The sequence below is a fragment of the Hyla sarda genome, chromosome 4 (genome assembly GCF_029499605.1).
Source record: "Hyla sarda isolate aHylSar1 chromosome 4, aHylSar1.hap1, whole genome shotgun sequence".
Taxonomy (NCBI): Eukaryota; Metazoa; Chordata; class Amphibia; order Anura; family Hylidae; genus Hyla; species Hyla sarda.
In genome coordinates, this window is record NC_079192.1 from 57886279 (window position 1) to 57958367 (window position 72089).

Here is a 72089-nt window from a genome sequence, read left to right on the forward strand (position 1 = left end):
ATTATTAGAAAATGGAAGACCACTGATAATCTCCCTCGATCTGGGGCTCCACACAAGATCTCTCCTCTTGGTGTCAAAATGATCACAAGAACGGTGAGCAAAAATCCCAGAACCACATGGGGGGACCTAGTGAATGACCTGCAGAGAGCTGGGACCAAAGTAACAAAGGCTACCATCAGTAACACAGTACGCTGCCAGGGACTCAAATCATGCAGTGCCAGACATGTCCCCCTGCTTAAGCCAGTACATGTCCGGGCCCATCTGAAGTTTGCTATAGAGCATTTGGATGATCCAGAAGAGGATTGGGAGAATGTAATATGGTTAGATGAAACCAAAGTAGAATTTTTGGTAAAAACTCAACTCGTCATGTTTGGAGAAGAGAGAATGCTGAGTTGCATTCAAAGAACACCATACCTACTGTGAAGCATAGGGGTGGAAACATCATGCTTTGGGGCTGTTTTTCTGCTAAGGGACCAGGACAACTGATCCGTGTAAAGGAAATAATTAATGGGGACATGTATCGTGAGAATGTGAGTGAAAACATCCTTCCATCAACAAGAGCATTGAAGATGAAACGTGGCTGGGTCTTTCAGCATGACAATGATCCCAAACACACAGCTTGGGCAACGAAGGAGTGGCTTCATAAGAAGCAATTTAAAGTCCCGGAGTGACCTAGCCAATCTCCAGATCTCAACCCCATAGAAAACCTTTGGCGGGAGTTGAAAGTCTGTGTTGCCCAGCGATAGCCCCAAAACATAACTGCTCTAGAGGAGATCTGCATGGAGGAATGGGCCAAAACACCAGCAACAGTGTGTGAGAACCTTGTGAAGACTTACAGAAACGTTTGACCTCTGTCATTGCCAACAAAGGGTATATAACAAAGTATTGAGATGAACTTTTGTTATTTACCAAATACTTATTTTCCACCATAATTTGCAAATAAATTCTTTAAAAATAAGACAATGTGATTTTATGGATTTTTTTTCTCATTCTGTCTCTCATAGTTGAGGTATATCTATGATGAAAATTACAGGCCTCTCATCTTTTTAATTGGGAGAACTTGCACAATTGGTGGCTGACTAAATACTTTTTTTGCTCCACTGTGTGTGTGTATATATATATATATATATATATATATATATATACGTGGAATAGTATGTCTGGAAAACCGCCTTTCTATAGTTGTATAAAAAATTACCTCTAAGTGAACAAAGGGGGGAGTTGCTATATTGGTTAACATTAATAATGCCTATTTTATTGTTTTAACCCAGTATGCCCACCGGACAACCCCATTTAACAATAAAGTATGAAGATAGAGCCCAACCGCTCTCAAAAGGTGACTGAATACAGAATTGTATTTAATATTAGCTGAGTACCTGCTGTTGCCCAGTCCTCCTACCTACACCTTGTGGGAGAGGAAAAGCAACAATGACGCCCCGTCCTCATATCTCATCCTCTCCGCTCCTGCCTGTTGGAAACATGACAGAATGTTTAAAAGTCCCGGGCAATCTCTGCCGCCTGAGAGTAACGGGATCAGGAGATGTACTAGAAGTCCCATTGACTTGCATGGGACTTTAGACAAAATCCCCCACCTCCTATAAGGGGTTAGAGTTTATTTATATTTAGTGGCCATAAAAGTAACATGTGTACCAAGCTTCATAAAAAGCTGGGCACCCCAGGTAAAAATTTGTATTAATGTGCATAAAGAAGCCAAGGAAAGATGGAAAAATCTCCAAAAGGCATCAAATTACAGATTAGACATTCTTATAATATGTCAACAAAAGTTAGATTTTATTTCCATCATTTACACTTTCAAGATAACAGAAAACAAAAAAATGGCGTCTGCAAAAGTTTGGGCACCCTGCAGAGTTAATATCTTGTACTGCCCCCTTTGGCAACTATCACAGCTTGTAAACGCTTTTTGTAGCCAGCCAAGAGTCTTTCAATTCTTGTTTGAGGTATTTTTGCCCATTCTTCCTTACAAAAGTCTTCCAGTTCTTTGAGATTTCTGGGCTGTCTGTCACACCCTGCTCTTTTAAGGTCTATCCATAGATTTTCAATTATGTTGAGGTCAGGAGATTGTGAAGGCCATGGCAAAACTTTCAGTTTACACCTCTTGATATAATCCCCCGTGGATTTCGAGGTGTGTTTAGGATCATTATCCATTTGTAGAAGCCATCCTCTCATTAACTTCAGCTTTTCCACAGATGGCATCAGTAAGCATCCAAAATTTGCTGAATTTTATTGAATCAATTTTTCCTTCTACTCGTGAGATGTTCCCTGTGCCACTGGCTGCAATACAACCCCAAAGCATGATTGATCCACCCCCATGCTTAACAGTTGGACAGAGGTTGTTTTCATAAATTCTGTTCCCCTTCTTCTCCAAACGTACCTTTGCTCATTTCAGCCAAAAAGTTCAATTTTAACCTCCTCGGTCCACAGAACTTGTTTCCAAAATGCATCATGTCTATATGTTCATTTGCAAAGTTCAAACACTGATTTTTGTGGTGAGGCCGTAGAAGAGGTTTTCTTCTGAAGACTCTTCCATGAAGACCATATTTGTATAAGTATCTCTTTATAGTGGAATAGTGTACCATAACTCCACTGCCTGCCAGATCTTTTTGGAGGGTTTGTGCAGTCAAATGTGGGTTTTAAATCGTTTTTCTCACAATCCTGCGAGCTGTTCTGTCTGATATTTTTCTTGGTCTTCCACATCTTTCTTTAAAGGAAAACTGTCATATGTTTTCTTCCGCACTATCCACAGGTACGGATGGATAGTGCGGGAGAAGCTGAACATTTTGAGTCCTACCTTGCCCGGATGCGCTGCGCCGTTCGCCCGTTATAGCAGTTTTTCTGTATATTTAAATTAGCTGCTAACTGGCACGGGTGGGGTTACTGCCTTCATCTGGCACTGTGACGTAACCGCCGCCCGGCCAGCAGCACCGCCCGGCTAATAAATATTCATATAATGTCTTACACTCTCCTTCTCATCCCGTCCGATACTGCGCATGTGCGGGATTTCCTACTATGCCCGGAAGCGGTCTTCAGCGCTGCTTCATTATATTGCTAATAGATGGCAGGCATGAACATGCCTACAACCTTACTCCAGCGCTGCTCCGGACTAATGAAGCAGCGCTGAAGACCGCTTCTGGGCATAGTAGGAAATCCCGCACATGTGCAGTATCGGCCGGGATGAGAAGGAGAATGTAAGACATTATATGAATATTCATTAGCCGGGCGGTGCTGCTGGCCGGGCAGTGGTTGCGTCACAGTGCCAGATGACGGCAGTAACCCCGCCTGTGCCAGTTAGCAGCTAATTTAAACATTCAGAAGAAATGCTATAACAGGCGAATGGGGCAGTGCATCCGGGAAAGGTAGGACTCAAAATGTTCAGCGTCTCCCGGACTATCCATCGATACCTGTGGATAGTGCGGGAGAAAACATATGACAGTTTTCCTTTAACTTCCACTGTTCCTGATGACTGCCATTTCTTAATTACATTCCGAACAGAGGATATTGACATCTGAAAACATTTTGCTATCTTCTTATAGCCTTCTCCAGCTTTGTGAGCGTCAACTATTTTCAGTTTTAGATTTCTAGACAACTGCTTAGAAGAACCCAGGGTGCTGATTGTTGGGGCAAGGTGAGATGAGTCTGGGCATTTAAAACCTTTGAGATTGACATCACCTGATCTTCCCAGATGATGATTGAGAACAATCCATGACACTGGCAGGTCTCAGCTTTGCATAGGGGGCAGTGCATGCTATAAATTCTGCAGGGTGCCCAAACTTTTGCAGACGCCATTTTTTCATTTTCTGTTATTTTGAAAGTATAAAGGATGGTTATAAAATCTAACTTTTGTTGACATATTATAAGAATGTCTAATCTGTAATTTGATGCCTTTTGGAGATTTTTTCATCTTTCCTTGGCTTCTTTATGCACATTAATACAAATTTTTACCTGAGGTGCCCAAACTTTTGATCCCCACTGTATACAGCTGTATGTCTCCATAGTCATAAGGTTATAGAAAGTTATAAAGTTATGTTAGAAAGGAAGGCAGCATTTTGAAAATCGAGAATTTTAAAACTAAAATCTTCATGGCATTAAAAAGTGAAGATTTCTTTTATGTTAAAGACAACATATTATTAAATAACCCTCACAGATTATGTGCCTGATAATCTAACTATAGTCTTAGTCGATCTTGTTTATTTTATACTGAGCCCATACATGCCGCTGCCAAGAATAACTTTATAACTACGCTACTCAAAAAAATAAAGGGAACACTTAAACAACACAATGTAACTCCAAGTCAATGACACTTCTGTGAAATCACACTGTCCACTCAGGAAGCAACACTGATTAACAATCAATTTCACATGTTGTTGTGCAAATGGAACAGACAACAGGTGAAAATTATAGGCAATTAGCAAGACACCCACAATAAAGGAGTGGTTCTGCAGGTGGTGACCACAGGCCACTTCTCAGTTCCTTTGCTTCCTGGCTGATGTTTTGGTCACTTTTGAATGCTGGCGGTGCTTTCACTCTAGTGGTAGCATGAGACGGAGTCTACAACCCACACAAGTGGCTCAGCTAGTGCAGCTCATCCAGGATGGCACATTAATGCGAATTGCGACAAGAAGGTTTGCTGTGTCTGTCAGCGTAGTGTCCAGAGCATGGAGGCGCTACCAGGAGACAGGCCAGTACATCCGAAGATGTGGAGGAGGCCGTAGGAGGGACACAACCCAGCAGCGGGACCGCTACCTCCGCCTATGTGCAAGGAGGAGCAGGAGGAGCACTGCCAGAGCCCTGCAAAATGACCTCCAGCAGGCCACAAATGTGCATGTTTCCACTCAAACAGTCAGAAACAGACTCCATGAGGGTTGTATGAGGGCCCGAGGTCCACAGGTGGGGGTTGTGCTAACAGCCACACCGTGCAGGACGTTTGGCATTTGCCAGAGAACACTAAGATTGGCAAATTCGCCACTGTGCTCTTCACAGATGAAAGCAGGTTCACACTGAGCACATGTGGCTGACGTGACAGAGTCTGGAGACGCCATGGAGAACGTTCTGCTGTCTGTAACATCCTCCAGCATGACCGGTGGGTCAGAAATGGTGTGGGGTGGCATTTCTTTGGGGGGCAGCACAGTCCTCCATGTGCTTGCCAGAGGTAGCCTGACTGCCATTAGGTACGGAGATGAGATCCTCAGACCCCTTGTGAGACCATATGCTGGTGCGGTTGGCCCTTTGTTCCTCCTAATGCCAGACAATGCTAGACCTCATATGGCTGCAGTGTGTCAGCAGTTCCTGCAAGAGGAAGGCATTGATGTTATGGACTGGCCCGCCCGTTCTCCAGACCTGAATCCGATTGAGCACATCTGTGGGTACGTGGAGGCCACACACACTACTGAACCCCATTTTGACTTGTTTTAAGGACATTACATCAAAGTTGGATCAGCCATAACTCCATATCCAGACCTCCATGGGTTGATAAATTTGATTTCCATTGATCATTCAACATTCAACAGAACATTCAAATATGTAAAGACGAAAGTATTTCATACGATTAGTTACTTCATTCAGATCTAGGATGTGTTAACTTAGTGTTCCCTTTATTTTTTGAGCAGTATGTGTGGTTTTGTATTTCTTTTTCACCACATTTCCTACCGTCTTTTACCTACTGTACATCACTGACACTTTCCTTGCATATTAATCAGAGAACACATAAAATAGATAGATAGATAGTTAAAGTCTTGTAAGAGAACCACACTCCTGTGATGGCAACTGGGTGTAGACTGGTCCGACCCAGGCAGGGCCCCCAAATGTATGAAAAAAATCCAGCAGTACTCCGATGCAGATGAAAAAGTGGTGTTAGGCTTTATCCATCAAGTGGAATAACACTTGACGAATAAAGCCTAACACCACTTTTTCTTCTACTTCGGAGTGCTGCTGCATTTTTTTTTAATAGATAGATATGAGATAGATAGATAGATATGAGATAATAGATAGATATGATATAGATAGATAGAGCAATCGGAAGAACACTGCCGCACTTACAGATGATAGTGTAGAAAACTGGCTTTATTTCATGACAAACAAGCAACGTTTTGGCTGCACAATTACAGCCTTGCTTGAGAAAGGCTGTAATTGCGCATCAGAAATGTTGCCTGTTTGTTATGAAATAAAGCCAGTTTTCTACACTATCATCTGTTAGTGCGGCGGTGTTCTTCCGATTGCTGTATTCTTTGAGGACACAGGACCAGGACCTCTAGCCTGCATGCATCCAAATTTCTGCTTTTTCACTCCAGCCGGAGTGCTGCTTCTTCTTTGCTGTATTATAGATAGATAGATATGAGATGTATATATATATATATATATATATATATATATATATATATGTATATATATATATATATATATATATATATATATGTATATATATATATATATATATATATATATATATATATGAGATAGATATATGAGAGATGGATAGATAGATAGATATAAGATAGATAGATAGATATAAGATAGATAGATAGATAGATAGATAGATAGATAGATAGCAAAAGGATCTTACTGCAGCACACAGTCCATAATAAACAAGTGTTACAAAAAAGCGAAGTTTCAGCTGGCTCACCCAGCCATTCTCAAGCAGTATTGGATGAAACGTCGCTTTTTTGTAACACTTGTTTTATCATGGAATAAATTCACTTATTTTCACTTTATTATGGACTGTGTGCTGCAGTAAGATCCTTTTGCTGTATGAATTTGGGTTATATCTGGCCTATACTCCAGAAGCTGCTTTGCACCAGGCACTTTTTTTATTTTTTTTGGATGTGCTGCTTTTCTACATTTTTTTTTAAATAGATAGATATGAGATAAATAGATAGATATGAGATAGATAGATAGATATGAGATAGACAGATATAAAATAGATAGATAGATATAAGATAGATAGATAGATATGAGATAGATAGATAGATAGATATGAGATAGATATGAGATAGATACGAGATAGATAGATAGATAGATAGATATTAGATAGATATGAGATAGATAGATATGAGATGGATAGATATGAGATAGATAGATAGATAGATAGATATGAGATGCAACCAAAGGATAAGTTGGCCAGCAATATTGATTCCAAACTATTATATAGACCTGGCTTACAGGTGAAGGCTGCTGGGCTAAATATACAGCAACACGAGAATACTGCAGCACACTGCTAGCACACAGATATAGATAAAACATGAGTATACATGAGTATATAGATAGAACATGAAAAGCTATACAGCTGTAATGCAATAAATGAAAATATGAAATTATGAGGTACTTAGCTTGCAAATTTGGCGGCCAAATAGCTTGGACCGTCCCACCACGGTAAGGTGAACTCATTCTTGGAATGAGTTCACCTTACCGTGGTGGGACGGTCCAAGCTATTTGGCCGCCAAATTTGCAAGCTAAGTACCTCATAATTTCATATTTTCATTTATTGCATTACAGCTGTATAGCTTTTCATGTTCTATCTATATACTCATGTATACTCATGTTTTATCTATATCTTTGTGCTAGCAGTGTGCTGCTGTATTCTCCTGTTGCTGTATATTTAGCCCAGCAGCCTGCACCTGTAAGCCAGGTCTATATAATTGTTTGGAATCAATAGTGCTGGCCAACTTATTCTTTGGTTGTATTACACATACGGGGGAGTGGCTACCTCCATGTTGGCTCTTGCACCCCACCCACCTCTATTAGGTGTATATAAGGTGCCTTGGATGTTTCAGATCTTGCAATGCCTGCTGAGCTGTTCACACAGAGGCATATTCATAGTGTAGGGTCCGTCCCAGAATGAGGTCACCTTACCGTGGTGGGACGGTCCAAGCTATTTGGCTGCCAAATTTGCAAGCTAAGTACCTCATAATTTCATATTTTCATTTATTGCATTACAGCTGTATAGCTTTTCATGTTCTATCTATATACTCATGTATACTCATGTTTTATCTATATCTTTGTGCTGGCAGTGTGCTGCTGTATTCTCCTGTTGCTGTATATTTAGCCCAGCAGCCTGCACCTGTAAGCCAGGTCTATATAATTGTTTGGAATCAATAGTGCTGGCCAACTTATTCTTTGGTTGTATTACACATACGGGGGAGTGGCTACCTCCATGTTGGCTCTTGCACCCCACCCACCTCTATTAGGTGTATATAAGGTGCCTTGGATGTTTCAGATCTTGCAATGCCTGCTGAGCTGTTCACACAGAGGCATATTCATAGTGTAGGGTCCGTCCCAGAATGAGGTCACCTTACCATGGTGGGACGGTCCAAGCTATTTGGCTGCCAAATTTGCAAGCTAAGTACCTCATAATTACATAATTTCATATTTTCATTTATTGCATTACAGCTGTATAGCTTTTCATGTTCTATCTATATACTCATGTATACTCATGTTTTATCTATATCTTTGTGCCATCCAACTAGCCAAACACTGGCCTGCCCGCCTGTCTAACTTGCCAACTACCTGCTTGTCTAACTAGCCACTCGCCTGCCCACATGTCTAACTAGCCACCCGCCTGTCTGTCTTATTACCTTCCCGCCTGTCTAACTACCCGCTCACCCTTCTGTCTAACTATGCCCCTGCCTGCCTGTCTAACTACAACACAAGACCACCCGCCTGCCTGTCCAACTACCTGCTCGCCTGTCTAACTACCTGCTTGCCTGTCTAACTACCTGCCAGCCTGTCTAACCAATACCTGTCTAACTACCCATGGCGGTCTACCTAGCTTGCTAGCTATCTTCCTAGGTGGATAACAACCTACCTACATAGCTACCTACCTAGCTGTCTACCTACCTACCTACCTACCTGACTAGCTGTTTACCTAGCTTCCTAGCTACTCACCCATCTACCCACCTGGCTGTCTACCTACCTAATTAGCTAGCTACCTACCCACCCAACTTCCCACTGCTACCTACCTTGAAGTCTACCTACTTACCCACTCTCCTACCCACCTGGCTTTCTACCTGCCAATCTACTTTACCTTGCTTCCACCTACCTAGCTAGCTAGCTACCTACGTGTCTATTTTTCTAGCTACATGGTTGTCTGCCAAGCTAGCTATCTGCCTAGGTAGCTACCTACCTGTCTACCAACCTAGCTTGCAATCTACCTAGCAAAGTACCTTGCTAGCTACCTATCTAACTACATAGTAACCTATCCACCTGGCTGGCTACTTAAAGGGGTACTACCGCATTGACAACTTATCCCCTATCTAAAGGATAGGGGATAAGTTGCCTGATCACGGGGTCCCGCTGCTGGGGACCCCCGTGATCTCGCACGCAGCACCCCGCTCTCATCAGGCCCCGGAGCGAACATCCACTCGTCCGGTGATGACGGGGCCAGTGATCGTGACGTCACAGCTCTGCCCCCGTATGACATCACGCTCCGCCCCCTCAATGCAAGTCTATGGCATAGAATTACATTGAGGGGGCGGAGCCTGAGTTCACACGGGGGCGGAGCCGTGACATCACTATACTCCGGCCCCGTGATCGGCAGTCATCAGACATGGAGCAATGTTCGCTCCGGGACCTGATGAAAGCGGGGTGCTGCGTGCGAGATTGCAGGGGTCCCCAGCGGCGGGACCCCGCACGATCAGGCAACTTATCCTTTAGATAGGGGATAAGTTGTCAGCACGGTAGTACCCCTTTAACCCATATACTTTGTTTCCTACCCAACTTGCTAACTACCTGGCTATCTACCTAGCTACCTACCTAATGGTGGAACTACTTGCCTATTGTGGGAGATGTACCTATTTATTGGGAACCTACTATCCTTCCCACTTTTATTGTGGCGGACACCAAGGGGGCATTATAACAGTTCTCACATTACATACACACAGCCAAAATCCATCCAAGTCAAACAGTAGACCTCACTTTGTTAGGTCAATAAGTAGCTGGTGATAAAGGTGAAGGCTCCCTGTAAAAGTAGATGTTGACTTGTTCTAATCGAATAGGTAAAACCATAAATCTTTTCCCTGAACATTAAAAACAACGTAAACATTCAAGCTGCTAAGATATGTAAGAGGAAACAATGCTGTGTACGGAAATAGAAGTTAAAGAGAAAGTAGGTCTATTCCATATTTCCTCTTAGTCTGTGTTTATAGAAAAGGAAAATGCTAGGAACTATGATGTTCACCGATAATCTATACACTCCTATATTTTGTATTATAATTGTCCTGCACATGAAGATGGGAAGTCTAGGGGTGTCTAAAGAGAAGAATGATGAAGCCTATTTCTGAAGTTCAAGAAGACCTACGTATACAGATCAATCTAACTATACATAATCTAAACATTTCAGAGGATGTCCACTTTATACAGTCTCTTCCTGGAAGTCCGGAATGGGAGTAAAATGGAGCACAGGGGAACCCGTAGCGGAATGGCGGCGTGACGGGGGCGTTAGTAACCCTCTCTATGCACCATCATTTTAGTATATTTTTTTTTGGTAAGGGTTAATAATAAAGGGTAGCGGCCCCTTTAAGAGCACGATCAGGGTAAGGGAGGTCAGGGTAAGGGCAGGGGGAGGGGCTAAGGGGTGGGTACGTGCAGCGAGGACAGGACGCTGCATTCTCACAGTGTTAGTGAAGAGGGAAAGGTGTACCTGTGATCAGGGAGAGTTAGTTAGGACTTACCATGAACGAGCCTTCGTTGTTGCAGCAGCTCCGGGCGGTGGTGGAGGACCGTGGTGGGGACTGGCTGCAGGATCAGGTGCGGGCGATGATTGGAGCGGGGCAGCTGGGGGAGGCCCCTGAGGTAGGCGGGATTCGCGGCGCTCGCGGGCCCCGTAAAGGCTTAGCTCTGATTCGGCTCCCCGGTCCCGGCGGCGCATTAAAAGCCCCAGCAGGGACCCTCGGGAGGCCGCGGCAGGGTTCCAGTCTCCCCCTGCTCAACGCGCCTCCCGGAGGAATTCTACGCGGTGGTCGGGGTCCGGCGGGGGGAGGGCCTGGCTTCTGGCCTCCCTTCCCCTGCACAGCGGAGTGGCAGCAGAGGTTTGGCGGCTGGGGCTCCCGCTGATGTTCCGGGCAGGAGTGCGGCCCGGCGTGTGAGCAGTGTTTTCGGTCGGGCTGCCCCCCAGCGAACTGATGGTGAGGACGGCTCATCGTTGGAGTCTGCTGGACGGCGGCACTCGTGGTCTGCGTTGAGGGTGTCGGATGCGAGGAGAACTGCGCCCCCTGCAGGGCCGGCGCACCTGGAGAGGGTGGTGGTGAGAGCTGGAGATCGCAGGCTGGATTCCCCCCGGGCTGGGTCTGATTCTGAGGATTATCGGGATGCTGAGGATTTCGTGGAGGAGGAGCGGCCTTCTTCTGGGGCCCTTTCTGCGTCTGGTGGTGAGCAGTCCAGGTCGGATGATGCTGTGCGGCCGGTGGCGGGCCCTTCTTCTTCCACTTCTGCAGGGCGATCTGAGGCTGGCGGTTCCAGGGAGCAGACGTCAGGACCTGCGGCTGCCGGGGCATCGGTTCCGGGTCAGCCTGGTGAGTGCACTACTGTATTGCCTTGTGTGTGTGTGTGGGGGGGGGGAAGATGTTCGTGCTTTGCTAATTTGGTTGCTGGGGGTTTTGTTCAGGGGTGCTGGCGGGAGGGGGGGGGGGTAACTGGGATTTCTCCTTTGCGGGTGTGGGAGGTTGCTAAGCAGAGTGGGAGTGGGGCGGGGCCTAGTACTGCGGTGGTCTCTGTGGGTGGTAGTGGGTCGGCAGTGTCGGTGGCGGGGTCTGCTGTGGTGACTGCGGGGTCTGGGGGCGAGTGTGGGTCTGCGGCGGCTGCTAAGGATAAGGTGGGGGATGAGGTGCGCTTGGCGGATGCGAAGAGTGAAGTGTACGTATGTTTTGAAGGGCCGCTGGGGGCTCAATTGAAAACGGAAGTCAGGGAAAAGATCTGGAGGGATGAGTACGTGGAGATTTTTTCCCTGCTTCCGTTGGAGAAATTTAATTTGGACCGCAGGAAGCCTGAGGAAAGTAAGAAGGAGGAGGAGGAAAAGCGGCGGTATCGTTTGATACCGTGCACTTTTTGGAACTGGCTCCAGGCTTTTTCAATTTTGGCGAGTGTTATCGGCGAGAAGGCTCCGTCGAACTGTTCGGCATTGTTTTGTTATTTAGATGCGATTGGGGAGGCTTATAGAGTGTATGGGGGGGTTGCATGGCTGCAGTACAATGAGCAGTTCAGGCAGAGGAAGGCCGTGCGGCCCTCCATTAGATGGGATCATAAGGATATTGGGCTTTGAATGTGGCTGATGGCTGCGCCGCGGGGGGGGGTCCTCAGTCCTTTCCAGGGTCGGTCGGCGGCTCTACAACAACCGGGCAGTTGACTGGGATGCAGTTGACTAGGTTGTTGCTGTCAGTTCAATGAGGGCCAGTGTAGATTTGCGGCAGACTGCCATTTTAAGCATGAGTGTTCCGGCTGTGGAGGAGCGCACAGTTATACCAAATGCTTTAAGCGCCCTAGGGGATGGGGAGCAGAGGCTTCGCAGTCCAGGGGCGACGCCTGTGAGGGTGTCAGAGATGCGGTGGTTTCTCGACCGCTACCCAAATAAGGAAGGGGCGGAGTTGTTGTTGGCTGGTTTTACCTATGGTTCTCGTATCCCTAGTTCAGCGGTGGCGTCGAGGTCCAGTTGCGGAATTTGTTGTTAGCTTATCGGTTCCCCCGGGTGGTGTCGGAGAAGTTGGGCAAGGAGGTCGAGTTGGGGCATATGGCGGGTCCTTTTAGGGACCCTCTGTTGGCTGGGTTGGTTGTTTCTCCTTTGGGGGTTGTCCCTAAGAAGGAGCCTGGGAAGTTTAGACTTATCCATCATCTGTCGCATCCGGCAGGGTCCTCCGTGAATGATGGGATTGATGAGAGGGATAGTTCGGTATCATATACGTCCTTTGATGCTGCGGTTAAATGGGTGCAGAAGTTTGGCCAGGGCGCTCTCTTGGCCAAAACGAATATGGAGTCGGCTTTTTGTTTATTGCCGGTGCATCCTGAGAGTTTTAGGTTATTGGGTATTCAGTGGGGGGGAGGGGGTATTATGTGGATTGTTGTTTACCAATGGGTTGTTTTATCTCTTGCGCGTATTTTGAGGCATTCAGTTGTTTTCTGGAATGGGTGGTGAAGCAGGAGGCTGGTTGATCGTCGGTGTTGCATTATCTCAATGACTTTTTGTTTGTTGGGCCCCCTGGGTCATCTGTGTGTTCGGTCTTGTTGCTCACCATGGAGGCGGTAGCGCGCCGTTATGGGGTTCCGCTGGCGCAGGATAAGATGGAGGGGCCGGTGACTGTTGTTAAATTCTTGGGGATAGTTATTGATTCGGATAGGATGGAGTGTAGGCTGCCGGAAGATAAATTGGTTGATTTGCAGGAGTGTGTGGCGAGGTGTCGCAGGTGCCGGAATGCGCAGTTGCGTGAGGTTCAGTCGCTATTGGGCAAGCTGAACGTTGCTTGTCGGATCCTGCCCATGGGGCCGGTTTTCTGTCGGCGGTTGGCCTTGGCCACGGTGGGGGTTTTGGCGCCTCATCATTTTGTGCGTTTGTCAGCGGAGATGCGGGAGGATTTAGAGGTTTGGAATTTGTTTTTGGACCTGTACAACGGTAGGTCCCTGTGGTTGGACGCGTGGGTTGACGATGTGGACCTGGTTAGGTGGGTTTTGGGGCGTATTTTCAGGGGCAGTGGAGTACGGATGAGTGGCCGGCGGAGTGGCGTTTTGCGGGTTTGTTATCCAATTTGGTGCTTTTGGAATTGTTCCCTATAGTTCTGGCGACGGAGATCTGGGGGGATGGGCTGAGAAATCGTAGAGTGCGCTTTGGGTGTGATAATATGGGTGTAGTGCAGGCCATTAACCGGCAATCTTGCAGTTCGTTGCCTGTTTTGCGTTTGCTGCGCAGACTAGTGCTTAGGGGGCTTGTGGTAAATTCCCATTTTGTAGCATTTCATGTGCCAGGGGTGTTGAACTCTGTTGCTGATTCTCTTTCTCGCTTCCAGTGGGACAGGTTTCCCACATTGGCACCGGAGGCGGAGCGATGCGGGATCCCTTGTCCATCAGAGCTGTGGAGCGTGGTTTGGGAGCAGCAGCAGCGTTGATTCGTCAGTCGATGCAGGCGGCAACTTGGGAATCGTACACGAAGGTTTGGCGTGAATGGGAGGAGTCTGTGTCAGTGGTGGAGCTGGATGGGGAAGTTGATGAGTGGGTGTCGGTGGTATTGTATTTTGTTGGCAGATTGTATGAGAGAGGTGTGTCTGTGGCTGGAGTCAATAGGAGGATGGCTGCTTTGGCGTTGTGGTTCGAGTTGAGGGGCTTGGAGGTTGCCACTAGGCATGCCCTGGTTGGGCAGGCGTTGAGGGGTTATAGACGGGGTTTGGGGATGAGGGTGGATTGTTGTCGCCCAGTCTCTTTTGATTTGTTGGTTTTCTTGGCTGAGAGGGTGGCTGTGGAATGTAGGGATTCCTTTGAAGTGTGTTTGTTTAGTTTGGCGTTTGTTTTGGCTTTCTTTGGGGCTTTTCGGATATCTGAACTGGTGTCTCGGTCACGGGTGTCTGGGGGCGGCTTGTCGTTCTCGGAGGTGGTGTTAGGTGCTGGTCAGGTTAGGTGTTGGCTTAGACGGTCGAAAATGGATCAGGTGGGCAGGGGTTGTTGGGTGGTTTTGGGTGAGTTGTCGGGGTCTCGGGTTTGCCCTGTTAGTTGTTTGCCTTTGTTGGTGCATCAGGACGGTTTGGCGCTTTCAAAGTTTCAGTTTGTTTCTGTTTTTAGACGGTGTTTGGTAGCACGGGGGGTTGGATCCCAGTCTGTATAGCTCTCATTCCTTTCGGATTGGAGCGGCCACCGAGGCAGCCTGGTGGGGGGTGGGGGATGATCATATTAAACGGATTGGTCGTTGGTAGTCTAATAGATTTCGGATTTATGTTCACCCTCATTTGTTGTAGTAGTTTAATTGGGATGTTTCTTTGGAGTTGTTGGATATGTTGCTCATTGGGTGTTGTCTTTTATGTCTTGCAGGTCGGGTCCCCGGTTTGGTGTGGATAATGGGTCATTCCTATGTGAGGCGTGGTGCGGTTCGGGCGGATGTCCGCCGAGATGACAGGCAGCTGGGTATTAGTCAATCCGTTGCAGTAGTACGCTGGATAGGCATTGGAGGTATGGTTTGGGGGCGACTGCTTCCAGAGGTTCAGCGCTATGCCACTTTGGACTGGCCTCCCGATGTACTTGTTGTGCATTTGGGCGGTAATGATCTGGGGTATCGTCCTTCTAGGGAATTGATTAGGGAGGTTAAATTGGATTTTCTGCGGTTGTGGGCCTCTTTTCCAGGTTTGGTGTTGGCGTGGTCTGATATGGTGGTCAGGAAGGTGTGGCAGCAGGCTAGATCGGTGCCCCGTCTTAACCGGGCGCGGGCAAAGGCAAATAAGGAGATTGGTCGCTTTGTGAGATGGAATGGGGGGATTGTGATTAGGCATCAGGAGTTGGAGGGTGAACCGGGGGAGTTTCTCTTGGAGGATGGGATTCATTTGACTGACATTGGCATTGACTTGTGGGTGTTGGATTAGTGTTGCTCGCGAATATTCGCAATACGAATTTTATTCGCAAATATCACATATTCGCGAATTCGCAAATATTCACGAATATAGCGCTATATATTCGTAATTACGAATATTCGTTTTTTTTTTTTTTTTTCACAGTACACATCACAGTGATCACCCCTCTCTGCTTCCAGCTTGTGTGGTGTAAAGAAGACTCTAATACTACTGTGTGAGACTGGTGTGCGAATTTTTGCTTATGCTAATTTTGTATATGCTAATTTTCGCATATGCTATTTTCGCATACGTGAATTTTCGCATATGCGAAAATAAAACGAGAATATTACGAATATGCGAATATTCGCGAATATATGACGAATATTCGTCCATATATTCGTGAATATTCGCGAATTCGAATATGGCCTATGCCGCTCAACACTATGTTGGATTTGCAAGAGGGGGTGGAAAAAGCTGTTCGGGTGTGGCAGGATGGAAGTGGGTGAGGTGTCACGCACTTCCATGCTGTGGCAGGAAGAAGGAGTCATTTTGGTGAAATCAATTGAGCAAAGTTGTTGAAGTTTGGTTTAAGTGTTGGACAGCTGTTGGGGACACAGCTGTATGGGCCTTCTGGTGGTGTATCGGGGCCCCAGGAGTGGTTGGAGTAGGCACTAACGTTTATGGGTGCCCCCGGGCCCGTTGTATGTGGCCAGGGGTAAAAGGTTGTTAGTGCCAGTTGGAAGAAGAAAATGTTATAAAATATTTGGTACGTAAAATGTTACGGCCATTTTCACCACAAAAGTGTGTTGGGTATTATGTGGGGCATGGGGGGTGGTGAAAATGGGTGGTGGATGGGTTAAGTTAGGAAGGGGTATATCTAACGTCCCTTCAGTCATGATTCAGATGTTCATTTGCAAACTTCAGATGGGATTTCTTAAAGGGGTATTCCAGGCAAAAACTTTTTTTTATATATCAACTGGCTCCGGAAAGTTAAACAGATTTGTAAATCACTTCTATTAAAAAATCTTAATCCTTCCAATAGTTATTAGCTTCTGAAGTTGAGTTGCTGTTTTCTGTCTAACTGCTTTCTGATGACTCACGTCCCAGGAGCTGTCCAACTCCTACGGGGATATTCTCCCATCATACAAGGGATATTCTCCCATCATGCACAGCTCCCGTGATGTGACATCATCATTGAGCAGTTAGACAGAAAACTTCAGAAGCTAATAACTATTGGAAGGATTAAGATTTTTTAATAGAAGTCATTTACAAATCTGTTTAACTTTCCGGAGCCAGTTGATATATAAAAAAAAGTTTTTGCCTGGAATACTCCTTTAAGCAGGGGGACCTTGCAGGCGCTGCAGGATTTCAGTCTTTTATGGTGTAGTGTATTACCAATTGTTTTCTTTGTGTCTATGGTCCCAGCTGCCTTGAGACCATTGACAAGATCCTCCCGTGTATTTCTAGGTTTATTCCTTACTATTCTTGTGATTATTGAAACTCCACAAGGTGAGATCTTGCATACTTTTGTTCTCCACTGTAGATTAGTTTCATGGTATTTCACCTAATACCAGATAAAGCAAGTACAAAAGGGATTTTTTTTTAAATAACTGAGTCCTCATGGTACAAAATTAAAAAATAAACCATACTGGCCTGCCCCGATTCCCTGTTGAGGTCATCACCTCTTGCTTTTTATTGATTTCTATGACATTCCATTCAGGCAGGAACTGCCAGGTCAGCCAATCACTGGCTAAGGAGGGTCACCACTGAGTGGGAAGTTCCTGCATGAATGGGACGTCATAAGAAGTATCACCTGCACTTATTTATAAAAATGTAAAAAAATTGTCTCCTTACACCCTACAGTATATAGCACCACTCAAAGAGAGAGCCCAGGCTCCGTACAGGAGATAGCGGGGGGCCCCAGCACTCGGACCCCCGCAATCTAAAACTTGCGGAATGGGGATAATTTTTTTCCATGAAACTATTTCCTTAAAGAAGAAGTCTCATGCCTGGCAGTACAGAAAAATGTATTCCATATCCGCAGGATAGGGGATACGATTCAGATCGTGGGAGGTCCAAGCGCTGTGGCCCCCCGCGATCGTCTGTACAGAGCCCCAGCTCTCCCACAGAGTGGCGCATTATGACCACGGTCTGGGGGGGGGGCTAAAATTGCTTAACGGCTCTCCCATCGAGATATATGAAGGGGGCGAGGATGCCCCCGTTTCGAACTAGGGTTGTGACACGCCACTCTGTGGGAGAACTGAGGCTCCGTACAGAAGATTGGCCACAGTGCTCTGTTACATTTTTCTGCACTGTCGGGCATGAGACTTGTCCTTTAACTTTACAGGAAGGCTCAAAACAAGGATGCCTATGTGCCTATATGCATTTTTGGCTTTTATTGTTTCTCTAACTATACATCATTAACAATGGTATTCTCTATGACCTACGGGCTGTAGTATTTTTCTTCTGTTTTAGGTGGATTCCAGGGTCAGAGTAATGCATCATACCTGTAAAAAGCTTAAAATAGCAATACAGCTAGAAGACGTCCTTAGATAACAGCAGCGGCTTCTGCTTATTTCTCCTGAGGCCAAGTTGCTACAGAAGAGCTGAAGAGTGTCACAATAGTCGCTGACAGCTATTGACTGATGGCAACAAAGCTCCTACTGTTTATATGGACAAGCGAGAACCACTCAGCCATATCTGTAGAAGAGAGAAGCTTTTTTTTCAGCTTTAAGATTTATCGATTTCAGGAGACACCTGCACTTCATCTGCTTTTTACTGTTGGAAGGCTCTTCACTAGTACTTAGCTGTAGGTGTGGTGGCCCAGTACGGGAGTTGTTACTCTGTACCCTTGCTGCCCTGTCAGGCAGCCTCCCTGTGGTGTCCCCTGCCCCCCCCCCCCCCCCCCTGCATCTGTTCTACTGTAATTGAAAGGTTAACATGTGATCACCAGTTGTCATGTGAGTTGTCATGTGATTGTTACCCAGGAGGTATCAGTTACCCGATGACTTAAGGGTGACCAATGGGACCCCACCAAAGTCTCCCCCATAAAAGCCCTGGGAGGAGTCTCTTCTCTCTCTTAGTTCCTGAGTCTTTGCTGAGGTGCAGTCGAGCCTAAGAGTCTGGAGTCATAGGAGCCACAAGTCAAGTATGCAGCCACAAGTTACAAGTCTACAAGTAAGATAAAGTCACAGCTTAGTCTGTCTCCAGTCAAGTCAGGTCAGTCATTGTCATCTATTGTCAAGTCAACGTGGCCTGCACTAACTTGTCCAAAACCACTGCAATTCCCAGAAAGTCCTTAAGGTCTCTGAAGTCACTGGTCACCTCTGTGAGTCCGGCTACACTGTATAGACTGTACCATCTGTCCCTCAGTAAAGCTACCATTGTCTGTAAGTTGGCGTCGGAGTAATTATTGCCCCTGTGCCTAACCACAGGGTCCAGCGGTTTACCTTCGGGGGGCATTGAGGATAAACTACGCCCTGGCGTCACGAATACAAGGGGTTAATGCCATCTGCCCTGCATCACAACCCATATCACAGTAGGTCATCTAAGGACAACCTGTATTATATAGTGAGGATGCTGAGCAGTAAAGCCACATACAATACTCTTCTTCTAAAACTATGTTCTCATTGTATTTTACCTTTTAAATTCTGTGAATCTGCCAGTGAAATCCCCTGACATATCAACCAAATGTAAAGTAATGGCAAATGCCCACCATATTTTTTGTGGCTACATAGTCAAACAAAAGGTACGCCCACACATACCTGACTGAAGGATGCCAGAAACACATTCTGGCAGGTTATTAGAGTTTTATAGCTATATACAGTGTATGTGTCTGTGTTACGCCGAGCGCTCCGGGTCCCCGTTCCTCCCCGGAGCGCCCGCCTCATCTTCGTTGTTGCAGCGCCCCGGTCAGATCCACTGACCGGGTGCGCTGCGGTCCCGCCTTCAGCCGGGATGCGATTCGCGATGCGGATAGCGCCCGCTCGCGATGCGCACCCCGGCCCCCGTACCTGACTCGCTCTCCCTCGGTCCTGTCCCGGCGCGCGCGGCCCCGCTCCCTAGGGCGCGCGCGCGCCGGGTCTCTGCGATTTAAAGGGCCAGTGCACCAATGATGGTGCCTGGCCCAATCTTCCCAATTAGCTTAATTGGTCCCCACCTGTTCCCTGCTTATATCTAGTCTCCTCCCTTGCACTCCCTTGCCGGATCTTGTTGCCTTAGTGCCTAGTGAAAGCGTTCCCTTGTCTGTTCCTAGCCCGTGTTCCTGACCTCCTGCCGTTGCCCCTGACTACGATCCTTGCTGCCTGCCTCGACCTTCTGCTACGTCCGACCTTGCTTCTGCCTACTCCCTTGTACCTCGCCTATCTTCAGTATCTTCAGCAGCCAGAGAGGTGAGCCGTTGCTAGTGGATACGACCTGGTCACTACCGCCGCAGCAAGACCATCCCGCTTTGCGGCGGGCTCTGGTGAAAACCTGTAGTATCTTAGAACCGGTCCACTAGCACGGTCCTCGCTATCCCTCTCTGGCACAGAGGATCCACCTCCTGCCAGCCGGCATCGTGACAGTAGATCCGGCCATGGATCCCGCTGAAGTTCCTCTGCCAGTTGTCGCTGACCTCCCTACGCTGGTCGCCCAGCAAGCTCGTCAGATCGCCCAGCAGTCGCAACAGATAGCGCAACGAGATCAACAGCTGGCATACTTGACCTCCGAGGCACTGCGTATTCAGTCACAGATACAGCAGCTGCAGCCGCAGATACAGCAACAGCTCCAGCTGCAACTACCATCTCCTCCGCCGGCTCCTGCAACTCCTCCGCAGCAACCGGTCCTTCCTAACCCCTGCTTGTCCCTGCCGGACAAATTTGGCGTAAAGATCGCCCAACGAGATCAACAGCTGGCATACTTGATCTCCGAGACACAGCGTCTTCAGTCACAGTTACAGCAGCTGCTGCCGCAGATACAGCAACTTCAGTCACAGCAGCTGCTGCCGCAGATACAGCAACTTCAGTCACAGCTACAGCTGCAACAACCATCTCCTCCGCCGGCTCCTGCAACTCCTCCGCAGCAACCAGCCGTTCTTAACCCCTGCTTGTCCCTGCCGGACAAGTTTGATGGGGACCGCAATGATTCTGCCACAGCCACAGTCCAGTCCTTCTTCGCTGAGGTCCGTGGTGTCTTCGAGGAGCCTGCCCGAGCTTCTTCTGCCGAGATTGCCCTGCTGAACCTGGAACAGGGTGTTTCTTCCGTTGGCGAGTACGCCATTCAGTTCCGTGCTCTTGCTTACGAGTTGTCCTGGAATAGTGAGGTTCTCTGCGCGACCTTTAAAAAAGGCCTATCCAGCAACATTAAAGATGTTCTGGCCGCACGAGAGACTCCTGCTGACCTACATGAACTCATTCATCTTGCCACTCGCATTGACATGCGTTCTTCCGGATGGCGTCTGGAGCTCCGCCTGGATATGGACTTTGTTCGCACGAGGCGTTTTTTCTCCCCGGCTCCTCTCTCCTCTGGTCCTCTGCAAACCGTTCCTGTGCCTCCCGCCGTGGAGGCTATGCAAGTTGACCGGTCTCGCTTGACACCTCTAGAGAGGACACGACGCCGCATGGAGAATCTTTGCCTGTACTATGCCGGTACCGAACACTTCCTGAAGGATTGTCCTATCCGTCCTCCCCGCCTGGAAAGACGTACGCTGACTCCGCACAAAGGTGACACAGTTCTTGATGTCAACTCTGCTTCTCCACGCCTTACTGTGCCTGTGCGGATATCTGCCTCTACCTTCTCCTTCTCTACTATGCTCTTCTTGGACTCCGGATCTGCAGGAAAATTTTTTTTGGCCTCTCTCATCAACAGGTTCTACGTCCCCGTGACCAGTCTCGCCAGACCCCTCTACATCTATTGTTTTTACAATAAAAGATTGGACTGTCTCGTACGTTTCCACACAGAACCCCTCCTAATTTGCATCGGACCTCATCACGGAAAAATTGAGTTTGTTTTCCTCAGGTTCTTTGGCCCCAAGAAGAGGGGGAGACCCAAGGGGGGGGGTACTGTTACGCCGAGCGCTCCGGGTCCCCGTTCCTCCCCGGAGCGCCCGCCTCATCTTCGTTGTTGCAGCGCCCCGGTCAGATCCACTGACCGGGTGCGCTGCGGTCCCGCCTTCAGCCGGGATGCGATTCGCGATGCGGATAGCGCCCGCTCGCGATGCGCACCCCGTCCCCCGTACCTGACTCGCTCTCCCTCGGTCCTGTCCCGGCGCGCGCGGCCCCGCTCCCTAGGGCGCGCGCGCGCCGGGTCTCTGCGATTTAAAGGGCCAGTGCACCAATGATGGTGCCTGGCCCAATCTTCCCAATTAGCTTAATTGGTCCCCACCTGTTCCCTGCTTATATCTAGTCTCCTCCCTTGCACTCCCTTGCCGGATCTTGTTGCCTTAGTGCCTAGTGAAAGCGTTCCCTTGTCTGTTCCTAGCCCGTGTTCCTGACCTCCTGCCGTTGCCCCTGACTACGATCCTTGCTGCCTGCCTCGACCTTCTGCTACGTCCGACCTTGCTTCTGCCTACTCCCTTGTACCTCGCCTATCTTCAGTATCTTCAGCAGCCAGAGAGGTGAGCCGTTGCTAGTGGATACGACCTGGTCACTACCGCCGCAGCAAGACCATCCCGCTTTGCGGCGGGCTCTGGTGAAAACCTGTAGTATCTTAGAACCGGTCCACTAGCACGGTCCTCGCTATCCCTCTCTGGCACAGAGGATCCACCTCCTGCCAGCCGGCATCGTGACAGTCTGTAGGGGGGACATGTGCCTGGTGCCAATGTCCAATGTAGGGGGTCAGGCCTGCAGGTTTTATAGATGAGGGAGGAGCTATCTCTAGAGCTTCCCCCTAGGCCCAGTGGCATCTTTCAGATAGTTTCTTTATATTGCAATTCTTTGTGTGCAAACATGTCAATGTTTCCACACTGTAACACTCTGGGCCTTTGTTACACCGAGTACAACGTGTATAGCCCACATACATATCATATATTTCAGTGTGCAGGTTAGAGGCTTGTCCTCCTTACAGGTGAAAAGCTACCTTTAGGGGGGCTAACTTCAGGTGGAGGGGGACTACCCACAGAGTGGTCCCACATATTGGCGGATAAACTATCTTAAGAGGGTCCTACCTACAGAGGCAAACTAACTTCAGGGTGGACCTATCTACAGGTAAGAAACTACCTACACGTGTCCCACCTACAAAAAGGGAAAACTGCCTTCAGGGTGTCCTACATACAAGGGGAAAACTACCTACTGAATGAGGATACTTATAAACTAACTACAGGGGACATTGGCATACTAAGGGGAAACTACCTACTGGGGGCACCTATATACAGAGGTGCACATTCCTAATTGGAAAACTACCGACTGTAGAGACCTACCTAATAAGGGGAACTTTCCTATTCCCCCACCACTAACCTTCCTCTCCCCAACAACCCACTTACCTAGGCACTTTACTATGTGTGACTCCAAACAGCAGAATTGTTGAGACTCTACTGTTTGGGACCCTGTAAGTGTGGAAATAGGAAGTGGGCTGCTGAAAAATGCAATGCCTAAGATGTTTATCTGGAAAATTCTGCAGAGGTGAGTTTTGGCTGGAAGAAATAATCATGGAGGTCTGGGCCAGATGGATAAGAAAAAAGAAGTAAACGACTCTGATTAGAGGAGACGTCACCTGTGAGTCACTGTATATAACTGCACTGTAATCTACATAGCTAATATATATATACATTGATACAGGGATTTAACCATTTTTTATATTTTGCAGAAAATTATTCAGTAGTTGTGCCCTGAGATTACATTTTAAGAAATACTTGCACATGGGAAACATTTTTAATTTTACATAATGAAACACCTTTACCAGCCTAAGGTTTTGAAGTGCTATTATGCCAGGGTACTTCGCAGGAATAAAAGGGAGTGTACATGTCTTCTAAAAAATTTCAAGTTGGAATTCGGAATCCTTTGAAGGGCCTGAGGAAGTCCAGCTATTTATTATTCCCATTACTTTCTATAGAGAGTGATGGCCAACAAGGAACATGGTCTTGAGGCCCAAATGTTTGTTTAAGTTTGGACATGAAGAACTTAGGAAGATGGGACAAGAATAGTATTTTTTACTTATTATCTGTGCACTGTTATTATATGCTGCAGCTTAGTAAAGAGAATCAAGGAGTCTGCCCTGTATCCTTTAATGACCATAATGTAAATCCCCTATGGCAAGTACTTACATAGTTCAGAACCAATGTCATGGGAAACCAGTTACCTAAGCATACTCAGGAGGCGGCAAGAAGTAAACTGGAAAATACATGGAGGAAACCTAAAGGAACAACATTCCTGCTTGCGGATGTCGATGTGTTGGATATAGACCTATGGCCCTGGAGCTGCAGAGCTGTAATGCTAACTGCGAAGCCATAAAGGGGTACTCTGCCCCTTTCCAAAGGATGGGGAATAAGATGTCTGATCGCGGGGGTCCCGCTGCTAGGGACCCCTGCGATCTCCCTGCTGTACTCGGCGTTCGTTTAGAGCGTCGGGTGCAGCACCAGAGGCTCATGACATCTGGCCCCGCCCCACTCATTGTGTCACTGCCACGCCCCATCAATATAAGTCTATGGGAGGGGGTGTGACGACCATCAAGCCCCCTCTCGTAGACTTGCATTGAGCGGGTGTGGCCGTGACATCATGAGCGGGGTTGTGACATCATGCCATCATGCCTTTACCCCGCATCGCCAGTTATCCGGCACGGAGCGAAGTTCACTCCGTGCTCCGGATGTCCTGGGTGCTGCAGCCGAGATCATGAGGATCCCCAGCGGACCCCCGCAATCAGACATCTTATCCCCTATCCTTTGGATAGGGGATAAGATGTCTAGGGGCCGAGTACCCCTTTAATAGTTCTTTCCCCATAACTGGTGCTCATAAACCCACATGCTGTGGGATCATTTGTTTGTTCCAGATCGTCATAACTTTCTTTTTTGGAAAAGTTCAGCATTCCGGAATGCTAATTTGTCAGGTCAGCCAGCTGAATGCCTATGTCAACCCTTCTTGTGAAGGGAATATACAAAAAGTTGAGAAATGTTCCTTCTAAACAATAAATTATAACTTTCCAACCAGACAAGAGGCATTTAGGTTTGGAATAGTTTAGCAACAAATATGATGTTATGAGGGTCCCTGGACCCCCGCCCCCTTTAATTAACACCAGAGCCTTCTTCCCTATATTTCATCTGAACTTTGACCCGTCTCCTTAGGCTTCTGCAGCTCTCAGCGTACAGACCAACACAGTGAATCATGTTGCATGCTGAAAAGTGTTAGTGATCTAATGCTAAATTATGGTTACCTAGGGGCAGACACTCGACAGCTAAATCAATAATAAAGCACGGATCTAGATTGCTCTATTTCCTGATCCTGTCAGTTGAGTCGATGACTAATATACAAATGTCAGACTAGGACTTATTCACTGTTTACTGCATGTATATTTAGTTTTATGTAGCAACCAAGCATCTGCTTTAATTGTGTAACTGATGAATGTATATAAAATCTGTCTGGTTATATAGAGCCGGGCCATATCTAGAAGGGATGCAAAGATAGCAGTCACACTCGGGCCCTATGGGGGCCCAGAGGTCCTTCTGCCACATAAAAAAAAAACACCAGGATTAGGGATGATATGTGGGTGGAGGGAGGGCCCTAAGGCATATTTTGCATTCAGGCCACAGACACGTATAGGATAACTGTAGGATATGTCATAAATGAATGGAGACAGGGGGACCCACCTCTGGGATCACTACCTGTTTGTACTAGTTGGCAGTAGGTGATACAAATAAACACTAGGGGCAACAATGAGTATGCTTTGTACTCTATGTTAGTTATGGAAATATTAGAAAAGTTATTTAAACATCAGAAATAAAGGCTTAAAACCTCTATAAAAATCATAACGATGATCCATTGCTCTACACCACCTTGTGGTCCAGAATTCCTGTCTGTCCACCTGTAAACTACAGCAGTCCTCTTAGACTTAAAGTAACTTGTCTGATGATCACAACACTTTTGTGTCTACCTTTAGATGTATTAAAGGGGTACTCCAGTGGGAAAGTTTTCAAATCAACTGGTGTTTAACTTTCTGGCCCCAGTTGAATTTGTTTTTCCACTGGAGTACCCCTTTAAAGGGGGTACTCCCACCCTATACATCTTATCCCCTATCCAAAGGATAGGGGATAAGATGTCTGATCTCGGGGGTCCCGCCGCTGGGGACCCCCGCAGTATTGCATGCGGCACCCACCTGTTTTTTGTGCTGAAGCGCTGGAGGGTCTGAGTCGCGACTACAGAAACGGAAGTCCGTGACGTCACGCCCGTCCCCTCAATGCAAGTCTATGGGAGGGGGCGTGACGGCCGTCACGCCCCCTCCCATAGACTTGCATTGAGGGGACGGGCGTGACCTCACATGGGGGCGGAATCCTGACGTCACGGACTTCCGTTCCCGTAGTCGCGACTCAGACCCTCCAGCGATTCCGCACAATAAACAGGTGGGTGCCGCATGCAATACTGCGGGAGTCCCCAGCGGCGGGACCCCCGAGATCAGACATCTTATCCCCTATCCTTTGGATAGGGGATAAGATGTCTAGGATGGGAGTACCCCTTTAAGCAAGAGAGACATACTTAAGCATTTACTAGAGACAGAAACCTGATACTTATACAAGTGCAGGACAAGCTTAGCCCAAGGCTAGAGTTACAAAATGTGTTCCCCACCTATGGGCCTTACAGTTCAATATAGCTGGTGAATAGACAATAATTCATCATGCTACTTCCTTTGCCCTTTCTACCACTAATCCTAGCGGTCTTATATATCATGCAATCCCCTCCTCAATACAGGACTATATGGCCATCCTTCAATGTATTCACATTAAGGTCCAGTGACTCCTTCATCTCTTCTCACTGCTCCTATTTTGGTTCCATAAGTGGCCACCTAACCTACTCCACCTACACCTTGTCCCGGCTCTATTTATATAAAACTAATTAAATTGCTAAAGTATATTAAAGCTGAAGACCAAACTGTTCTTATAATGTTAATGTAGAGACCAGGGAATGTTGGTCCCATAGTGTACAGTGTTTATAGGATATTTGTACCAGTATACAGAGGACAAATATTTTCAAGGAAGTTTGGGCCATGATCGGATACTTATTGGCATTACCAGGTGGTGAATTATTGGCAATAAGTGTTACTGAATGATTATTTTCAGTAGCTAATCAGATCATCAGAGGAGTGATATATTTATACTATATATATATTTATATATGTGTGTGTGTATGTGTATGTGTGTGTGTGGTGCAACGGTAGTGTAGAGAAATACCTGATCACTTTGTGACGCCAGGGCACAGTTATCCTATACATGGTCCGAGATTGGGGACAGCTTCTCCTGGGCCAGACGTGGGGAGTAAATGAACACACCGACGTCAGGTTACGGATAACTGTCTTTACTGAGCAGGGTGCAGATGGTAGTACACATACAGCTGGTTATACAAAAACAGCAGGCAACACACCGGTGAATAATGTACTCTAGTATATACTTTAGTGTTATATGGGTATATCCCCTGTTGTATGTATGGGCATCATTTTGTGAACTCCATATGTGTATGCAACAACAAATAGAGAGAACCAATCAGAGTCACTTATGAATAAATAATGTGTCTAAATGACAACACGTTTATTGAACATATATGAGAAACAATTACACACAATATAAAAAGTGAATTGCGAGAGGAATACAGCATCAATAAGGTGTTATCACCGGCCCTGAATACAATCTATCAATAAAAATATATATTAATAGGTCGCAATCTAAAGTAGCAAAATTAAACAGAAATAAAGTGTAATGGCACACTCATGCACTGGACGGTATGGCATATCATATCCACCCTAAATACTCAGGTGAGCGTAAGGTGCCAAATGGGTAAAAAAGTGTCAAGTGCATATAAGCAGACCTTTTAGAACACAGACATAATGAAAAGTAAACAGAGGACAAAGTAGTAGCAGGAACCGGGATAGCACTACTCCAATGCACGTCTTGGTATATCTTTCCTGACGACGGTGACGTACCGAAACGTGCGTTGGAGTGGTGATATCCCGGCTTGTCCTCTGTTTACTTTTCATTAGGTCTATATTCTATATGGTCTGCTTTTATGCACTTGACACTTTTTTACCCATTTGGCACCTTACGCTCACCTGAGTATTTAGGGTGGATATGATATACCCTACCCTCCAGTGCAATAGTGTGCCATTACACTTTATTTCTGTTTAATTTTGCTTCTATAGATTGTGACCTATTCATATGTACTTTTATTGATAGATTGTATGCACAGGACAGCTATTGGTGCTGGGACACCATATATATATATATATATATATATATATATATATATATATATATATATATATATATATCTGAATGCCGACATAGAGCCAATCAGGACAACATACATAAAATTACCACAAATGACTTTGATCTAATGAAGGTTAAAAGAGGCCATGTCCAGCACAGCCTAACTTTCTTTGAGAAGGGGAAAATTCTTCCCTGACCCCACACTGACAATTGGACGGCTCCCTGGATCAACATTCCTTATTGTGTTTTAAAGGCCACTAACCCTGGATATGCTTCCAAATCTTCTGGCTTATGTCTCATTTTCTTTTTAAGGGCCAAGAAACCAAAAGTACAAAGCATATTTAAAGGGGTATTCCAGGAAAAAACTTTTTTTATATATCAACTGGCTCCAGAAAGTTAAACAGATTTGTAAATTACTTCTATTAAAAAATCTTAATCCTTTCAGTACTTATGAGCTTCTGAAGTTAAGGTTGTTCTTTTCTGTCTAAGTGCTCTCTGATGACACGTGTCTCGGGAACCACCCAGTTTAGCAGAGGTTTGCTATGCGGATTTGATTCTAAACTGGGCGGTTCCCAAGACACGTGTCATCAGAGAGCACATAGACAGAAAAGAACAACCTTAACTTCAGAAGCTCATAAGTACTGAAAGGATTAAGATTTTTTTATACAAGTAATTTACAAATCTGTTTAACTTTCTGGAGCCAGTTGATATATAGAAAAAAAAGTTTTTTCCTGGATAACCCCTTTAAGTTTAAACTTTAACCTCTTCAGGACATAGGGCGTATGGACATAGGGCGTATGCATTCCGAGTCCTTAAGGACGCAGGGCGTATCCATACGCCCGTGGGAATTCTGGTCCACCGCTAGCAGGTTGGGGACCGGAGCCGGATGCCTGCTGAAATCGTTCAGCAGGCATCCCGGCATATCGCCCAGGGGGGTCATTATGCCCCCCCATGTCGGCGATGGCCGCAGATCGCTGGACAATTCAGTCCAGCGATCTGCGGCGATTCCGGGTCAATCGGGTCTCCAGTGACCCGATGACCCGGAATTACTGGCTGTCAGAGACGGCCCCGAACAGCCATAGCCTGCAGGGGTGAGGTGGCACTGGTGCCACCTCACGATCGCCATGATTCGTCGGCCGGATTACCGGCCGACCAATCAGGGCGCCTGCTACGGGTGTCACTCCCGCAACCTGCTCCGCCCCTTTTCCAGAGGACGTGAGCGGGTGCGGGACGTGCACCCCGGGAGCTGGGGACCCCGATCCCCGGCGTCAATGTTGGGATCGGGCCCCAGGAGCGACGGCGGCGGGACTGACCTGTGTGCCGGCAGCAGTAGGAGGTGAGTGACAGCCTCCTGCTGTTGCTTAGCAACAGCTCCCAGCATGCAAAAAGGGCATGCTGGGAGCTGTAGTTATGCAACAGCAGGAGGCAGACCACCACAACTCCCAGCATTCCCTTATGGGCATGCTGGGACTTATGGTTTTGCAACAGCTGGAGGCACATTTTTTCTATGGAAAAGTGCACCTTCAGCTGTTGTATAACTACAACTCCTAGCTTGCACAAACAGCTAAAGTGCATGTTGGGAGTTGTAGTGGTGCATCTGCTGGTTGCATAACTACAACTCCCAGCATGCCCGTTGGCTGTCGGTGACTGCTGAGAGTTGTAGTCTTGCAACAGCTGAAGGCACACTGGTTGTGAAACTCAGAGTTTTTTTTTTACCTAACTCAGTGTTTCACGACCGGTGTGCCTCCAGCTGTTGCAAACTCCAACTCTCAGCAGTCAATGTACAATATGCACCGTACATGCTGGGAGTTGTAGTTTTGCAACAGCTGGAGGCACACTGTTTGTGAAACACTGAGTTAGGTCACAAACTCAGTGATACATAACCAGTGTGCCTACAGCTGTTGCAAAACTAAAACTCTCAGCATGTACAGTCTGTCAGCACATGCTGGGAGTTGTAGTTTTGCAACAGCTGGATGTCCCCCCTCCCCCAATGGTTTACAGTAAGTATCTGGCTGCAAGTTTGAGCTGCGGCAAATTTTTTGCCGCAGCTCAAACTGCCAGCGAGAAACTACTGTGAACCCCCGCCCGTGTGACTGTACCCTAGAAACACTACACTACACTAACAAAAAATAAAATAAAAAGTAAAAAACACTACATATACACATACCCCTGCACAGCCCCTCTCCCCTCCCCAATAAAAACGAAAGCGTCTGGTACGCCACTGTTTCCAAAACGGAGCCTCCAGCTGTTGCAAAACAACAACTCCCAGTATTGTCGGACAGCTGTTGACTGTCCAGGCATGCTGGGAGTCTTGCAACAGCTGGAGGTACCCTGTTTGGGAATCACTGGCGTAGAATTCCCCTATGTCCACCCCTATGCAAGTCCCTAATTTAGGCCTCAAATGCGCATGGCGCTCTCACTTTAGAGCCCTGGCGTATTTCAAGGCAACAGTTTAGGGTCACATATGGGGTATCCCCGTACTCGGGAGAAATTGTGTTACAAATTTTGGGGGGTATTTTCTGCTTTTACCCTTTTTTAAAAATGTAAAATTTTTGGGAAAACAAGCATTTTAGGTAAAAATTATTATTATTTTTTTACATTTGCAAAAGTCGTGAAACACCTGTGGTGTATAAAGACTCACTTTATCCCATTTTACATTCCCTGAGGGGTCTAGTTTCCAAAATGGTATGCCATGTGTTTTTTTTTTTTCTGTTCTGGCACCATAAGGGCTTCCTAAATGCAACATGCCCCCCAAAAACCATTTCAGAAAAACGTACTCTCCAAAATCCCCTTGCCGCTCCTTCCCTTCTGAGCCCTCTACTGCGCCCGCCGAACACTTTACATAGACATATGAGGTATGTGCTTACTTGAGAGAAATTGGGCTACAAATACAAGTAAAAATTTTCTCCTTTTACCCCTTGTAAAAATTCAAAATTGGGTCTACAAGAACATGTGAGTGTAAAAAATGAAGATTTTGAATTTTCTCCTTCACTTTGCTGCTATTCCTGTGAAACACCTAAAGGGTTAAAACACTGACTGAATGTCATTTTGAATACTTTGGAGGGTGTAGTTTTTATAATGGGGTCATTTATGGGGTATTTCTAATATGAAGACCCTTCAAATCCACTTCAAACCTGAACTGGTCCCTGAAAAATATCGAGTTTGCAAATTTTGTGAAAAATTGGAAAAGTGCTGCTGAACTTTGAAGCCCTCTGGTGTCTTCGAAAAGTAAAAACTTGTCAATTTTATGATGCAAACATAAAGTAGACATATTGTATATGTGAACCAAAAAAATGTATTCGTAATATCCATTTTCCTTACAAGCAGAAAGCTTCAAAGTTAGAAAAATGCAAAATTTTCACATTTTTCATCAAATTTACGGATTTTTCACCAAGAAAGGATGCAAGTTACCACAAAAATTTCCCACTATGTTAAAGTAGAATATGTCACGAAAAAACAATCTCGGAATCAGAATGATAACTAAAAGCATTCCAGAGTTATTAATGTTTAAAGTGACAGTGGTCAGATGTGCAAAAAACGCTCCGGTCCTTAAGGCCAAAATGGGCTTGGTCCTGAAGGGGTTAAGACAAACTTTTAAGACCCTTTAAACAGAACACGTCATATATAGTATTGATCGGGAATTAACATATTTTTTTGCCATATGAAGAATATTATAGGTAGTATTTTTTACAGAATGAAAAATGGGGTTGTCTGATTTGTTTAAAAAGTAACTGGCAACTAGGGCTGTAAAATAACCAACTATACAATAGTCAGCTCTCCTGGCGTTCCATTCTGCCCCAAATGCTTTAGCTTACTTACCTTCTATGACACTGTCCCGCCTCTCCCGATGATGTTCCAGTAGGGTTCAAGGCATCATCGGAAGTGCCTCATAGAGCTAAGTAACAAAAGCATCAGGCAGGAATGGATATAGTTGAACTTTGACACCAGACACAGGACATGGACAAGAGTGGAAAGAAGAGGGAAAAAATAGATGTTTTTGTTATTCTGGACGCACGCCATGATTTCTGTTGATGCTGAATTGTTAGCTATCTCTGCAGCTAAGACTATATTTATAACTGCTGGTGGATTTGATATACATTACCCATATTAGACATATATGGAGGCTTCAGCTGACTCAGGCCTTTTCCGTGCACATGGACGGGTTCAGGCCAACACTGACAACAACAGAATATCAAATGTTTTCCAGAGCAGAGATGTGCGCTTAAACAATCTCTATGTTTATTCAAATAATCATGCAGGATACATGTTACAAGTATGTTTCATGCCATAAAAAAAGAACTGAGATTTGTGGAGCTTGGTCCATGCCATTCACATCACATTTACTGTATGGTCTCTCTCTTGCGTATACCTCAGAATTCCATCAAAAAGGGATTCAAAAGTATACTGTATGGACTACTACTCTTCTCTATGCCGCTACTAAAATGTAATCAAGTGCAAAGAAAAAACGAATGAAATTAAAAATAGATTACATTTAAACTATTTAAGCCCATGGCCACCCTGCTTGCATGCTGTGTTATACTGCACATTAGTGTTGCTCACGAATATTCGCAATGCAAATTTTATTCGTGAATATCGCATATTCGCGAATTCACGAATATTCGCGAATATAGCACTATTTATTCGTAATTACGAATATTCGTTTTTTTTGTTGTTTGTTTTTTCACAGTACACATCACAGTGATCATCCCTCTCTGCTTCCAGCTTGTGTGGTGTAAAGAAGGCTCTAATACTACTGTGTGAGACTGGCGTGCAAATTTTTGCATATGCGAAAATATACATATGCTAAGTTTCGCATATGCAAATTTTCACTAATGCGAATTTTTGTAAACGCTAATTTTCGCATATGTTAATTTTGGCATATGCGAATATTCGCATATGCGAAAATAAAACGAGAATATTACGAATATGCGAATTTAGCGAATATATGACGAATATTTGTCCATATATTCGCGAATATTCGCGAATTCGAATATGGCCTATGCCGCTCAACACTACTGCACATTTGTATACCTTTTTGATGTTATTCCAATAAAACCTGCAGCAGAGATCATATATGGGATGTCAGTAGGGTCTTAAAGAGTTTTGACAGGCTAACTCTATTGCATTCTGATTCTGTACCACACCACTCTCTCTGTTATCAACTTGGCTTGTTAGATCTTGATCATATGTTTCTTTATGTATACTTTGTTAATGCTCCTATTGCCATACAGTTGTTTGTTAACCATTTTGTGCCCTAACCTTTTCCCTGACTTACTATGTTGTTTGTTAGGGTGCATTCACATCATCTTTTCGCAATACGTAAACATTTTTTATTTAAAAACCGGCTGTTGCTGTATCCCCTTTCATTTAAATGAGCTAGAAGGAGTCAGATAATGACTCCGGGTGGCTCATTTTTGAACCATATCAGTTTTATAGCCAGACTAAAAACCGTGGCAGACCATGGATGTTAGAGTGGCAACAAATGCTTTTTTTTTATCTATTCCAAAACGTTGTTGTTTTAAACACCGACACTACAAATCTGCTTCACTGTAGAAACCAGAGTAGAAATCCTTCCTTATACGCCTAAGGCTAAACAAGAAGATAACATAAACCAGCATTCTTTATTTATCAGTGAGAACCCCTGAAATAGATGAATAGATATAAATGTCCTTCTCATACTTCTCTTTATTGACACCAGCCTTACAATGCTAAAAATACTGGAGCTGAAAACTTTAAAGTTGAGACTTTTCAGTGAAGTCCAAATCCAAAATAAGCATTTAATGAAAGACAAGAACTGTTTAAGGCATGGGCCCGTCCTTGGGGAATAATAAAGTCATGGCATTATAATCCTCTCCTGGACTTTTGAAGAAGAAATCAACATTTAGCCTAATGTGAAAATCCATGACATTTAGAAGGATATTCAATAGATGGGTATTTATGGATAGAAGAGGTAGGTGTAGAGGAATAATCCTGTCTCATGAAGACATGTCATACTTCTTGGATATGCCATCAATCATGTTACAACCTGTGGGCATCTGACCAATGAGACCCCATCCATTGTGTGAATATTAAATATATACATTGGGCTGCAAACATCCTGCAAAACAAATGTTGTCTTATTTAAGACTTCTGAAATTTGCCCTGAAATACTGGGTATGCTTGGACTTTATCACAATTTAGGTGTTTTTGTTGGTCCATCCACTTTTTGAGAATTGAGTTTCTCTATGGGATTGAGATTTGGGCAGTTTCCTGGCCATGGATTAGAATTTCAATATTTTGTTCACCAAGCCTCTAAGTTATCACTTTAGCCTTGTGACGTGGAGCTCCATCATGCTGGAAAAAGCATTGTTCATCACTAGACAAATAAGCTATGGTGGCGGCACTCACCCCTCCCAGAGGTGCGAGATTTGAATTGCTAAATGTCTTAAAGGGGTACTCCACTGGAACACATTATTTTTTTTTTAAATCAGCTGGTGCCAGAAAGTTAAAAAGATTTGTAAATAACTTCTAATAAAAAATCTTCATCCTTCCAGTAATTATCAGCTTCTGTTATGATCCACAGGAAGTTCTTTAATTTAGAATTTCCTTTCTGCCTGACCACAGTGCTCTCTGCTGACACCTCTGTCCATTTTAGGAATTATCCAGAGCAGGATAGGTTTTCTATGGGGATTTGCTCCTACTCTGGACAGTTCCTGACATGGACAGAAGTGTCAGCAGAGAGCACTGTGGTCAGGCAGAAAATAAATTCAAAAAGTAAAGAACTTCCTGTGGATTATAACAGGAGCTGATAAGTACTGGAAGGATTAAGATTTTTTAATAGAAGTAATTTACAAATCTTCAAAAGGCAATGAAGGAATGGAATGAATCGGCAACTCACCAGTCTTCTCTTCGGAAAGATTCCTTTATTTCAAAACATACTCACAGCATGAAATGCAGATAGGGAGAGGGATCGGTGCAGGGGGGGTAAAGAGTAGTGGGTGACAGATTCTGTTTCACTCGTTATACGAGCTTCATCCGGCCATATCTACCTGGAACACTATGCTGCTTCTTATACAGGTGAGTGGCCAATCAGGGAATCTTTTTGGACCGCCCACCTGATCTGACGTACCTGGTGATGTTACATGGGGCATCGCCATTGGCTGTAGGTCGCCATTTTAACAGTACGTCAGTAGAAGTTAGCAATAAATTACATACTTGTAAAAAAATGTGTGTATAATAATACATTTAAAAACAAGGTGCATAATCAACTTTCTCATTTAAACCAAGTGGACCTGCTGCCGCTGTATGTATAATCCAGTATGTTTCTCTTTGTAGTAAATACTGGTCGACATTAATCCCAGGTTTAGGTTTAACTCTTTCAATTCCGGCAAATTTTAAATTGTCAGTTTTTCCATTGTGGGTTTCTATCATATGGGCAACAAGTCTGGGTGCTCCTTTTAATGTGCGGAAGGAATATAGGTGTTCCCTAATCCTTGCGCATAATTGTCTTATAGTTTTCCCGATGTAATAGAACCCACAGGGACAAAAAATGGCATAGACTACGTATTTTGTTCTACAAGTAATGAGTTCTGATACTGTATGCGTTATCGCTCCTATTCTCATAGTTTTATATTCGGCATTGAATTTGCAAAAACTACATGTCTTGCATGTGAAATTTCCTTTCGGAGTAAATTTTTCAAGCCATGTACTCTGTGCATTTTTCATTTTCTCTTGTTTCTTTAGGATATTTCCTATCGTTTTGTTTTTTCTGTACGAGATAAGGGGTTTATTTAACGCTATATTTTTTAATTCTACATCACTTTCGAGTATATACCAATTTCGCCTAATAGCTTGTTAGATAGTTTTATTTAATGGAGTGTTCTGAAACGTGAATGTAAAACGTTTTTGATCAGGTGAAATAAATTTTTCATTTTTCTTGTTTTTTAATAAGCTGGCTCTTTCTATTTTAGTGGCTTTTTTTCTACTATCTTGTATTAATTTAAGTGGGTAATGCCTTTCTCTTAGTCGTAGTTGTAGATCCTCTGCTTGTTCGTTATATGTACTTTCTAGTGCGTTATTTCTTTTAAGGCGAATAAATTGTCCATAGGGGACTCCCTTTTTCACTGTTACAGGATGAGAACTCTGATAGTGAAGAAGGGTGTTCATCGCCATCTTTTTCCTGTAACCTGCACTTAATATTTTATTTTGATTCACAGTTAATTCAACGTCAAGAAATTCTATTTTGAGACCACCATAATGAGACGTAAAAGCTAAATTCATGGTATTAGTATCATTTAAGTGTTTCACAAAATTCTCAAATAATATTTCGGTTCCTTCCCAGGCTATTAATATATCGTCGACATAACGGGCATAAAATTTTAAATGCCCGATATAAGGATTAGTCGACGAATATATATATTGCCTCTCAAATTCCGCTAGAAAGAGATTAGCGTATGTACAGGACACCGGGGTACCCATCGGGGTCCCGGTGTCCTGCCTATACCATTGATCTCCGAATGTGAAAGTACTGTTTGTTAGAATAAATGATAATGCTTCGGTGACAAATCCTATAAATTCTTCTGATTTTTTAGACCTTTTTAGTCCTTCTTTTACTGCCTGTACACCCGTATCGTGCGGGATACGGGTGTACAGGCTCACCACATCAATTGAACATAACTTCCAATCATTTTCCCAGTTTAGATCCTCTACCATCTGTAATAAATGTAAAGTATCTTTAATGTAAGCTGGTATTGCTCTGAGCATGGGATTTAGGAGCCATTCTAAATAGTGAGATAAGTGTTCTGTGACAGACCCCACTCCCGACACGATAGGTCGTCCCGGGGGTGGGATCTGTCCCTTATGCACTTTAGGCAGGTGGTACCAGGTGGCTGGTCTAGGTGTATCAGGTATTAGACGTTCGGCATTCTTTTTAGACAAGATGCCTTTTTCTACTGCTGAATGGAGGAAAGATGTTAATTTGGACAGGATTTTTTTAGTGGGATCAGATTTCAGTGGGGTATAAGTGGTGGTGTCTTGCAATTGCCTTTCGGCTTCAGTTAAATACATAGATTTATACATTACGACTACCGCCCCTCCTTTATCTGCCCGAATCACTTGTAAATCCTCTCTATTTTTCAGTGTGTTTAAAGCTCTAATTTCTGCTTTAGATAAATTGGTAGGATTCTCTTTATAGATAATTGATTTGACATCTTGCATAACTGCATTCTGGAAGAGGTCCAGGCTACTCCCCGGGTATATCGGGGGGTTAAACCTGGATCGCCTCCCTTTGTCAAAGCATGGATGCTTAGAATCTTCTATGTCTATAGGATCACTGAATTCGTTAGCTAACATTTCCAAGCAGTCTATCTCTAACTGCGAACATTCTTTTGGAAAGAAACCTAGACCTATGGCATCTACTGGTAGATCTGCTGTACATTGTTCATGCTCATGGGGTTTTTTATTAGAAAAAAACTTAAAAAGATTAATGTCTCTTAATGATTTTGCTAGATCTATTTCGAATGTAACGGGGTTAAATTTTTCTATTAGTCCGTAATTCAAACCCTTCGAAAGAAGGGTATCAGTGGCAGGGTCAAGAGTCTCTGATGTAAGATTTATGACATTGGATTTTGTCGATATTTGAGGATCATTCATAATTCGGTTTTTCTTTTTTTCGGGTCTCTTGGCTTTCTTTGGTCTTCCCCGTCTCGTGTGTTTGTTGGTCCTAAAGGGACTATTTCATTTTTATTTTCATGGGGCTGAGGTTCTTGTTGATTTTTGTTCGTGGTTTTATTCACACTGTTGGATGTCTCTGTGTGTTTTTTAACTGTATATTGCGATGGTTTTCTTCGCTGATAGGATTTTGCTGCATTTTTGGTAGTATTAATTTTATGATGCCACTGGAACTCTTTATCTTGGTCGTAATCTGCTTTATCTCGCAAGAACTTTTCTCTCTTTTTATTCTTAATTTCATCTTGCAATGTAGTTAGTTTGTTTCGCAATTTGGAATAGAATAATTGTTTCGAATCTTCTGTTGCTCTTTTGGCATACTCGATTTTTGCTTTACTCAGATCTTCATTGATTTTGTCATGTTCGATTCTACTTCTAGTAAGAACAATGTGTAGTAGTTTCATGGAATGCTCATGGTGGGCCTGTTTCCAGATATTTAGAAAAACCGGGTCTTCGTTAAATTGCGCTGGGACTTTATAAGCCCTAAGACCTCTTGGTGATCGTTCAGACTGGACATACGATTGCAGCGAATTAATTGTCCAGAAGATATGAATTTCTTTTTCGGAGAGGTTGGTAATGCGATTCTCTAAGGACTTGATATCCAGAAGTTCGATGTCTTCCTTGATGTTACATTCCAGAAAATACCCCCCCGGATCCTCTCTCCCAGTGAGTAGTAGATTCTCCAAGGCTGAAAGCATCCCGTCTGACTCCATATCCACATTTTGTGGCGTGGTATCTGCCATGTTAGCGTGCTCTGAATACAAAGAATTCGTAGAACAAAGGAATGTAAAGCAAAGATGTGATATTCGGCACTGCTATTCGTAGGCTCTAGCGGGGAGTCATGTATGACGCTTGTACGGAGAAGTATGATTAGAGATGTGGTGGTGCTCTGATACTTGGCAAAAAGTTCAAATCTTCAAAAGGCAATGAAGGAATGGAATGAATCGGCAACTCACCAGTCTTCTCTTCGGAAAGATTCCTTTATTTCAAAACATACTCACAGCATGAAATGCAGATAGGGAGAGGGATCGGTGCAGGGGGGGTAAAGAGTAGTGGGCGACAGATTCTGTTTCACTCGTTATACGAGCTTCATCCGGCCATATCTACCTGGAACACTATGCTGCTTCTTATACAGGTGAGTGGCCAATCAGGGAATCTTTTTGGACCGCCCACCTGATCTGACGTACCTGGTGATGTTACATGGGGCATCGCCATTGGCTGTAGGTCGCCATTTTAACAGTACGTCAGTAGAAGTTAGCAATAAATTACATACTTGTAAAAAAATGTGTGTATAATAATACATTTAAAAACAAGGTGCATAATCAACTTTCTCATTTAAACCAAGTGGACCTGCTGCCGCTGTATGTATAATCCAGTATGTTTCTCTTTGTAGTAAATACTGGTCGACATTAATCCCAGGTTTAGGTTTAACTCTTTCAATTCTGGCAAATTTTAAATTGTCAGTTTTTCCATTGTGGGTTTCTATCATATGGGCAACAAGTCTGGGTGCTCCTTTTAATGTGCGGAAGGAATATAGGTGTTCCCTAATCCTTGCGCATAATTGTCTTATAGTTTTCCCGATGTAATAGAACCCACAGGGACAAAAAATGACATAGACTACGTATTTTGTTCTACAAGTAATGAGTTCTGATACTGTATGCGTTATCGCTCCTATTCTCATAGTTTTATATTCGGCATTGAATTTGCAAAAACTACATGTCTTGCATGCGAAATTTCCTTTCGGAGTAAATTTTTCAAGCCATGTACTCTGTGCATTTTTCATTTTCTCTTGTTTCTTTAGGATATTTCCTATCGTTTTGTTTTTTCTGTACGAGATAAGGGGTTTATTTAACGCTATATTTTTTAATTCTACATCACTTTCGAGTATATACCAATTTCGCCTAATAGCTTGTTCGATAGTTTTATTTAATGGAGTGTTCTGAAACGTGAATGTAAAACGTTTTTGATCAGGTGAAATAAATTTTTCATTTTTCTTGTTTTTTAATAAGCTGTCTCTTTCTATTTTAGTGGCTTTTTTTCTACTATCTTGTATTAATTTAAGTGGGTAATGCCTTTCTCTTAGTCGTAGTTGTAGATCCTCAGCTTGTTCGTTATATGTACTTTCTAGTGCGTTATTTCTTTTAAGGCGAATAAATTGTCCATAGGGGACTCCCTTTTTCACTGTTACAGGATGAGAACTCTGATAGTGAAGAAGGGTGTTCATCGCCATCTTTTTCCTGTAACCTGCACTTAATATTTTATTTTGATTCACAGTTATGGAAGTTATGTTCAAGATTGGAAGTTATGTTCAATTGATGGTGTGAGCCTGTACACCCGTATCCCGCACGATACGGGTGTACAGGCAGTAAAAGAAGGACTAAAAAGGTCTAAAAAATCAGAAGAATTTATAGGATTTGTCACCGAAGCATTATCATTTATTCTAACAAACAGTACTTTCACATTCGGAGATCAATGGTATAGGCAGGACACCGGGACCCCGATGGGTACCCCGGTGTCCTGTACATACGCTAATCTCTTTCTAGCGGAATTTGAGAGGCAATATATATATTCGTCGACTAATCCTTATATCGGGCATTTAAAATTTTATGCCCGTTATGTCGACGATATATTAATAGCCTGGGAAGGAACCGAAATATTATTTGAGAATTTTGTGAAACACTTAAATGATACTAATACCATGAATTTAGCTTTTACGTCTCATTATGGTGGTCTCAAAATAGAATTTCTTGACGTTGAATTAACTGTGAATCAAAATAAAATATTAAGTGCAGGTTACAGGAAAAAGATGGCGATGAACACCCTTCTTCACTATCAGAGTTCTCATCCTGTAACAGTGAAAAAGGGAGTCCCCTATGGACAATTTATTCGCCTTAAAAGAAATAACGCACTAGAAAGTACATATAACGAACAAGCAGAGGATCTACAACTACGACTAAGAGAAAGGCATTACCCACTTAAATTAATACAAGATAGTAGAAAAAAAGCCACTAAAATAGAAAGAGCCAGCTTATTAAAAAACAAGAAAAATGAAAAATTTATTTCACCTGATCAAAAACGTTTTACATTCACGTTTCAGAACACTCCATTAAATAAAACTATCGAACAAGCTATTAGGCGAAATTGGTATATACTCGAAAGTGATGTAGAATTAAAAAATATAGCGTTAAATAAACCCCTTATCTCGTACAGAAAAAACAAAACGATAGGAAATATCCTAAAGAAACAAGAGAAAATGAAAAATGCACAGAGTACATGGCTTGAAAAATTTACTCCGAAAGGAAATTTCGCATGCAAGACATGTAGTTTTTGCAAATTCAATGCCGAATATAAAACTATGAGAATAGGAGCGATAACGCATACAGTATCAGAACTCATTACTTGTAGAACAAAATACGTAGTCTATGTCATTTTTTGTCCCTGTGGGTTCTATTACATCGGGAAAACTATAAGACAATTATGCGCAAGGATTAGGGAACACCTATATTCCTTCCGCACATTAAAAGGAGCACCCAGACTTGTTGCCCATATGATAGAAACCCACAATGGAAAAACTGACAATTTAAAATTTGCCGGAATTGAAAGAGTTAAACCTAAACCTGGGATTAATGTCGACCAGTATTTACTACAAAGAGAAACATACTGGATTATACATACAGCGGCAGCAGGTCCACTTGGTTTAAATGAGAAAGTTGATTATGCACCTTGTTTTTAAATGTATTATTATACACACATTTTTTTACAAGTATGTAATTTATTGCTAACTTCTACTGACGTACTGTTAAAATGGCGACCTACAGCCAATGGCGATGCCCCATGTAACATCACCAGGTACGTCAGATCAGGTGGGCGGTCCAAAAAGATTCCCTGATTGGCCACTCACCTGTATAAGAAGCAGCATAGTGTTCCAGGTAGATATGGCCGGATGAAGCTCGTATAACGAGTGAAACAGAATCTGTCGCCCACTACTCTTTACCCCCCCTGCACCGATCCCTCTCCCTATCTGCATTTCATGCTGTGAGTATGTTTTGAAATAAAGGAATCTTTCCGAAGAGAAGACTGGTGAGTTGCCGATTCATTCCATTCCTTCATTGCCTTTTGAAGATTTGAACTTTTTGCCAAGTATCAGAGCACCACCACATCTCTAATCATACTTCTCCGTACAAGCGTCATACATGACTCCCCGCTAGAGCCTACGAATAGCAGTGCCGAATATCACATCTTTGCTTTACATTCCTTTGTTCTACGAATTCTTTGTATTCAGAGCACGCTAACATGGCAGATACCACGCCACAAAATGTGGATATGGAGTCAGACGGGATGCTTTCAGCCTTGGAGAATCTACTACTCACTGGGAGAGAGGATCCGGGGGGGTATTTTCTGGAATGTAACATCAAGGAAGACATCGAACTTCTGGATGTCAAGTCCTTAGAGAATCGCATTACCAACCTCTCCGAAAAAGAAATTCATATCTTCTGGACAATTAATTCGCTGCAATCGTATGTCCAGTCTGAACGATCACCAAGAGGTCTTAGGGCTTATAAAGTCCCAGCGCAATTTAACGAAGACCCGGTTTTTCTAAATATCTGGAAACAGGCCCACCATGAGCATTCCATGAAACTACTACACATTGTTCTTACTAGAAGTAGAATCGAACATGACAAAATCAATGAAGATCTGAGTAAAGCAAAAATCGAGTATGCCAAAAGAGCAACAGAAGATTTGAAACAATTATTCTATTCCAAATTGCGAAACAAACTAACTACATTGCAAGATGAAATTAAGAATAAAAAGAGAGAAAAGTTCTTGCGAGATAAAGCAGATTACGACCAAGATAAAGAGTTCCAGTGGCATCATAAAATTAATACTACCAAAAATGCAGCAAAATCCTATCAGCGAAGAAAACCATCGCAATATACAGTTAAAAAACACACAGAGACATCCAACAGTGTGAATAAAACCACGAACAAAAATCAACAAGAACCTCAGCCCCATGAAAATAAAAATGAAATAGTCCCTTTAGGACCAACAAACACACGAGACGGGAAGACCAAAGAAAGCCAAGAGACCCGAAAAAAAGAAAAACCGAATTATGAATGATCCTCAAATATCGACAAAATCCAATGTCATAAATCTTACATCAGAGACTCTTGACCCTGCCACTGATACCCTTCTTTCGAAGGGTTTGAATTACGGACTAATAGAAAAATTTAACCCCGTTACATTCGAAATAGATCTAGCAAAATCATTAAGAGACATTAATCTTTTTAAGTTTTTTTCTAATAAAAAACCCCATGAGCATGAACAATGTACAGCAGATCTACCAGTAGATGCCATAGGTCTAGGTTTCTTTCCAAAAGAATGTTCGCAGTTAGAGATAGACTGCTTGGAAATGTTAGCTAACGAATTCAGTGATCCTATAGACATAGAAGATTCTAAGCATCCATGCTTTGACAAAGGGAGGCGATCCAGGTTTAACCCCCCGATATACCCGGGGAGTAGCCTGGACCTCTTCCAGAATGCAGTTATGCAAGATGTCAAATCAATTATCTATAAAGAGAATCCTACCAATTTATCTAAAGCAGAAATTAGAGCTTTAAACACACTGAAAAATAGAGAGGATTTACAAGTGATTCGGGCTGATAAAGGAGGGGCGGTAGTCGTAATGTATAAATCTATGTATTTAACTGAAGCCGAAAGGCAATTGCAAGACACCACCACTTATACCCCACTGAAATCTGATCCCACTAAAAAAATCCTGTCCAAATTAACATCTTTCCTCCATTCAGCAGTAGAAAAAGGCATCTTGTCTAAAAAGAATGCCGAACGTCTAATACCTGATACACCTAGACCAGCCACCTGGTACCACCTGCCTAAAGTGCATAAGGGACAGATCCCACCCCCGGGACGACCTATCGTGTCGGGAGTGGGGTCTGTCACAGAACACTTATCTCACTATTTAGAATGGCTCCTAAATCCCATGCTCAGAGCAATACCAGCTTACATTAAAGATACTTTACATTTATTACAGATGGTAGAGGATCTAAACTGGGAAAATGATTGGAAGTTATGTTCAATTGATGTGGTGAGCCTGTACACCCGTATCCCGCACGATACGGGTGTACAGGCAGTAAAAGAAGGACTAAAAAGGTCTAAAAAATCAGAAGAATTTATAGGATTTGTCACCGAAGCATTATCATTTATTCTAACAAACAGTACTTTCACATTCGGAGATCAATGGTATAGGCAGGACACCGGGACCCCGATGGGTACCCCGGTGTCCTGTACATACGCTAATCTCTTTCTAGCGGAATTTGAGAGGCAATATATATATTCGTCGACTAATCCTTATATCGGGCATTTAAAATTTTATGCCCGTTATGTCGACGATATATTAATAGCCTGGGAAGGAACCGAAATATTATTTGAGAATTTTGTGAAACACTTAAATGATACTAATACCATGAATTTAGCTTTTACGTCTCATTATGGTGGTCTCAAAATAGAATTTCTTGATGTTGAATTAACTGTGAATCAAAATAAAATATTAAGTGCAGGTTACAGGAAAAAGATGGCGATGAACACCCTTCTTCACTATCAGAGTTCTCATCCTGTAACAGTGAAAAAGGGAGTCCCCTATGGACAATTTATTCGCCTTAAAAGAAATAACGCACTAGAAAGTACATATAACGAACAAGCAGAGGATCTACAACTACGACTAAGAGAAAGGCATTACCCACTTAAATTAATACAAGATAGTAGAAAAAAAGCCACTAAAATAGAAAGAGCCAGCTTATTAAAAAACAAGAAAAATGAAAAATTTATTTCACCTGATCAAAAACGTTTTACATTCACGTTTCAGAACACTCCATTAAATAAAACTATCGAACAAGCTATTAGGCGAAATTGGTATATACTCGAAAGTGATGTAGAATTAAAAAATATAGCGTTAAATAAACCCCTTATCTCGTACAGAAAAAACAAAACGATAGGAAATATCCTAAAGAAACAAGAGAAAATGAAAAATGCACAGAGTACATGGCTTGAAAAATTTACTCCGAAAGGAAATTTCGCATGCAAGACATGTAGTTTTTGCAAATTCAATGCCGAATATAAAACTATGAGAATAGGAGCGATAACGCATACAGTATCAGAACTCATTACTTGTAGAACAAAATACGTAGTCTATGTCATTTTTTGTCCCTGTGGGTTCTATTACATCGGGAAAACTATAAAACAATTATGCGCAAGGATTAGGGAACACCTATATTCCTTCCGCACATTAAAAGGAGCACCCAGACTTGTTGCCCATATGATAGAAACCCACAATGGAAAAACTGACAATTTAAAATTTGCCGGAATTGAAAGAGTTAAACCTAAACCTGGGATTAATGTCGACCAGTATTTACTACAAAGAGAAACATACTGGATTATACATACAGCGGCAGCAGGTCCACTTGGTTTAAATGAGAAAGTTGATTATGCACCATGTTTTTAAATGTATTATTATACACACATTTTTTTACAAGTATGTAATTTATTGCTAACTTCTACTGACGTACTGTTAAAATGGCGACCTACAGCCAATGGCGATGCCCCATGTAACATCACCAGGTACGTCAGATCAGGTGGGCGGTCCAAAAAGATTCCCTGATTGGCCACTCACCTGTATAAGAAGCAGCATAGTGTTCCAGGTAGATATGGCCGGATGAAGCTCGTATAACGAGTGAAACAGAATCTGTCGCCCACTACTCTTTACCCCCCCTGCACCGATCCCTCTCCCTATCTGCATTTCATGCTGTGAGTATGTTTTGAAATAAAGGAATCTTTCCGAAGAGAAGACTGGTGAGTTGCCGATTCATTCCATTCCTTCATTGCCTTTTGAAGATTTGAACTTTTTGCCAAGTATCAGAGCACCACCACATCTCTAATCATACTTCTCCGTACAAGCGTCATACATGACTCCCCGCTAGAGCCTACGAATAGCAGTGCCGAATATCACATCTTTGCTTTACATTCCTTTGTTCTACGAATTCTTTGTATTCAGAGCACGCTAACATGGCAGATACCACGCCACAAAATGTGGATATGGAGTCAGACGGGATGCTTTCAGCCTTGGAGAATCTACTACTCACTGGGAGAGAGGATCCGGGGGGGTATTTTCTGGAATGTAACATCAAGGAAGACATCGAACTTCTGGATGTCAAGTCCTTAGAGAATCGCATTACCAACCTCTCCGAAAAAGAAATTCATATCTTCTGGACAATTAATTCGCTGCAATCGTATGTCCAGTCTGAACGATCACCAAGAGGTCTTAGGGCTTATAAAGTCCCAGCGCAATTTAACGAAGACCCGGTTTTTCTAAATATCTGGAAACAGGCCCACCATGAGCATTCCATGAAACTACTACACATTGTTCTTACTAGAAGTAGAATCGAACATGACAAAATCAATGAAGATCTGAGTAAAGCAAAAATCGAGTATGCCAAAAGAGCAACAGAAGATTTGAAACAATTATTCTATTCCAAATTGCGAAACAAACTAACTACATTGCAAGATGAAATTAAGAATAAAAAGAGAGAAAAGTTCTTGCGAGATAAAGCAGATTACGACCAAGATAAAGAGTTCCAGTGGCATCATAAAATTAATACTACCAAAAATGCAGCAAAATCCTATCAGCGAAGAAAACCATCGCAATATACAGTTAAAAAACACACAGAGACATCCAACAGTGTGAATAAAACCACGAACAAAAATCAACAAGAACCTCAGCCCCATGAAAATAAAAATGAAATAGTCCCTTTAGGACCAACAAACACACGAGACGGGAAGACCAAAGAAAGCCAAGAGACCCGAAAAAAAGAAAAACCGAATTATGAATGATCCTCAAATATCGACAAAATCCAATGTCATAAATCTTACATCAGAGACTCTTGACCCTGCCACTGATACCCTTCTTTCGAAGGGTTTGAATTACGGACTAATAGAAAAATTTAACCCCGTTACATTCGAAATAGATCTAGCAAAATCATTAAGAGACATTAATCTTTTTAAGTTTTTTTCTAATAAAAAACCCCATGAGCATGAACAATGTACAGCAGATCTACCAGTAGATGCCATAGGTCTAGGTTTCTTTCCAAAAGAATGTTCGCAGTTAGAGATAGACTGCTTGGAAATGTTAGCTAACGAATTCAGTGATCCTATAGACATAGAAGATTCTAAGCATCCATGCTTTGACAAAGGGAGGCGATCCAGGTTTAACCCCCCGATATACCCGGGGAGTAGCCTGGACCTCTTCCAGAATGCAGTTATGCAAGATGTCAAATCAATTATCTATAAAGAGAATCCTACCAATTTATCTAAAGCAGAAATTAGAGCTTTAAACACACTGAAAAATAGAGAGGATTTACAAGTGATTCGGGCAGATAAAGGAGGGGCGGTAGTCGTAATGTATAAATCTATGTATTTAACTGAAGCCGAAAGGCAATTGCAAGACACCACCACTTATACCCCACTGAAATCTGATCCCACTAAAAAAATCCTGTCCAAATTAACATCTTTCCTCCATTCAGCAGTAGAAAAAGGCATCTTGTCTAAAAAGAATGCCGAACGTCTAATACCTGATACACCTAGACCAGCCACCTGGTACCACCTGCCTAAAGTGCATAAGGGACAGATCCCACCCCCGGGACGACCTATCGTGTCGGGAGTGGGGTCTGTCACAGAACACTTATCTCACTATTTAGAATGGCTCCTAAATCCCATGCTCAGAGCAATACCAGCTTACATTAAAGATACTTTACATTTATTACAGATGGTAGAGGATCTAAACTGGGAAAATGATTGGAAGTTATGTTCAATTGATGTGGTGAGCCTGTACACCCGTATCCCGCACGATACGGGTGTACAGGCAGTAAAAGAAGGACTAAAAAGGTCTAAAAAATCAGAAGAATTTATAGGATTTGTCACCGAAGCATTATCATTTATTCTAACAAACAGTACTTTCACATTCGGAGATCAATGGTATAGGCAGGACACCGGGACCCCGATGGGTACCCCGGTGTCCTGTACATACGCTAATCTCTTTCTAGCGGAATTTGAGAGGCAATATATATATTCGTCGACTAATCCTTATATCGGGCATTTAAAATTTTATGCCCGTTATGTCGACGATATATTAATAGCTGGGAAGGAACCGAAATATTATTTGAGAATTTTGTGAAACACTTAAATGATACTAATACCATGAATTTAGCTTTTACGTCTCATTATGGTGGTCTCAAAATAGAATTTCTTGATGTTGAATTAACTGTGAATCAAAATAAAATATTAAGTGCAGGTTACAGGAAAAAGATGGCGATGAACACCCTTCTTCACTATCAGAGTTCTCATCCTGTAACAGTGAAAAAGGGAGTCCCCTATGGACAATTTATTCGCCTTAAAAGAAATAACGCACTAGAAAGTACATATAACGAACAAGCAGAGGATCTACAACTACGACTAAGAGAAAGGCATTACCCACTTAAATTAATACAAGATAGTAGAAAAAAAGCCACTAAAATAGAAAGAGCCAGCTTATTAAAAAACAAGAAAAATGAAAAATTTATTTCACCTGATCAAAAACGTTTTACATTCACGTTTCAGAACACTCCATTAAATAAAACTATCGAACAAGCTATTAGGCGAAATTGGTATATACTCGAAAGTGATGTAGAATTAAAAAATATAGCGTTAAATAAACCCCTTATCTCGTACAGAAAAAACAAAACGATAGGAAATATCCTAAAGAAACAAGAGAAAATGAAAAATGCACAGAGTACATGGCTTGAAAAATTTACTCCGAAAGGAAATTTCGCATGCAAGACATGTAGTTTTTGCAAATTCAATGCCGAATATAAAACTATGAGAATAGGAGCGATAACGCATACAGTATCAGAACTCATTACTTGTAGAACAAAATACGTAGTCTATGTCATTTTTTGTCCCTGTGGGTTCTATTACATCGGGAAAACTATAAAACAATTATGCGCAAGGATTAGGGAACACCTATATTCCTTCCGCACATTAAAAGGAGCACCCAGACTTGTTGCCCATATGATAGAAACCCACAATGGAAAAACTGACAATTTAAAATTTGCCGGAATTGAAAGAGTTAAACCTAAACCTGGGATTAATGTCGACCAGTATTTACTACAAAGAGAAACATACTGGATTATACATACAGCGGCAGCAGGTCCACTTGGTTTAAATGAGAAAGTTGATTATGCACCATGTTTTTAAATGTATTATTATACACACATTTTTTTACAAGTATGTAATTTATTGCTAACTTCTACTGACGTACTGTTAAAATGGCGACCTACAGCCAATGGCGATGCCCCATGTAACATCACCAGGTACGTCAGATCAGGTGGGCGGTCCAAAAAGATTCCCTGATTGGCCACTCACCTGTATAAGAAGCAGCATAGTGTTCCAGGTAGATATGGCCGGATGAAGCTCGTATAACGAGTGAAACAGAATCTGTCGCCCACTACTCTTTACCCCCCCTGCACCGATCCCTCTCCCTATCTGCATTTCATGCTGTGAGTATGTTTTGAAATAAAGGAATCTTTCCGAAGAGAAGACTGGTGAGTTGCCGATTCATTCCATTCCTTCATTGCCTTTTGAAGATTTGAACTTTTTGCCAAGTATCAGAGCACCACCACATCTCTAATCATACTTCTCCGTACAAGCGTCATACATGACTCCCCGCTAGAGCCTACGAATAGCAGTGCCGAATATCACATCTTTGCTTTACATTCCTTTGTTCTACGAATTCTTTGTATTCAGAGCACGCTAACATGGCAGATACCACGCCACAAAATGTGGATATGGAGTCAGACGGGATGCTTTCAGCCTTGGAGAATCTACTACTCACTGGGAGAGAGGATCCGGGGGGGTATTTTCTGGAATGTAACATCAAGGAAGACATCGAACTTCTGGATGTCAAGTCCTTAGAGAATCGCATTACCAACCTCTCCGAAAAAGAAATTCATATCTTCTGGACAATTAATTCGCTGCAATCGTATGTCCAGTCTGAACGATCACCAAGAGGTCTTAGGGCTTATAAAGTCCCAGCGCAATTTAACGAAGACCCGGTTTTTCTAAATATCTGGAAACAGGCCCACCATGAGCATTCCATGAAACTACTACACATTGTTCTTACTAGAAGTAGAATCGAACATGACAAAATCAATGAAGATCTGAGTAAAGCAAAAATCGAGTATGCCAAAAGAGCAACAGAAGATTTGAAACAATTATTCTATTCCAAATTGCGAAACAAACTAACTACATTGCAAGATGAAATTAAGAATAAAAAGAGAGAAAAGTTCTTGCGAGATAAAGCAGATTACGACCAAGATAAAGAGTTCCAGTGGCATCATAAAATTAATACTACCAAAAATGCAGCAAAATCCTATCAGCGAAGAAAACCATCGCAATATACAGTTAAAAAACACACAGAGACATCCAACAGTGTGAATAAAACCACGAACAAAAATCAACAAGAACCTCAGCCCCATGAAAATAAAAATGAAATAGTCCCTTTAGGACCAACAAACACACGAGACGGGAAGACCAAAGAAAGCCAAGAGACCCGAAAAAAAGAAAAACCGAATTATGAATGATCCTCAAATATCGACAAAATCCAATGTCATAAATCTTACATCAGAGACTCTTGACCCTGCCACTGATACCCTTCTTTCGAAGGGTTTGAATTACGGACTAATAGAAAAATTTAACCCCGTTACATTCGAAATAGATCTAGCAAAATCATTAAGAGACATTAATCTTTTTAAGTTTTTTTCTAATAAAAAACCCCATGAGCATGAACAATGTACAGCAGATCTACCAGTAGATGCCATAGGTCTAGGTTTCTTTCCAAAAGAATGTTCGCAGTTAGAGATAGACTGCTTGGAAATGTTAGCTAACGAATTCAGTGATCCTATAGACATAGAAGATTCTAAGCATCCATGCTTTGACAAAGGGAGGCGATCCAGGTTTAACCCCCCGATATACCCGGGGAGTAGCCTGGACCTCTTCCAGAATGCAGTTATGCAAGATGTCAAATCAATTATCTATAAAGAGAATCCTACCAATTTATCTAAAGCAGAAATTAGAGCTTTAAACACACTGAAAAATAGAGAGGATTTACAAGTGATTCGGGCAGATAAAGGAGGGGCGGTAGTCGTAATGTATAAATCTATGTATTTAACTGAAGCCGAAAGGCAATTGCAAGACACCACCACTTATACCCCACTGAAATCTGATCCCACTAAAAAAATCCTGTCCAAATTAACATCTTTCCTCCATTCAGCAGTAGAAAAAGGCATCTTGTCTAAAAAGAATGCCGAACGTCTAATACCTGATACACCTAGACCAGCCACCTGGTACCACCTGCCTAAAGTGCATAAGGGACAGATCCCACCCCCGGGACGACCTATCGTGTCGGGAGTGGGGTCTGTCACAGAACACTTATCTCACTATTTAGAATGGCTCCTAAATCCCATGCTCAGAGCAATACCAGCTTACATTAAAGATACTTTACATTTATTACAGATGGTAGAGGATCTAAACTGGGAAAATGATTGGAAGTTATGTTCAATTGATGTGGTGAGCCTGTACACCCGTATCCCGCACGATACGGGTGTACAGGCAGTAAAAGAAGGACTAAAAAGGTCTAAAAAATCAGAAGAATTTATAGGATTTGTCACCGAAGCATTATCATTTATTCTAACAAACAGTACTTTCACATTCGGAGATCAATGGTATAGGCAGGACACCGGGACCCCGATGGGTACCCCGGTGTCCTGTACATACGCTAATCTCTTTCTAGCGGAATTTGAGAGGCAATATATATATTCGTCGACTAATCCTTATATCGGGCATTTAAAATTTTATGCCCGTTATGTCGACGATATATTAATAGCTGGGAAGGAACCGAAATATTATTTGAGAATTTTGTGAAACACTTAAATGATACTAATACCATGAATTTAGCTTTTACGTCTCATTATGGTGGTCTCAAAATAGAATTTCTTGATGTTGAATTAACTGTGAATCAAAATAAAATATTAAGTGCAGGTTACAGGAAAAAGATGGCGATGAACACCCTTCTTCACTATCAGAGTTCTCATCCTGTAACAGTGAAAAAGGGAGTCCCCTATGGACAATTTATTCGCCTTAAAAGAAATAACGCACTAGAAAGTACATATAACGAACAAGCAGAGGATCTACAACTACGACTAAGAGAAAGGCATTACCCACTTAAATTAATACAAGATAGTAGAAAAAAAGCCACTAAAATAGAAAGAGCCAGCTTATTAAAAAACAAGAAAAATGAAAAATTTATTTCACCTGATCAAAAACGTTTTACATTCACGTTTCAGAACACTCCATTAAATAAAACTATCGAACAAGCTATTAGGCGAAATTGGTATATACTCGAAAGTGATGTAGAATTAAAAAATATAGCGTTAAATAAACCCCTTATCTCGTACAGAAAAAACAAAACGATAGGAAATATCCTAAAGAAACAAGAGAAAATGAAAAATGCACAGAGTACATGGCTTGAAAAATTTACTCCGAAAGGAAATTTCGCATGCAAGACATGTAGTTTTTGCAAATTCAATGCCGAATATAAAACTATGAGAATAGGAGCGATAACGCATACAGTATCAGAACTCATTACTTGTAGAACAAAATACGTAGTCTATGTCATTTTTTGTCCCTGTGGGTTCTATTACATCGGGAAAACTATAAGACAATTATGCGCAAGGATTAGGGAACACCTATATTCCTTCCGCACATTAAAAGGAGCACCCAGACTTGTTGCCCATATGATAGAAACCCACAATGGAAAAACTGACAATTTAAAATTTGCCGGAATTGAAAGAGTTAAACCTAAACCTGGGATTAATGTCGACCAGTATTTACTACAAAGAGAAACATACTGGATTATACATACAGCGGCAGCAGGTCCACTTGGTTTAAATGAGAAAGTTGATTATGCACCTTGTTTTTAAATGTATTATTATACACACATTTTTTTACAAGTATGTAATTTATTGCTAACTTCTACTGACGTACTGTTAAAATGGCGACCTACAGCCAATGGCGATGCCCCATGTAACATCACCAGGTACGTCAGATCAGGTGGGCGGTCCAAAAAGATTCCCTGATTGGCCACTCACCTGTATAAGAAGCAGCATAGTGTTCCAGGTAGATATGGCCGGATGAAGCTCGTATAACGAGTGAAACAGAATCTGTCGCCCACTACTCTTTACCCCCCCTGCACCGATCCCTCTCCCTATCTGCATTTCATGCTGTGAGTATGTTTTGAAATAAAGGAATCTTTCCGAAGAGAAGACTGGTGAGTTGCCGATTCATTCCATTCCTTCATTGCCTTTTGAAGATTTGAACTTTTTGCCAAGTATCAGAGCACCACCACATCTCTAATCATACTTCTCCGTACAAGCGTCATACATGACTCCCCGCTAGAGCCTACGAATAGCAGTGCCGAATATCACATCTTTGCTTTACATTAATTTACAAATCTATATAACTTTTTGGCACCAGTTTAAAGCGTACCTGTCAGATCCAACAAAAAAAACCTTTTTTTTTCATGTATCACTCAGTACCTAATCCTGACCATGTACATCTAATTTTTATGTGTCTAGCACCTTTATTTATTTATTACACTTTTAATTTAGCTCACTAGTCTGATTTCCTCTCAAAGGGAGGGGGCATGGCCTCACTGTGCAGGTCTCTGCCCCCTCCCTCAGTATGCTGTCTGCTCACATCTCCCCTAGCATTAGCAAAACTACAACTCCCAGCTTGTCCTCACTGACAGTAACGGGACACAAGATGACAGTGGGAGGATTTTTCCTCCAGGTGTGAGCCCTGCACTCACAGCTGTCAATCAAGGAAGTGTGTCCATGACATAGGTGACGACGCATGGACACAGCAGGACTAGTATGTGTCCAAGCAGGCAGGAGGGGCAGTTGTTTGACTGAATTTTATAGCATGAAATACTGAAAATGTTCTAATGAAAGCAATTGCAAAACCTATTGGTTATACATGCTTTACAACATATCAAACTTTTTTGTATCTGACAGTACCCCTTTAAGCCAGTGCCCCTTATAGTAGTTTTGCCCTTCACAGAGCCCTGTGCTTTTTGCTATCTGACCTAACCTGAGCACTGCATGTGACCTGACTTAACCTTTGCCTGCTGATTTGTTTACTTTGCTGCACTCTAGGTTTGACCGTTGCTTGTCCTGACTCTGCTCTTGGTTCTGATTCTGTGCTGCTCTTGGTTTCTGATTCTGATGCAGCTGCTGATTCTGTGCTGCTCTTGGTTTCTGATTCTGATGCAGCTGCTGATTCTGTGCTGCTCTTGGTTTCTGACCTTCTGGCTTGCCCCTGGTTAACTCCTTGTCTACTTAGTCTATACTGTATATGCCCATGTGTTGCTGACCTGGCCTGGCTGACCTCCTTAATGCCCTATGCACTTAGTTCAGTCTAAGAATCATTGCCCAGTTGGGGGATGCCTTTTAGGTCGATCCAAGTAGGTAGCGACAGTGGTTGGGGTGAGAACTAGTCTGTACGGATCCCTACTGGATGTGGCATTAACGACATAATATTTCAATGAGTATTTTCTAACCACATAAAAATTGTTAATTGGGTATGATCTAGTCAATGAATCTGATATTTATTAGTGGGAGTCTGGGAGAACTATACACAATGTGTATATTTTATAGTTACGCCTTTAAGTCGCTGATGAGATTTTAATGCATAACATTTGGCTCGTGTGAGAGAATCACAAGTGGTTTTCTCCACACACAGTAAAGGCAAGCGCTGTGAGAAACATCCCCGGATTTCTCTGCTGTACTTTTATGTGTGGAAACTGAACAACTTCCAAGAATACAGATTTTACTTAATAATATTCCTTTCATCTTTACTTACAAGTTATTTGCCTCAAGTGTTATTTCCCACGGAAGTAAATATTCTGCCCTGACACTTTTTATTAAAGGAGAACTCCAGCCAAATAAAATTACCTTTATATAGCTGCACATGTTAAAGGGGTATTCCAGGTTTTTATTTTTTTATTTGACTATGCTACAGGGGCTGTAAAGTTAGTATAGTTCATAATATAGTGTCTGTACCTGTGTGTGATGGTTTTCTCACAATTCTTATGTGATTTTCGTCCCAATATTTATTTTTAACGGCATACAAAATTACTGTTGTCTCAGATTTTTCCCAGGTTGCCTGTCTGCTCCAATGGGTGGAGTGATCGCTTGGTGGGAGAGAGATCAATCAGCAACTAATGCAACAGCTGTAGGCACCCTGATTAAAAAAACACAGGTCTTCTGAATGGATGCCGCTCATTTATGTCTCAATGGGTGGGGTAGCTGATGTGTGGGAGGAAGGAAAATGTAATTATTGTATTTGTAGGCAAAAAGAAAACAAAAAGGAAATACCAGTTCACAAAAAGCTAGCCACAGTGTTATGGTAATCTCACAACATAGCCATTTACCCAAAGAGAAGCACAGATACTTCCTAAGCATGTCATTACTGTCTGCCAGGTATGTACTAAAATCACCTTATGGTGGATAACCCCTTTAAAGTTATATAACTTTGCAATGTAAAGTGTAATCATTTCTGAGCACATACCCTGTTTCTCTCATCTTTCCTCGAGGCATGTCCAGTAGATCTTATCACACATGATGACTAGCGTCTACATGTAGACTACACATCACACTCTGTTCTCCCCAGCTCAAAGAGCCGTGTTTCAGTGTGCTGTGGGTGATTGTCCCTGATTGACTAAGGCACACGCACCTCCCTCATCTATATTCACTGCTCACCCTCTAAGGACAGACCCTCCCTGCAGCTCATATAGGAAACAAGTGCAGGAGCTGATGGCTTTTGTAGTTTTTATTTGCCTCACTCTCCTGCATTGTAGGCTGTTTATGGGGGCTATGGAGGTCTGTTCTTGAAACAAATCATATATATTAAGTTTTCATTTTTACCACTTTTGGCTGGATATCTCCTTTAAGTTTGGTAATTAATTACTATCATGAAAACAATACATTCATTATACCAGGGTGATTGAAGAAGGATGGCACAAAATGGTAGCTTCGACGTATATAACCAAGAGAACCTAGCACAAATTTATGAAAAGATGGACTATCTATCCCAGTGTCTCCCAACCAGGATGTTTGCTGCTTGCAGTTGTTACAGAACTACAACTCCCATCATGCTGGGAGTTGTAGTTTTGCAACAGTTGGAGGCACACTGTTTGGAAAACACTGATTTATCCAATACAATACAAATGTTTAAAGTGATTTTATATCGGTGACATTGCAGATGTCTAGGTAGTAGTTCTGTCTAAATGCATCTGCTCGGGTATGGACTCCACTATTTCAGTTACACTGAGTCCTTGATGTAGCCCCACGGGAAGAAGTCGCAGGGTGTCAGATTTGGCGATCCGTTCTATACCAGTGCACATAACAGCAGTTCCATTCAAACCACAGCCTATGTAATGTATATTTACAACCATAACACTGCTACAGGTCTGTGAAGTAACAAATGAAGCCACTTGGATATAATGAACTGATCATTGCCAAAATAAACATGGAAAGGACAAAACTGAAGCCAAAGCAAACATATTAAACCTCCTATATGCATTCATCTTAAGTGTTCCACTCTAGATAACACGGTGTAAGCTGTCCACTGGCTGCCTGCCCCAAGACATATATCTTGTAGATATACCCCTCATAATGCTATCTGCAGCCGTGCTGGAAGATAAAATGACAAAACATAGTCCTATTAGAACATTACAGATCTAAAGACCGCAATACTTATTGATTTCAATGGAAAAGAGCCAAACTAAACACAAAGATTGGCTAATATTGAGGGTCTTAGTGCAGTAGCTGAGATGGAGGGAAAATGGTGCAAAAGGGAAGGAGGTCTGTGGAATGGCTTAAAGGGGTACTCCGCCCCTAGACATCTTATCCCCTATCCAAGGGATAAGATGTCTGATCGCAGGGGTCCCGCCGCGATTTCCCTGCTGCACCCGGCATTCGTTTAGAGCGCCGGGTGCAGCGCCGGAGGCTCATGACCTCACGGCCATGCCCCCTCAATGCATATCTATGGGGGGGGGGGGGGGGGGGGCGTGACGGCTGTCACAACCCCCTCCAATAGACTTGTATTGAGGGGGCATGGCCGTGATGTCATGAGCGGGGCTTGACCGTGACGTCACGAGCCTCCTCCCAGCTTTGCCAGTCATCCGGCACGGAGCAATGTTCACTCTGTGCACTGGATGTCTGGGGTGCCGCAGCCGAGATCGCAGGGGTCCCCAGCGGCGGGACCCCTGCGATCAGGCCTCTTATCCCCTATCCTTTGGATAGGGGATAAGATGTCTTGGGGAGGAGTACCCCTTTAAAGTCCTCACAGGCTTCATGGTTTGTGTCACACAGGTCACTATGGCTTGAGGGCTTCCACAGGGACCAAACACACTTTATAGGCTGGCAGAGTGACAGGGGGGCTGCACTGTAGGTGACAGTACTTGTAGTTCCCCCAAGGCACACCATGTGTAGTGTTTGGGCTGGTGGCATTTTGGGTGCCCTTGATTAAGTGCAATAATGAGACCAGACAATGTTATAACACTAATAACTTACGTTTCTTTCCTGGAAGTAACAGGTTCTTCCTCAGAGGAGGCAAAGTCTCTTTATCAAACAGGCAGGTCATAGCTGAAGCAAGGTAACCCTGGGGCTTGTTCTCTTTTCTCCGGCCCTTCTTGATGGCACTAGTCCCTTTGACTTTCTCCATGCAGCAGATCCTAGCTGTTTGGCTCACAGCTTATGCAACCGGTGCTGTAGTTCCCAAATGCAGCTCTTGAGGGGTTGTGGTTTGGCAACCACATTGTCCTAGGCCTGGCCCGGAAGCCCATTGAGGTCCTAATGCCTTGCTATGGGGCATCTTATGCAAAGGTGGTCCTTTTCCCATTCTCTCCTTCACTTTCTCTGTTCTGAGGTGTTGTACAAGGTTCTTGCCCCAAGCTATCCTGGACTTATGACAAAGAGAGACTTCTCCACGCTTTACTACACACTAAGCAATAGACTATCCTAAACTTCCTGTTTCTCTCAGCAGGTTCTGTGTAAGCCTTTTCCTATCCTACGTAAGGTTCCTACCTATGTGTATGTTCATGTTAACCTTTCTCTATCTGGACATACCTGGTTCAGATGCAGTTACAACATACCATATTTTTCGCCATATAGGACGCTCTGGCATATAAGACGCACCCTATTTTAAAGGAGGAACATCTAGAATACAATGTAAAGTATAGGACAGTGATCTTCAACAAGCGGACCTCCAGATGTTGCAAAACTAAAAACTCCCAGCATGCCCGGACAGCCGTTGGCTGTCCGGGCATGCCAGGAGTTGTAGTTTTGCAACATCTGGAGGTCCGCAGGTTGAAGACCACTGATATAGGAGGTAATTCTCATGTGTTCCCGCCACTCCAGACCCGTCACCGCTGCTCTGGATGTCGTCCTCCATCGCTGTCGCCGCGTCCGCGGGGTGTCCCCGTTGCTCCGGAATGTCTCTGCTGCCCGGTATACTTGGTCTCCGTCACCGCCATCACGTCGGTACGCACGCCACTCCTATTGGATGATGGGACGGCGTGCGCGACGACGTGATGACGACGAAGGAGAGCGCCGGCCATGCAGGGGATCCCGGCACGGAGCAGACACCGAGGAGGCAGGTAAGGTCCCTCCCGGTGCAGCCGGGTTAGTGTCACTTTCCCTTCAGACGTGGTGGTCAGCTTTGATCGCCACATCTGAAGGGTTAATACAGGGCATCACCACGATTCGTGATGTCTAGTATTAGCCGCGGGTCCCGGCCATTGATGGCCGCAGGGCCTGCCGGGATAGGACAGGGTTTTAATGTGTATTCGCCGTATAAGACGCACCAACTTTTCCCCCCCAGTTTTGGGGAAGAAAAAATGCGTCTTATACGTCGAAAAATACGGTAAAACACAATGTAGAAATTAGTACAATATAAATGTGTAAAACACCTATATAACAAAACACTGGCTGGACAATACAAAACAATAGGCCCTACAGGGATCCAAGTGGGACATTGCAATAGCGCAACTATCTGACATAACTGGTTAACTTGTGACATCACACCATTGGAATATGCTTTGAACAGGTTTTCTCTATGGGGTCTGGCATCATTACCATCTTTAAATAGGAAAATAGTTTCCCCCTTTACCCTATACTGATGCCTGGCAAAGCCACTTTAAGGAGAATCTGTCACTACTCATGACTTGTTTGTTTTAGTAAATACTTGTATTGGCCTTAAAACAAATCTAGAATATCATAATTCTTTATTGTTTTTGGGTTATTTTTCCTAAATTTATCAATATATTGACAACCGTATGCTACCATTTCACTTATGAAAGTGCAAAATGTTTTTTTCTAAAATAGACATGTCAGAGAATTTTTTAGGTTGTAAGATTTTTTAATTTTTAAGGTTCTTCTAAGGTGACCTCCCAAATTGAATGCATCTATCACCTAATTTCTCCTTATACAGTTGGACATACCGTACAAAGAATAAAGGACGTGTTCTTATTTTCTTTTCTGTTTTATGTCGATGTGGCATTCCTAAATTTGTGGTTTTCCATTGAAATGTAAAAAAAAAAATGCAAAATACAAGTTGTTCCGATATAAGAAAACATTCCCTAATTACTCCAGATTACTAATTTCTTGTGTGGGGAACATTGATGTTGTTTACCCTACTTTTCATCTTTCAGCTGAATTTCCATGACACATCACAAGATCTCTTGGTTATAATAGTGTCCATGACTGTATCCTTGCAGTAATATAGCTGAGTGACACCTGAAATTAGCTAATTTACTATATCTCTGGAGAGACTGGACCACCAATATGTACCTATTACTAACCCCTTAATAACGGAGCAGTGTTTAGTTCTTGCCTTTTTTATTTTTCCCTCCTTGCCTTTTAAATTTCATAACTCTTTAAATTTTTCATGCACAGACCCATATGAGTGTGGGACCCCCATGATCTCTGTGCAGCCCCCGGTATTCTGAACAGAATGCTGGGTGACGCCACATCCCCTTTATTCATGTCTATAGGGGGGAGGGGTGACAGCCTACAGGCTTCTCCCATAGACATGAATTGAGGGGAGGGGGGGGGGCGTGGTGTCATGACCACGGCCGCCCAAACCCAGCGTTCTATTAGATTGCTGGGTGCTGCACACAGATCTTTTGGATAGGGGATAAGATGTCTAGGGGCGGAGTACCCCTTTAAGCCCTGGGGAGTGAAGGGGTAAAATTAGTATTTGAAGGGTTTATTATGGTCAAGTATTCTTATAGAGCAGTGATTCCCAATGGGGGTGTAGGATTTTGCAGTAAATTTTTTAATTATTTTTTTTAAATTTCCCACCCCAGCCTGTGCGCCTGTGACCGCCGCAGGGGGAAAGGGAAGCCTGCGTGTGCACTGCGTGCACAGCATCTCTCAGCATCCTCCAGCAGCGCAGTGAGACCAAAATGGTGCCCTGCTACACCAAAGAAGGGAAGATGCCGTGGAACTGCAAGCTGCGCCGGATTCCCTTGCCGGCTTGCTTAAGGTAGTGTAGCCTTTCCACCCCCCCCCCCCCCTCACTGATGTCCACACCCCCCGTCACCGATGTCCATACCCCCCTTCACCCATGTCCTCCTCCCCCCGTCACCCATGTCCACCCCGCCGTCATCCATGTCTGCCTTGTCCACCCCCCAGTCCATCCCTGTCACCCATGTTCACCTCCTCTGTCCAGCCCCCATTCTACCCCCCCAATCTACCCTGTCACCCATATCCACCTCCCTATTCACCTCTCTGTCCCTTTGTCACCCCTCTTTTACCCCCCTTGTCATTCTTGTCCACCCCCTGTTCACCCCCCCTGTCATCCAGGTCCACCTTGGCCACCCCTCTGTCACCCATGTTCACCCCCCCGATCTCCCCCCTGACCACCCCCCAGTCTACCCCTCTGTCACCCATGTCCACCCGCTATTCACCCCTCTGTCCCTTTGTCACCCCTGTCCACCTCTCTTTTACCCCCTTGTCACCCCGTTCACCCCCTGTCACCCATGTTCACCCCCAGTCTACCCCCAATCTACCCCCTGTCACCCATGTAAACCCCCCTTGTCACCCCTCTGTCCCTTTGTCACCCTTGTCACCCCTTTTAACCCCCTTGTCATCCTTGTCCACCCCCCTGTCACTTCCCCGTCTCCAATTTCCACCCCCTGTCCCCCATGTCCATCTCCCCTGTCATCCATGTCCACATTGGCCACCCCTCTTTCACCCCTGTCAATCCCCCTGTCACCCATGTCCCCCCCCTGGGCAACCCTCTGACCACCCCCCATCTACCCCCCTGTCTCCCATGTCCACCCCACTGTCACCCATGTTCACCCCCCCTGTCCACCCCCCAGTCTACCCCCTGTCGCCCATGTCCACCCCCCTATTCACCCCTCTGTCCCTTTGTCACCCCTCTTTTATCCCCATTGTCATCCTTGTCCACCTCCCTGTCACCCGCCCTCGTCTCCCATGTCCACCCTCCATCATCCATGTCCACCTTGGCCACCCCCCTATCCACTCCTCTGTCACCAATGTTCAACCCCCCTCCCGTCCACCCCTCAGTCTACCCCTCTGTCACCCATATCTACCCCCCTATTCCCCCCTCTTTCCCTTTGTCACCCCAGTCCACCCCTCTCTGTCACTCCTGTCCACCCCTTTTTACCCCCTTGTCACCCTTCTGTCATCCATGTCCACCTTGGCCACCCCCCTATCCACCTCTCTGTCACCCCTGTCCATCCTCTGTCACCCATGTTCACTGTCCATTGTCCACCCCTCTGAGCACATCCTTGTCACCCATGACCAACCCCTATTCACCCCTCTGTCCCTTTGTCATCCCTGTCCACCCCTCTGTTACCACCTTGTCACGCCTGTTCACCCCCTCTGTCACCCCCTACGCCCCTCTGTCACCCATGTACACTCTTCTACACCCATCTGTCACCCATGTACACCTCTCTACACGCCTCTGTCACCCATGTACACCTCATTGTCACCCATTTACACCACTCAACACCCCCTGCCACCATTGTACACTCCTCTACACCCATCTGTCACCCATGTACACCCCCCTGTCACCCCCTACGCCCCCTGTCACCCATGTACACTCTTCTACACCCCTCTGTCACCCATGTGCACCCCTCTGTCACCCATGTACACTTCTCTACACCCCTCTGCCACCCATGTACACTCCTCTTCACCCCTCTGCCACCCATGTACACTCCTTTACACCCCTCTGTCACCCATGTAGACCCCTCTGTCACCCCCTACGCCCCCCTGTTACCCATGTACACTCCTCTACACCCCTCTGTCACCCATGTACACTCCTCTACACCCCTCTGTCACCAATATACACTCCCCTACACCCCTCTGCCACCCATGTACACTCCTCTACATCCATCTGTCACCCATGTACACTCCTCTACACCCCTCTGCCACTCATGTATACTCTTCTACACCCCTCTGTCACCCATATACACTACTCTACACCCCCTGTCACCCATGTACACTTCTCTACACCCCTCGGCCACACATGTACACTCCATTACACCCCTCTGACACCCATGTAGACCCCTATGTCACCCCCTATGGCCCCCTGTTACCCATGTACACTCCTCTACACCCCTCTGCCACCCATGTAAACTCCTCTACACCCCTCTGTCACCCATGTACACTCCTCTACACCCCTCTGTCACCAATGTACACTCCTCTACACCCCTCTGTCACCCATGTACACTCTTCTACACCCCTCTATCCCCAATGCACGCTCCTTTACACCCCTCTGTCACCCATGTACACTCCTCTACACTCCTCTGTCACCCATGCACACCCCTCTGTCACCCCCTACACCCCTCTGTCACCTATGTACACTCCTTTACACCCCTCTGCCACCCATGTACACTGCTCTACACCCCTCTGTCACCCATTTACACTGCTCTACACCCCTGTCACCCATGTACACTCCTCTACACCCCTCTGCCACTCATGTACACTCTTCTACACCTCTCTGTCACCCCTCTGTCACCCATGTACACTACTCTACACCCCCTTTCACCCATGTACACTTCTCTACACCCCTCTGCCACCCATGTATGCTCCTGTACACCCCTCTGCCACCCATGTACACCCCTCAACACCCATGTACACTCCTTTGTCACCGATGTACACCCATCTACTGTTATCTCTGTTACCCATGTACACTCCTGTCCACTCTCCCGTCACCCATGTACAGTCCTGTCCACCCCAACACCCCTCTGTCACCAATGTACACCCCTCTACCACCCCCTTTGCCCCCTGTCACCCATGTACACTCTTCTACACCCCTCTGCCACCCATGTAAAAAAAAGTGCAGAGTCTAATCGGTTTGTTTTGCAGGTTTAACGGTGAAGAAATGTGGCTGGAAGAAATTGTCATGATGGCCCGGACCAGATGGAGAAGAAAAGGGAACAATGCTGATTAGAGAAGACGTCATTGGTGAGTTGCTGTTTAAAGCATTTGGGGTTAGGGGGTTAGCAACGGCTGTTTTTGTGAACAAATCTTTATTATCATAAAACACCCACACAGCCCTATCAACCATTTTATGAATAAAAAAAAAAAGATAAACAATTATTGAAGTAGTCGTATGAATTTGACATAATCTTGAAGTAGTTCAATGAATCCGACATAATCCTCTGCATACCCGTATCTGAAACGACAAAAAAAAATAAAAATAAAAAATCACAAGAAATGGGTTACTGCATTTAAATCACCCACAAAATTATGCCTGTCTGTATTTGCACATAACATTTCTAACATTCCCTTTTATTGTTATTTTTTTTGCTACAAAAAAAGGCATGTTAACCCCTTAAGGACCCAGGGTTTTTCCGTTTTTGCATTTTCATTTTTTCCTCCTTACCTTTAAAAAATCATAACTCTTTAAATTTTGCACCAAAAAATCCATATTATGGCTTATTTTTTGCGCCACCAATTCTACTTTGTAATGACGCCAGTCATTTTACCCAAAAATATACGGTGAAACGGGAAAAAAATTCATTGTGAGACAAAATTGAAAAAGAAAAACCATTTTGTAACTTTTGGGGGCTTCCATTTCTACACAGTACATTTTTCGGTAAAAATGACACCTTATCTTTATTCTGTAGGTCCATATGGTTAAAATGATACCCTACTTATATAGGTTTGATTTTGTCGTACTTCTGGAAAAAATCATAACTACATGCAGGAAAATGTATATGTTTAAAATTGTCATATTCTGACCCCTATAACTTTTTTATTTTTCCGCTTATGGGGCGGTATGAGGGCTCATTTTTTGCGCCGTGATCTGAATTTTTTAGCGGTACAATTTTTGCTTTGATAGGACTTTTTATTCATTTTTTCATGATATAAAAAGTGACCAAAAATGCACTATTGGAATTTTTTTGCGCATATGCCATTGACCATGCGGTTTAATTAACTATATATTTTTATAATTCGGACATTTCCGCACCCGGCAATACCACATATGTTTATGTTTAGTTTTATTTACACTGTTTTTTTTATGGGAAAAGGGGGGTGATTCAAACTTATTAGGGAAGGAGTTAATTGATCTTTATTCACTTTTTTTCTCAAATTTTTTTGCAGTGTTATAGCTCCCATAGGGACCTATAACACTGCACACACTGATCTTTTACATTGATCAGTAGTTTCTCATAAGAAACCAATGATCGATGATTCTGCCGCTTGACTGCTCATGCCTGGATCTCAGGCACTGAGCAGTCATTCGGCGATCAGACAGCGAGGAGGCAGGTAGGGATCCTCCGGCTGTCAGGTAAGCTCCCTGAGCTAACCAGCATGGTTTCACTTTCACTTTAGACACAGCATTCAACTTTGAACGCCGCGTCTAAATGGTTAATAGCGCGCGGCACAGCGCTCAATGCCATGCGCTATTAGCTACGGGTCCCGGCCATTGTTAGATCGGGAGCGGACTCATAACGTACGCGTACATCATGGGTCCTTAAGAGGTTAATAGCACTATAATGTCTGTTTTTGTGTTTTTGCTTTTTTCCCGTTTTAGGTCCTGTTTAGACTTTGTTTTTATGTGTGAACAGGTTCTGTGCTAATTCTTCCTTTGGTTGGAAGAGTTAATGCTCTCAACCTATGACAGCTTGGGTGTGGTTTCAAAACCTGAGCTCTGCCTGTACTCTGAGCTTGTTATTAGTTTTACCTTTGGTATGTCTGTTTATATTCTAAATGTTTAACCTTGGTTGATTCTTGTTTATGATATTGATTTTAGTCTGCTTGGTTTTATGTACATCTGTCAGCTTTTAGTACCTTGTTATCTTTGTCTGTGTTCACACTGTGAGTCTTGCTTGTAGCCATGCTCTGTATTTAGTATCTTGACTCGTATTCCTCCATGTTATGGAGTTTGGTTTAGTAATATTCCTATTTGGTATCCTGACCTGCATTCTTCCATGTTATGGAGTTTGGTTTTGTATTATTCCTGTTTGGTATCCTGACCTGTATTCCTCCATGTTTTGGAGTTTGGCTTTTGTGGAGTCTGTTCAGACTCATCTGGTTCTCAGTCTAGTATTTGGTGTATTATATTTCTGTTTCCTTCTAGGCCTGATCACACAGGGGAGTGTGCCCGCTGGCTAGAAGTCTATTTGGCGTTTGTATCGATGTCCCTCCATGTTTGGAGTGGGTAGTCTAGTTTGTTCTTGGTTCAGTGTCCAGTGTGAACTGTGTTTCCTGACCTGTTTAGTGTTTTATTTTCAGTTCATATGTTCATCCCCTGCTCCTGGTTCTGCCTCCTGGTTTCTGCTGTATACTCATTCCATATCTAGTCTTGTTCATTTATTCATATTTAAAAGGGGATATGATAGAGACTTTTAAATACATCAAGGGAATCAACACGTAAAGGAGGAGAGAATACTTAAAGGGTACCTCTCATCAAAAAAAAACTTTTGATATACTATAGATTAATGTATGCAGAATAACTTCACAATTGCATGTTATTAAAAAATATGCTTCTTTCTATTTAATTTGCCACTTTGAAGAAATGACCACTAGGGGTCTCCCTACCAGTCCTGGCAGCAAGCATTTCAGACTCATGATTGAGTCCTAAACACTAAGAGCTGCCAGTCTGCTTTGTTCACAAAGGAGAACACTCAGAGCTGCCAGCCTGCTTTGTTCACAGCCTGTTTGGCTGTGAACAAAGCAGGCTGGCAGCTCTGAGTGTTTAGGACTCCAGCATAAGTCAGAAATGCTTGCTGACAGGACTGATCAGGAAAAATACAATAGAAAGAAGCATATTTTTCATTAACATGCTATTGGAAAGTTATTCAACATTCATTAATCTAAAATATATCAAACGTTTATTTGATGAGAGGTACCCTTTAAAAGAAGAAAAACTACCACAAGAGGACATAGTTTTAAATTAGAGGGGCAAAGGTTTAAAAGTAATATCAGGAAGTATTACTTTACTGAGAGAGTAGTGGATGCATGGAATAGCCTTCCTGCAGAAGTGGTTGCTGCAAATACAGTGAAGGAGTTTAAACATGCATGGGATAAGCATAAGACTATCCTTCATATAAGATAGGGCCAGGAACTATTGATAGGATTCAGATTATTGGGCAGACTAGATGGGCCAAATGGTTCTCATCTGCCAACAAATTCTATGTTTCTATCTGCTGTTAATCTTTATTCTGGTTTCTGAACTTTATGTTAGTACACTATATCCTGCCCTGTTTGTATATTAATATCCTGTCTGGTTTATCTCGTTATTTGGCTGTTTTCCCGTTATGTTTCTGACCTGTCCCCAACTATGTACAATATTATTTGTGTAACTTTACGCCATTGCACTTTAGCGCAGGGAGGGAATGGCTCCAGGTTGTTGATCTGCCGTTTGAGGGCGGATGGGCAAGTAGGCAGGGAGAGTGTTTCTAGGGACAGCTTAGGGCTCACTCTCCCTGTCCACCCCCGGTCATGACAAGCACTGTGTGAGAACACAACCTTACTTACCCATCCTGGATCCTGACAGTACTGTACTGTATCTTCTTCTGCAGTCCTGCCTCTAGAGACAATGACATCACCAGTAGAGGCGGGGCTACAGTTGAAGATGATAATACAGGAAGCAGTAAGGTAAGTGGACGTCTGCCCTGTGTATAAAATATGCAGCCATCTATAAGCATGATTTAACTCTTTCCAGGCTTCCAGTCAAAGTTAGTCTTGCAGACTCACACATCACAATTGTCTGTAGCGTATGCCCTGCCACAGGGAACTGTAATACCCGCAACTGTAAGTATCTACATCACAGCCAACCTGTGTAGGCCCCTCCTGGTAAAGAGTAATCTACAATGTTCAGAAGAAAAGAAAGAAGTTTCACAGTACTTACCTAATATCCTCTTTTATCCATGCTTCAAATACAATGTAAGGGAGAATAGACACGAGGGGGAGGGGGGGCCACGACGGAGCTCTATGATGCTGACAGGATGACAGCTATTTTGAAGATAAATGGCTTTATCACACCTAAAAATCGATCAAAAAGGAAATTCCCCACCCAGGAAATCCTCTAAAAATCCCTTGCAAGTTATAAATTGTGGGGGTCCGACCACTTGGACCCCCCGCGATCTCCTGAATGGGGCCCTGGCAGTCTGCCGGAAGCGGCCGTTCCAACCCCTGCAGGAAGCTGCAGCTGACATGCCCCTTCTTTGTATCTCTATGGGATACATGGAGGGGGGCGTGTCGGCCGTCACTCCGTGCGAGGGTCAGCACGCTCCCATCCAGCAGACTGTCGGGGCCCCATACAGGAGATCGCCAGGGGTCCCAGCGGTCGGACCCACCCGCAATTTATAACTTATCCCTATCCTTCGGATAGCGGATCAGTTATTTTTCACTACACTACTCTTTTAAATGTATTGTAACTTATGGTATTACCCTAGGATCTATCCAGTCTATGTATGGTCTCTGTTTTCCATTCCAAATATCAAATTTTTTGCACCTACTAAATAGCTTGAACATGAATGAGAACAGAGGCGCTAATATCTTAGAACTTATAATACATGTGCATTATGGGGGAGATTTATCAAAACCTGTCGAGAGGAAAAGTTGCCCAATTCAACCAATCAGATTGTGTCTTTTATTTTTGAAAAGGCCTCTGAAAAATGAAAGAAGCGATCTGATTGGTAGCTATGGGCAACTCAGCAACTCTTCCTCTGGACAGATTTTGATAAATCTCCCCCTATGTCCCTTGTGGGCTGTAAACAATTTTAAGGGAAGTCTCGTATTAACCTCACTTCCTGTTAAGATTAGAAAAGTGCAACTTTTACAATCTTTGGTTCAGAAACCTGTGCAATGAATTATTTCTACCGGTAAAGTCCAGTACATGGATATATGTGAGTGTTGAGATTTTTGAATATAGTGGAACTTTAGTATTGGTTGTATGAATTATTTAAGGTTATCCCTCACATTCACCTTTTACAGAAAATAGTGTGTGTTCCACTATGAATTGCAATTGCCCTGTTGTGCCCCCTTTCTGGGACTGATGGGCCATTCCTCCCAATTGCATGTGCCCAAGCAAAAGCTAATGAGGAAGACTTGACCAGGATTGCAGTGCTCAGCGTTGTACTACCATGGTACTAAGAGAGGGCAGAAAAATCCACAAAAGGGTAAGTTTGACCCCTGGTAGAGGAATATGTGGAATAACCATGTGGAGTGCCAAAGAGGCCTGCTGTCTGTGTGCTGAGCACCAAGGTCCAGATTAAGCTGGTATAAGACAAACCAATGGGCTGCTGGCAGAGACACAAAGAAAGAGCCTAAGTGAAGCTGTGCAGTAAAGATCAAGAATAGTCACTGAAAGACAAGCTGGTGCACGAAGCTCCAAGATGAGAAGAAGGGCCACCATTAAAAAATATCTGGGTCCCCTGAACTCTAGATATAATAGATTACAACATTTGCGGTAATAAAACGTATTAGGATTTTTAAACTCTGAGCATGGCATGGCAGATAGACATATCCCAAATTCCCAGGCAAGCACTGCTTTCAACTGTGTCTGAGTCTTCTGGACACAGACACAGTGAAAATAATCAAGGAGCTGAAATCCGTAGGCATAAATGTAGTGCACTGGATAAAACTGTATTGTAATGACTGCAGAGCATTTGTGTACAGCTACGATTTAGCACTGCATGAAGGAAAATATTGGTCTGTGTTTAGTCATTTTTTTTTATCCTCTTACACTTCCAGAATGTAACATCAAAACCCATCTTACATTCTCTAGTTTATAATTTGATACTTTGTACCCAACAGATTCTCTTAATATCTTTCTACACATTTGTTTAAATGAAGATATGTGAAATTACAATACCCGTGCTAAACCCCACTTCCAACAATTCACCTATGTTTATGAATAACCATTTTTGCTGAGAAAAAATAACGTCCAGGATCCGACAGTTTCTACAATTTTTAATATTGCACAAGCATGCATTAAATTTGGAAAGAGTCCAACCACCCTTTCCTATTGGTAAAACTGTTTGCGTATTTTATGTGGATCCTCTTTCTCTGTCTCCAATCCTTTAAACCCTCTGTTCCTGATCCACTCGGTCTGCTATAATAAAAGGCAAATTTTCCCAGGTAGAGAGTCCTTTTTGATTCTTTTAGTTAGTGGCTTAAAGGGGTACTCCGGTGCTCCAATGTTCTGAACATTTTGTTTGGAAGGCTCGGAGCCGGACGCTGTGATCGTGCCGTCACTGCCAAGCCCCCTCCATTCATGGGAGGGGGCTTGTTGGTCGATACGCCCCCTCTCATAGACATGAATGGAGGGGGCGTGGTGTGACAGCACAAGGGACGTGGCCGTGACGTTATGACCACTGCTGCAGTGACCCGGCCTTTGTTTAGAATGCCAGGTGCTTCGGGAGATCGCGAGGAGCCCCAGCATATGGTCCCCTGCAATCAGACCTCTTATCCCCTATCCTTTGGATAGGGTATAAGATGTCTAGTAGGAGAGTACCCCTTTAAGATTAAGATCATTAAATTACTGAGGCTTTGAGCTCACTCAGACCCCTAGGTACTCAAGAACTTCTCCCTTCCCTAGCACTTTTACCCCCTTAGCCTCCTGATTATCCTCTTCACCCACTGAAAGGAAGGAAGACTTCTCCCAATGAATCTTGAATCCAGATAGTTTACCGTATTCTGCCACTATATCTATAGCCCTTGGTAGGATAATTATGGGATCCTGCAAAAATAGTAACAGATAACAGAATTTTATCATCCTCCCCCTTTATTTATGAATACCTATGGCGAGTGGCTCGATATACAGGGTGGGCCATTTATATGGATACACCTTAATAAAATGGGAATGGTTGGTGATATTAACTTCCTGTTTGTGGCACATTAGTATATGTGAGGGGGGAAACTTTTCAAGGTGGGTGGTGATCATGGCGGCCATTTTGAAGTTGGCCATTTTGAATCCAACTTTAGTTTTTTCAATAGGAAGAGGGTCATGTGACACATCAAACTTGTGTTCAATGTGCTGCCCATTGTGTTGGATTGTCAATGCAACCCTCTTCTCCCACTCTGCACACACTGATAGCAACACCGCAGGAGAAATGCTAGCACAGGCTTCCAGTATCCGTAGTTTCAGGTGCTGCAGAATGGACAAAACAAAAATTGGAACAAGACCCTCAGTTTACGTCGAAGATTTTGTTCAGTGATGAGGCAAACTTTTATGTGAATGGTGAAGTTAACAAACAAAACCACGGACATAGGTCTGACACTACCCCAATTTGGATAGATCCCTCCAAGACTGTTGGAACACAAAAATTGATGGTATGGTGTGGTATATGGGGTACAAAGATAGTGGGGCCATTCTTCATCAATGGAAACCTCAAGGCCACTGGATATGTGAAATTGCTACATGATGATGTGTTTCCCTCTTTATGCACTGAAGCTGGCATGTTCCCTGAGTTTTTCCAGCAAGATGGTGCACCACCACATTATGGGTGTCAGGTCCGAGCATTCCTAGATAAACAGATTCTTGGAAAGTGGATTGGTCGTCGTGGGCCAGTTGAATGGCCCACAAGGTCTCCCGATCTGACCCCCTTAGACTTTTATCTTTGGGGTCATCTGAAGGCAATTGTCTATGCTGTGAAGATATGAGATGTGCAGCACCTGAAACTACGGATACTGGAAGCCTGTGCTAGCATTTCTCCTGCGGTGTTGCTATCAGTGTGTGAAGAGTGGGAGAAGAGGGTAGCATTGACAATCCAACACAATGGGCAGCACATTGAACACATTTTATAAGTGGTCAGAAACTTCTAAATAAATCATAAAAGAATAAAGTTACGTTAAAACCAAGCACATCATTGTTTTTCTTGTGAAATTCCCAATAAGTTTGATGTGTCACATGAGTCTCTTCCTTTTGAAAAAACTAAAGTTGGATTCAAAATGGCCAACTTCAAAATGGCCGCCATGGTCACCACCCATCTTGAAAAGTTTCCCCCCTCACATATACTAATGTGGCACAAACAGAAAGTTAATATCACCAACCATTCCCATTTTATTAAGGTGTATCCATATAAATGGCCCACCCTGTATAACACAAAAAGGAAGGGCATGAGGGGACAACCCTGTCCAGTTCCTCTGGATAGGAAACATTAGAGAGACGGCCATTTACAATTATAATGGACAGTGGACTATTGTATAAGAGCATAATCCAGTCAACAAGTCTAAAGGCCTCCATCGTGCTCCAGGGTAATCCCCACTCCACATTGTTGAATGCCTTTATAGAATCCAATGACAGGATAGAACAGAGAGACCCCAAGACCACTTGTAAATTCACACCCTGGCACACTTCATTTCATTTCATCTTGTGACTTTGGCCATAGTCACACGGTGGAATTTCTGAGTGAAATCCTCCAGAAAAGTTCAGTGCTAAAACTCCGTTGCGAAATTCAGCTGCAGCAGAGTCCCATGGATTTCAATGGGATTTTGCTGCACTGTGCACATGACAGAATTTCCTGATTTTGGTGTCCACAGAAACAATGAACAGGTAAACTGTTTTTGCGGAAATACATTGCCGCCTATTGAGACAGCACATTTTTGAGCAGTCCTAGCGCCGATGGAAAATGCAAACGTGCAGAATGTCCACCCATATTTTCCAGGCGAACATTACGCACATTTTCTGCGATGTGAACATAACCTGAGATAGACGTTGGGGGAAATGTATCAAATACTGTGCAATCAATCAGATCTCTTCATTTATTTTTCAGAGGTCTTTTAAAATATTAAAGAAGCAATCTGATTGGTTGCTATGAGCCATTGCTTCACATT